This window comes from Anopheles merus, chromosome 3L (assembly GCF_017562075.2).
Source record: "Anopheles merus strain MAF chromosome 3L, AmerM5.1, whole genome shotgun sequence".
NCBI lineage: Eukaryota > Metazoa > Arthropoda > Insecta > Diptera > Culicidae > Anopheles > Anopheles merus.
In genome coordinates this window covers 22,608,060-22,680,148 of record NC_054085.1, presented here as the reverse complement: position 1 = coordinate 22,680,148, position 72,089 = coordinate 22,608,060, and the positions used below count along the sequence as shown (strand labels likewise).

Sequence of the window (72,089 nt, the reverse complement as noted above, 5' to 3'; positions counted from 1 at the left end):
GCGTTGATGTCTTAATTTTGAAGTGCGTTAAAGCTAAACACTTCTAACGATACGTTTTACCACGTACCTCGTGCGGTGAACGCGCCTCATCACGTTAGGAGGGCAAAGGTATTAAAACCAATATCCATTACTGGTTGAAATAGGTGCTAGTTGCCCTAAAAAATGACCCATATTTGTGGAATTTGCGTGGGGGAGATTCCTCTTGCTCGACTGAAGGAGCTCTCCCTTAAAATGGCCACTGAGTGGCGGTGTCTCTGCGGTGCTTAATCTCCGGCAAATAATCGCTCTGCAATCCTTCACGTGGGTTTTTGTCTGCCACTTCGCGCGAAGGGAAGCGTTCGCATGGTTTGCAGATAATCGAATTAACACCTCTGCCAGGACGGCACACGGCAGCAACAATCCGACGGCGAACGTAGGGACACGGAAAATTGTTTAACATTTTAATAAGATTGTTCGACAGCGAATAAATTTGAATAAGTTGGCAACATTTCTTTTTTTTCTGTGTGTGTGTGTTGCCTTACTCACTACCGGTATCTTGCAGTCTCCTTTTTAGAGTATTTTTTCTGTTAAACTTAGTGGAGCACGGGAAGCGCAGCGCAAACAAAAAGGCTACGAAAATGCATCGCTGCATGCAATGTTGCAATCTTTTACTCGCACACCGATTAGTAGTGATCGTTCGTTCGGTTTGACTTTTCGATTCGATTCGCTGGCCGATGTGGACAGCGCCGAAGCGTATGCCGATTCGCCCGTCCTGATGATGATGACGTTAGCGCTCCGGCACGTCTCGGTGCGAATGGGTTTTTAATTTGGCTGCAAGGTTGAACCGTTTGAGCTGCAGTGATCGTGTTTTAAAGTGAGTGTAAATTTTATTTTCAGCTGATTTTATCACGCTACGCGAACGGGAAGGTGAGGCGAGGTTATCTTGTTCACTGGCAAACCCGAACTAATAGGATCCGTAGCATGTGCGACACCAGCCGGGTGTCACCAGCCGGCCAGAAGCCTAATGGCCTTCACCTCCAAAACGGTGCATTAGCTTCTGGACAGGACCGCTTGTCCTGCGGTACTGTGTATGGGTTTTTTTCCCTACCTACCCTCCAAACAATCGATTGATCCAATGTCCAGCCGCAATCGAGAAGCCTCCGAAGCTGATCGAAATCGTTGGGTAATTGGTTTGATTTTTATGCTTCACCAGCGGCCGATGTGTGGTACCATCGTGTCGCGATTGGAATGTGACGGTGATTTAATCTTTTTTCATTATGTTGTTTTTTATGTATGAAAAATTAACCTCCAAAATCAAAGAAAAAACTTAAGCCAAGTTATTTCGATGCATTCACATAAACGATATTTTGGTAAAGATTTGATCGCGGTTCGTTTACCATATCCGTGATTTGCGAGAAGAAGTAACGATAAAAATAAATAAAATCAGAAATTAATACAACCGCGTGTTATGGATATTGGGGACAAGGAGTAAGTCTGATTTCTTGCTTATTTATATTTCTTTTTAGTACCGTAACGTATGTAAGGTCAATCCAAAAAGATGCAAAAGATCACATTGTCTGTCATAAGCTGGAAACTATTTGAAATTTTATCTCATTTATTGAAAGACCTCAAAAACCTCAACATTTGAGGTGATACTTCTTCTTCTATTTGGCGTAACGTCCTACGCGGACATGCAGGTCGATACTAGCTTTCGAGACTTAATTCATTATCATTAAGCCGGATAGTCAGTCCTTGCTACGGGGGTCCATTTGGTCCATTCTAGGCTTAAACCCATGACGGGCATGTTGTTGAGTCGTTCGAGTGGACGTCTGTACCACGGGACCGCCCCGCTGAGGTGACACATAATAGTTAAATTGAAACAAATAACAAAATATATAAAGCACCTTCTTGTGACTTTTGTAGAATCCTCGTCATCGGCTAAATTTATTATTGGATATTAAAACCATGTCTATATAATAATGTTAGGTAATTCAGGTTCAGATCTCGAAAGATTCATGAATCTCGAAGGATTCAATAATCTCGAAAGATTCAGAATCTTAAAAGTTTCTTATATCTAAAAAAAATAACGAATCTCTAGGGATTCCTGACACTCTAAGGACTCATAAATCTCTAAAATTCATAAAGCTAGAGCATTTTATTCTTCTTCTTTTTGGCGTAGCAACCGACGTGGTTGCTACCACGCTGTTAAACCGACAACAGTTGAACGACAAGTTGTAGGTGGGATTGGGCAAATTCAATATTTTGGAGATTATACATTTCTATAGATTCATGAATCCCAAGAGATATATGAATTTTAATGGATTTATGAATATTCTAGATTCATGAATCTCTTGAGAGAATCACGAATTTAGAGAATCACGAATCTTTGAAGATTCATAATTTTTTGAAGTTTCGTAAATCTATGTAGATTTTTGAATCTTTAGATTAAAATGTAGTTGAATAAACGCATATCACCTTGATTTGAAAAATTCATTTAGTATAAGACATTTCACACAAATCAATGCTGTCGTATTGACAATGCTGATTAGAATTCTAGTGTAGTTTATAAAAAAATCATAATCATTGTAACAGATCTGTTCTAAGATGTCAATTTTTTGAAATTAGCTCTCGATATAGGATCTTTTTCAGGTTTCCTCTAACTACACTCAATTTTACCTATTTGTTAAGCCATTTGCAAATATTGTGGAGCATTTTAGAATCAATTTATACATAGCAGAATTCATCTGTTCATTTTTTTCTCCATTTGTCAATCATTTCGATCATTTCCCAATATCATCCTTAGCTTCCAATTAAAAACTAAACCCGTGCTCTATTGCCATGTACGTAAATTTGAAAGGAATGTAAATTTGAAAGCTTTTATTGCACTACCCGCTTCCAACGTATACAGCCCGTAACATGTTGCTTCTTATCAACATTCGAAAAAAAAAAGAAAACAATCGCGTAAAAACGGTCTGCCACACCGGCCACATGTCGTCTGCTTTTGAAAAAGTTTTCCTGTGTGTTTTATGGGCGAACATAAACAAAAGCTTAATCAAATAATCAACAAGCACAGGTTTGGGACCAACAAGCCAACGCGCGACTAGACCATTCGTTAATATGTCACGAGACGGGGGAAAAGAATGTTTTCTGCCATAAATTACCGCACCACCCTCCAACCGCGGTTTGCCCGTTGCCAGATCGAATATGGTCAGATCAGAGAGCTTCGATGCTCTGTCCTAGCCGCTCTGCACTCTGGTCAGCACTGCGCTGGGCAGCCGGTGCGCGGTGATCTCTTAATAGATTCCAAACGAGCCGGGAGCTGGCAAACGCAACTGCCACGATTTGACGATTTTCGGAGCACAGCCTTCGTCCACGTCCTTTTGTTTGTCAAACGGTTCACTTTCTTCCCGGGCCGGTCCCGGTGTTGCTCGTTCCGCGCATAAGCATAAGCATAAAATCGTTGCACTGATTGAGAGATTTATCCGTCAAAATGGGTGCAAGAAAACAAACGCCAACGGGCAGCAAAGAAGAAAGCAAATGGAAACGTGCTCGAAGCGAGGAGGACAAACGGGAGGTACGATCGTTTATAACACCACTAAAAGGTACCGCTGAGGATAGTTCCGAACTGCTTTCGGTGCCATTCGGCACTTTCGGGATGCTATTTAATTCAAAATTTATTAACAAATTAGGTGCTCTGTCTCTGCGTCCCAAAGCATGTACACACACACACACACACGGGCCCGGACTGAGGGACACAGTTTGAGGTGTACGGGTCGTATTTATCGATCTTTTCAACAACATAATCGAGGCGGGTTTGTTTTTTTATCATCACGGGTTTCAGCGTCTTTTTCACTCGACTCTTCTCACTTGACATGGTGCGGGCAACAGGAAGGGCAGAACGAAAGAAGTCGCCCAGTGGCCGCGATGTGGATCAGGATTCAGCGGTATCGAATTCCAAAAAACGATCGGAACGATCGATAATGCACCTTCCCTCGGTCGGAGGGGCCCGGGAAGCGATCCAAGGGAGGCAGCAGGCGGAGAGACATTATTGAAGTAAAATTTAAATAAATTAGAATAATCGACCGGGCAGATAGTGAAGGAGGCTGCCTTCCAATTTTTACGACGCGTTCTGCACGCTAATAACCAGCACTCGCTGCAGCTTTGGTAGTTTTTTGTTTTGTTTGTGCTCTCACTCTCTCTGGTTCGGCCCGTTGTTTTTGCCCAGATTTTCCGGTCGTTCACGTCGTTGGTTTGGTGCTTTGGAATGGTACGCCGTCTCACCGGTTGTGTCTTCCCCGCTTGGTGCTTTCCCGCACTGTATTGTGTGGTGGTGTGTTTCTTTAAAGTTTTACATTCATGTATTTTACGATCCAACCCAACCAGCCCCGCCAGTAAGGCTGATAAGGCAGAAACTGCAGCCATAAGACTCACTCATTAACGGGCGGGGACACTATGGGCCGATGGCCGAGGTGACGGCGAAGGTGGAATTGATTTTAATTTTTACTACACCGCACATCGCACGCCAGCCAATTTTGGGGGCCAGCCCCGAACCCGCTCGGGAGCGTTTTATGGGTGGAAAATGGAGCTTACGGGTGCAGTAAAAATGTGATATGGCGGTACGATATGCGCTACACAGAAACCAGGACTGCTGAAGTGGTTTTTAAATAGGGCTGTGTGGTGGTTTGTTATGGTTGTAGGTACTGATTAGTTAAATCTTTAAACTATGTTATGTTCATCATACTTTTTTCCCAGATATTGAGATAGATAGAAGAACATCAAACAATTCTTCAACGTGAGTAGATGAGGCATTGAAACGGAGCCATTAAGCCTCGATTACTTTCCTCATCTTGTAAAATACAATGGCAAGCAGAGATATTGATCTCAAATTAAGTTGAGCTAATTTCAGAATGTTGCCAATTAAAGAACGAATGATTTAAAGGCATGATCGTCGATGAGATTTAAAATGAGCATTCCAATTCCAACCAAAATTCATCTATCATAGCAATTAGTATTAACAAAAACGTTCTGATGGTCTGTGGAATAGGATTTACAGTTTTTATTTTCCTTTGATACTTTTAACATCAAATAATGCTTCTCCATGTCCTTTTAAAAATCCAATAAGAATGAATCAACTAGACAATGTTATGAAAGAATGATCATCCATCCATGATCGTTCCATTGCTCGTTTCGCTCATCGTTCAGCTTATTTCTCTCATCACTTGGTACTTTATTCACTATGACACTGAAATGCTTTAACCAATCACTAAGACTTCCGGGAATAAATCAATCCTCTGGTTCCAAGAACATACTTGACCTGGCTCAAATTCCGGTACTTTGTTATGCGGCCACTTTACCCCCTATGATTATGTTATTTTATACCTACCATTATTTCCTTTGATATGACAGTGCTAATTATATTGGAATGTAATTCAAAACTTCTCCATGTGGTTGTCAAAAATAAAACAAAAAGGCCAAAAAAAGACGCTTCCATTCTCGCACTAAATCGATTTCCTTCACCAATTGCCGTCGCGCTGCTTAACGTTAATTCAATTTCAATTCAAGCTTCAATTACACCTCACCTCACCGTCAAATGCACTGTACTTTGATTTCACCTTTCATCGATTCGATTCACCCTTTTGCCTCACATACACATTAAATTGAATTCACCTTGACCAACTAAATGGGAATTGGAAAAATAAAAAAAAAACCCTCATTCGTGAGAACCACAACCCGCTGTACGAAAGCGGGCGAAAAGAAGCTTTTCGGGCAGAATCATCCCTGTTTTGTTCCGAGAGCAAGAATAAAAAAGGGTTGCCCGAAACGAGGCGTACTAATTAAAATTGAAAGAACAGAACGAAATTGATTTGCACGAGCTGTTGTTGCTAGTGCGCGCGAGCGAGCGAGAGCAATCGGCTGACCGTTTTTACACCCCGACACCCCGAAACCATCATCGGTCACAGTCAATTGTCAAGCGCTGTCACCGGTGCCTACGTGCGACCATTTTCACTCGCCGGACCGCGGGCGCGGCATGACTTTCGATCGATCGTGTCCGGTTGAGGCTGACATTCTGTGGCAGGGGCGTTAAACACGACCCATTTTACCCGGCCCGAGTGAAGTTCATTCCATGGGAACAGAACCCAGGCCGGGCCGTGGTTCACTATGGGGGCACGACCGCTTTTGGACGGTGATCAATATTAATTAGCCACTAGTTCAGGCTCGCTCCTTCTAGTGGCGCTGCCCCGCTGCTAGACTGCGGACTAAACGGTGCGACGAATGGTGCAATTTTTCAGCCCTAATCAAGCGTGATTCTGTTAACGATAAGCTGGACCGGTTCGATCGGCGAGAGAGAGAGAGAGAGAGAGAGAGAGAAAGAGAGAGAGAGAGAGAGAGAGAGAGAGAGAGAGAGAGAAATAAAGCCAATGGTCAAGAAAATTGCATCTGATCGTGGAGCGTTTGTGAGACATTATGGAAGCGAGAGGTTTTTTTCCTCCCATGTAGGTTTCGTGCTTTTTGGAGTGGCGAAGATTGAGCTGTAACTGTAATTGAATGGAATAGAGCTGTTTGGGGGATGGTGTGATAAATGAGAATAGCGTTAGTGACTGTTTTTTTGTGGAATGGGAGCACATTACGCATAATGCTGTCACATTGTGTGTTTAGGTTTGAAAAATGCGACTGGCGCTGTGAACAAACGAACTTCAAACCGCCAAACGGAACCTAGAATGATAGAATGAGGGAATGAGGCTTAAGTATTGCAGGGCGAAGAGTAGATGAATCAATAGCTGTTTGATTTGAGCTTAGAGACAAATCTTGATCTCATGCCGATACAATTGTTGGCATTATCTAGGCTAATAAGTATGCAAGCAGATACAGGAATACTTGGAGCTACATCCTATCAAGATGGACCTTGAATATAAAGTCATATTGCTGCAGGCCATCCATAAATTGTAGCATACAACAAAGAAAACCAAAACTTTCTGGACTAGGTTTGGCAAAGCAAACCGCCTGAATGGACTCACAAAGTAGATATCCCAATCTTGATTGAGTCTTGATCTTAAATGGTGATCTCATTGAGAATTTGTGGCTGAATCCCGAGTACCAAGTGGACAAAACGAGGTTTTCAATTGAGGCCCTAGAGAACGCCGGGAAGATGCACTAGATGCACTTAACTACACTCAATCAAAATTGCTCAAACTTTAGAGATATTGAGAATAAGTAACGTGATATTTGACTAATGTGGATATTCGATTTGCGTAGACGTCTTCGAAAGGCATTAATCGAGTAACTAAGTTACAAAATGTAAAATAATAAAGAATTTGGTGTTTCTGATTGACGATTTTTTTTCACTTACCAGAGAACCTAACATAAATGGTCATGACTAACTATATTACTAACATACATGGCTAGTTGTGACTGATGTATCTAATAGATTTTTTTGTTATATTGCAAGCTGGTTATTCTGGTTTATTCAATTCAGTACAGTGGAATTCCGTCGTCATGTTTTGAATTGTTTGAGTGATTATTTTAATTCCTCAAAATTATATTTCAAATATTACAATACTGAAACGCACATGGCAAGTGTGTATGAAAATTATTATGTACATCACATCGTACACATCTTACTTTCTTGACATCTTGACACATGTTGAACCTCTTAGACAGCTGATAAAAAATTGTTAAATTACGTGCTAGGATTTGCTATTGGTTGCTTTAATGCTTTAATGCTTGAATGTCGTTGTAAAATATTTTTATTAAATACTTTCGTCTAGTTTATTCTCTCAATTTGGTTGATGATACAATTTGACCTGACTGTTTTAATTTTGCACCTTTAAAGAATTCTGCACCCTTAACCGACCAAATACCCGCAATCAAATTGATCACTCAAAAGCGCACAGGAAGAAACGATAATCATCTTTTACCATTCTCCGCAAGATTCGATTATTAAATTAGGCTCTCAAGAGTCTATTCAACTTCTGCTGCTTGTGGTTTCTATTTGACGGCTAAGTACATCCGAGACGCCACCATCACCAACGATTAGGAATTTTCAATAAAATAATAACCCCTTTATCGCTAACCGGTCGGGGCAGACCGGCCACAATGAGGCGCGAAAGCATAAATTACCGGGTCGAAAACAAACGGGTGTACATTTCGATCACCGTCCATGCGTGTCAAGATGATCGATTTTGGCTTACCGTGTGTGTTGCCCATTTCTCCCGGTGTCTAAGGCCATCGAACTGAGCTCAACCCCATACCGAAACCAATAATCGTCCACTTGGTCCAATCGAGGTGTCAGTTTTATTGGAAGCGGCCCGGTGTTCGCAACAGACGAAACAAATGAGTCGGGAGCTGCACCAAGCCCTCTCCGCACCATGATGTACGATGGGGCTAAGAATCACTTCATTTCGAAGGCAGTGCGAGAGGTTCACGTAGCGAGGGGAGGAAATGTTCCGAAAATTGTTTGCACAACCAACGGCACCGCAGGTTGCTCAGCCTCAGTCTGGTAGCCTTTTTCGGTAGGCTTAACAGAAGCTTCAAAGCCGTTGCGTTGTGAGTGTTTCGGTGTCGTCCAAATTAGGACCGACGACTACCCGGTGAGTGTGGGCCCATTGAGCAGCAACCTGAGCACCTTCGCGCCTGCCCTGATTAAAACGGCCTCTTCGCCAAAGGGGGTTTTGCGGTGCTCTACGCCCAAACTGCACCGCGCACTTCGGGCGTAATCCTAATTTAATTACGCGAAGGTAGAAAAATACATCGTAAATTATCCGCCGTTTTCTGCGCACAAAGACCGCTTCTCCTTGAGAAAACCCATCCATTTCTGTGGCTGTGTGTGCCCCAGACGCGAGACTGTTATCCTTCGGTCTGGGTTTGCGACCTCCAGCTCCAGCAACGCTTTAGAGGCGGGCGCAAATGTGCACACATTAATTTTTCATTCTTTACCAGCGCTTACAAAGGCATTATGGGTTTTGTTCGCGCCTTTGGCGCGTCCCAATCTCGCACGTTGCAGCAAGGCAAAACGTTCTGCACCGCAAGGAAGCAACAATCGAAAGTGAAATAAAAATATAAAACATCACACCAGACAACTTCCGCACGATTCCAGTGGGCCCAGCGGTCCAAAAGTCTGAGGATCTCGAGAGCGAAAGTGGTCGTGTTGATTTTTTTTTGGTTTGTGTTTAGCCCTCCTCCTTTGGGGCCCAGAACCAGTGTAGCGGGATTCGGACATGGTCGCTTGGTGTTTTCCTCCGGTGCGCCGGCTGTCAGATTTTGGGCCAAATTTATGGTTATTTTATTCTTTTCTGGGGCGCTTTTTTGTTGGACGCATTGAGCTAGCCTGGCCAGGGTGAGGTATTTATGGCATATTTTTGTTATCATGCGCAAGGTTGTTGGCCGGAATGGGAGGGTTTTGCGGAGTGGGCCTCAAATGTGTGCGCATCGTGAGCAAGCATCACGAGCACAATGGTCACTATGGTGACATCTAATCGTCCGCCCGGTGGTGATACAGGTTGAAGAGTTGTGAGCTCTCTTCCCTTCTCCGTTTCTTCTGTGACTGCTGTTGCCTCAAACGTCAAACACGGTGTTCCTCTTCATGAGTCTAATGGCTGAATGATTGGAACGAATGAAAAGAAAAAGATGATCAAGGATGAGCATAAAGAAGCGGCCGATGACATTATGATCACGAGCCGAATGATTATGACAACGTTTATGTGTGACCGTAGAGCGATCGTGTCACCTGTCGGTTTGTTGGAGGTTTTTTTTGGCGAAACTTTCTGCTTGATGGTCGAGTTTTTGAAGGTCTTGAATGGGCTTTGTTCGATGAGTTACAAAAAAAGAGAGAGAAAAAAAAACTGAAACTGGTCAATCACATTATGCTTTTCAACCGATTGAATGAATATTCGATCAACGATTCCTCAAACTAAGGGGTTAAGCTTCTGCAACCATTTCTAAAACGGCTGATAAACAAAAACGTCGCTGGAATGCCTGGCAGGTGAGGTTGGTTAGGATGGTAAATTAATATTTTATTTTATTAGCAGCCCATACCCATACCGAACCAGCTGCTCCCATGCTCAAGACTTCATGCTTCAAGAAGCAAACTTGAAGAGGCAAACGCGTGCCACTGGCCATCAAAGGCTGTATGGTGTGGTGGCTGTGTTTTTTTATCGATTTAGATCACAAACTCTTCCACCAGCCAAAGCAGTCTGATTGGGACGAGCAGATTCTAAGCGGTGTGTTGCGTTCGCGTTGCGGTATTAGCATAATCTTCAGCCCGGCTACGCTCGAGGGCATGCCGTATGTGAAGCACGCATGTCCACGGCACAAGGTTGTCCGGTCGGTGGTTTGATCGATCAAATCGGCTCTACCGGTTCGGTTGTGTGTTTGGGTTTGATAAAAAAGGGCAGCCGTGCTTTGGGCGGCGATGTAATCTTCGCGTGGTAAGCTGTACTGTTGTAATCTACCCGAGGTATACTGCACGTAACGTACAAAACCATGATTATCATTAGGATGGTGTTGTGTTTAGTAAAATTTGACCAGAAAGGAAGTGATCATTACATTGCCGCGGGGCACAATGTCGTTGATAGAGAGGAGAACAGCGGCATTTGTTTCATCCTAAACAGGTGCAATGTTTGTTCATAAACAGGAGTAATAATGGTGTATTAAAGTACTTCATAATGATGGTATCCGTCCGTATTTCGTTAGAAGGAATAGAGCATTTAGTTCTTGTCATTTAAGCGTACTGAGTGCTCAAATTAATGACAAATAAACAACCGATAATAACATTGATAATTCTTTATTCTTGTAAAAAAAACCAAACCAATTTAAAATGATGTAAATACAAGGTCGTTAAGTATGCTTCTGACCTATCTTATATTCTACACCTAAACCTACACCCAAGAGCAAAGCAACGTTAATCTCAAAAGCTCGCTTCTAGTGCAAATAATTTATCTGCGTCTTAGTAGAAGCGATAAGCTTCTCAATAGGATGCCACCTAAGAAATAGAATGAACTTTTAATTGTTTTTTTTTTTCATGAATTCTACACTAAAATCGTAACACAGTTTTCGATGCGGCGATTCCAATGTATGAGCATGAGCAGAGTTCACTAATCCAATTAATAAAATTAAAATCTTTATTACAATCCCTTACTTCCCGGCACAGGGCAAACGGAGAGAAGGGAAGAGTAATTATCGGCCCAAGATTCGGACTCATCTGCACACGCAGCTCACGGTCCTGTGGCAGGCGCCAAATCCATTAATTAATGGTGCTCATTTTTAAGGCTTTGTTGGCCTCAAACGACTCATTGAGGTTTTGTTTCGGGGTAGGTATAATTTCTGCTCTTGAGCGTTTCAATTTGCCAACGGGCTGGTGCGAAGCAAAGCCCAAACTCTCCCGCGAGCGATTGTAATCGTTTAGGAACTGATCATGGTTAATTAAGAGGATCATGGCAAAAAAAAAAACAAAGACAGAAAAAAACCTTCCCAAGCAACACCACACATTAAAAAGGGATTGTGTTTTGATAGGCTTTTTCACACATTTTTAGCACGGTTACTTAGCGCTTCCTGCCGACCCTGCGCCTGTGCCTACACACTCCCGCTGGTCGGGGTGAGATATACCGCTGCACAGAGTGTTAAAAAATATTCCACACCAAAAGAATCAAACACTTTTTTGCGTTCCGTTTCTTTTTTTCGGGAGCAATTTTCTGGGACTTAACTCGGCGCGGTTTGTCACCTCGTTTCGGACACGGTCTAATTGATGTCATAAATTGGCAAAAATTACGAGCACTTAACCACCGGCCTAAGCGGCCTCTCGAGAGTGGTCAAAAAATGGGTTGACGCAGGAAGAAACGAAACAGACGTCTTTACTAACCATCATTTAGTCGGCTTTCGGTGGGTGAGGAAAAATTAAGTCCGATCCTACCACCTTGGCGATCGGATTTGTGCCCGCATTTGTTTGTGCCGCTCTGATAATGCGTTAGCGCAAGAGCGCAGCTCTGAGTGGTTTGCTTCATGTGACGATATTAAACCGAGTGGATAAAAACTGTTGGGCAGAAACGGCAGAAAAAAAGGAACAACCTACCGTACGGATATGGCACCTAAAATTTTTATTTATTCCCCCATTTCCAGTAAGCAACCGCGACGAACCGCTGGAAAGGTGTTGATAGGTGGACATGATCGTTAGCCACGGCACCCGCACCGGTACTGTGTTTTTTTTTACTGCAGATGGAAGAACATCGTGCGGCCAAATGAAATGGCTCAACAACAAAATGCACCGCTGCAATCGGCCACTGCCACCCCACCGGTGGCACGGTGGTAATGCAACGGATGGACATATTATGCAAATGTCAGCAGCATTCAAACGGCAGTCGGGGTTTTCGCTTGGTTGTCGTTGCGCCGTGGTTGGGGTTTACCTTTTGGGCTGCCGAATTTTGCAACACCGCATTGGAAAGGCGGACTGTTCCCGAATACCTTCCAAGTGGGTTGAAATTGTACTGCAAGGAGCTTGTTTTTGTTTGAAAGGGATTTGTTTGAGTTTGTTGCCACTGGTCAAACTAGTTGGCAGGCACGACTTTTACGGGATGGGGATGGGTGCCTGTGTGCCTTTTTTTCGGATGCCATTTGCTGGGGAGGTTTTATTGTGTTGGTAGCGATCGTGGCCACACAGACCACATATGTCTTTTACGTTTAAAATCGTAAAATCGCTTCTCGTATCGCCATGCAAAACTGAGCTTAAATATTTTATTTATACATATAATATCAATTAAGCATGAAATAATATTAGGATGGGGGTTTATAACAAAAACAGTAAAAATCATAAGCAGTTTGCTTAAAACAGTTGATTTATTAGTGATTGAACAGTGATTGATGGGAAAACTACATTAAGAGCGTTACCAAAAGAAGAAAGAACAACGTGAACAGAGAAGAAGGAAGGTAAACAAATGGTAATGATAATAATAAAAGTTAACAGTATAGGTTGGTGAGATCTTTGTTTTTTTAAGTCTAAGACAGATTAATTAGTGTGAAATAGACGATTTAAAACTATACGATCCCGATCGTAATTAGGTACAAATAAGAACGCTTGATGCTAACTATAAAAGCAAAAAAAATCAATTTTAATGTCATCATTTTCACCAAAAACCAAGCAAAACAAAAAACAAAAGCCGAACAAAACACAACCAATGTTCAGTAGTTATTTTCAAGTTGTATTTTAAAGTTCAAAATAAATTGCCTTTCTTGGGAACATTTTCTAGCATTCACATTGTTTAAACTAGTCATAAATTAGCACGTGCCTTAATATCGATACATTGCTCTCGGGTTGCTTATCTCACTAAAGGAACGCTTCTGTCGTGTCGCTCTGTCGCGTCAGAGAAGCTTCCACTAATCTAGGGTGTAGGTGTATTTAAAACCGATCGAAGGGGAAGGAACCAATTATACATCCGTGGGGAAAGTGGAAGCGTGCAGATGGGTTTTGATTTAAATTATTTTAACATCTAAGCAGTAGACGACTAACAGTTCTAGTAGTTATAGTAGTAGATGTAGTTGTAGTAGTAATAGTAGTAGTAGTAATAGAAGTAATTAAATCGCACTCATACAATCTCACACTCACACGCACTACAAATCTAGCAAAAGTCGCGTTCACATGCACCACAACGCCTAATCACATAACAGGTATTTCGTTTCTTGGGCTCCTTTTTTTTTTTTCGCCGCATCCTAATCTCGCCGCACTTGCTGCACTGCGCTTAACCTTCCATTCGAGTTTAATTCCATAACAGAGCGAGTGCGAGATTCGATTAGCTACTATACACAGCTGCTGCAGGGGTTTGCTTTTGTCGCATTTTCATTATTTAATTTTACTTTACTATTAACAAAATTAAGAAAATATCGAATCGGGCATTGAGTTCTAAAACGGTATCAAACAAAACAGATCGTACTTACACACGAACACACGAAATTGCGCTAGCTACTGTTAGCTCTATACATCTATGCACAGAGTGAAAATAGGAAAAAAAGGAAAACTTTTCTTCTTTGTTGATATGTTACACACAGTAAAGGACGAATGATTGGATTCAATTTCATTTAGCCGTAAGTTTAATTAGACCGTTCCCTCAGACCGCGCAGAAACCTTTCGCTTATATAAGAAGCCTCAGCATATAATTGAATAATGCAACAGCAGCCTTGGCTGCTCTGATTTACACCTTGACGGGGCAGCAGTGCAAGGGTAGGGAATGGAAATTGATTATCGTATTACGCTTCTGTCGCACGGTCATTCGTCTTTCGTCCGAGCCGGTCCGCATATCGACAGGGGACAGTGATTAATTTGCATTGCTCACACACAGGCACACACACACAACATACACAACACAGACCATGTCACGTTATCGTGCGCGCCATTATGGGTGTTCGGTCCCGATCGGGCCCAATCGAGAGCCGCTGTTGTCGGTTGACACGTGTTGCACTCCCCAGGGCCCAGTCCGAAAAAGGGGGAGGCAACTGGCAGTAATGCGCTCCGCGCAGGGCTTCTTTTCCCGCGATGCAGCCGAAGCGATTACGCCATTTTTCTTTTGCGCCCCCTTTTGAGTGCAGTACCGCAAAGCGACGCGTAATCGACACCCCACTTTGCTGTTTGCTGCTGCTGCTGTCGTTTGCCCTTCGTTGTACGTGAAATGGCGGCGGCGACAGCCCGTTGAGGGTAATCATGGCTGCCTTTGTGTTTTCTTTTGCTGTTTAGCCTTCTCCCCCTCCTGCTCAGTGCGAGCGAGTAAGGCTTCACTGTTGCGGTGTGCGTTCGTGCTTGGTGAGCTGCAGCGGCAGCCCCGCACCGGACGAGGAGTCGGTCAGGGCGGCCAAGGAGCTGGAGCGCCGCCGGCGGCGCTGCCGTGAGCTGCCGCCGTTCGTGGTGCGGGTCGCGTCACTCTGCCCTTCTGTCTGCTGCTGCTGCTCGTCGTTCGAATCGTCCTCGTGCACGTTGATCTCCTCGTCCGAATCGTCGCTCGGCGGTGGGCTGGCCGAGTCCAGGTTGGACGAGCCGGTCGTGGCCGCGTACGACCGGGACAGGCCGGCAAAGAGGGCGGCCGCCGACGTCGGCACGAGCGACCGGAACGCGCTGTGCTCACCGCCCATTAATAATGGAGTTGATGCTGTGACTAATGATTGTGCTGCCTGGGCCGCTGCCACCGCTGCCGCCGCCTGGGCTCCCAGGGCTTGGGCCGCGGCCTGGGCCGCCGCCTGGGCCTGGGCCGCCGGCGAGGTGGCCGGCGGGTTGGCATGCAGCTGGTGCGCCCCGTGGTGCCCCGGATGGTGCGGGTGGTGATGGGGGTGAGGGGCTCCCGCCAGCTGGCCGCCGGTCGATGGGCTGCCGCCCGGATGCGCGCTGGCTCCCTGGTGAAAGTGGTGCGAATGTAGCGCATGGTGGTGCGGATGGGTGAGCGGATGGTGCGGATGGTGGTGGTGGTGCGCATGGTGCGGCAGGTGCACACCCGCCAGATGGGGGGGAAGATGGTGGTGATGGGGAGGGGCGGCCGCACCGCCCGGGGAACCGGAGGAAGGCGCTAGCTGGGCCGACGGGCTCGTACCGGGCGGCTGGGATCCGGCCGCTGGCGGCGGCTGCTGCTGCGGCTGCGGCGGCGGCGGGGAGCCAGGGGTGAAAGCGGAACTTGCCGTTCCCGCCGCCGCAGCTGCCCGGGTGGTCGGCGAGGTGGACCTTTTTAAAAGATTCATTCTTTGATGACGTCGCCATTTCGCCCGTCTGTTGGAAAACCAAACCTAGTAGTTCAAGTTATAAGTATATTAGCTCAAACACTTATAGCTAAGCGCGAAAAATTTCCTCGGCCCGGTGGTCGATTCGGTTGGGCCGCCCGGGCAAATGCCCGATGTTTGATTTGCTGGTTAGGCGAACGTGGAAGGGTTAAGGCCGGAGTGGTGAACTTGCGCGGGACCGAATGCGACCGTGCGGCCGCTGTTTGCGGGCCGGAAGTGTGAAGGAAATTTTTCCATTCCCCAGTGGCGTGATAGTTACCTGTACGCGGGCTTCACTGAGGGAGGTGCGGGACGCTAGCCGCTCGCGGGTGCTAACGCAAGGGTAGTGCGATTTGTCGAACTCCTTCTCGAGCTCCTCGAGCTGTTCCGGGCTGAAGGTGGTGCGGTTACGTCTAAACTTTGGTTGATCGCCGTCCAGGCTGTTGGAGTCTTCGCCCTCAATGTCTGTTGTGAGGGAAGAGATCCGGGTTTCGAATACATCATGAGTACATCAATACGGAGAGATATATTGGGAAATCACATCAGACGATGTTTTGCGCGAAGTACCTACCGATTAATCGATTCCCATCCGGTGATCCAAGGGTTTCGTGCGACCCAGAACCGGGAGATCCGATCGTGCCGGGTGTTGTGCTGCCACCGGGCTGTGACATGTTGGGCATTCCCTGCCCGGGAGACCACAGATGGGTTGGAGTAGGCCATGGGAACCCCCCGTACGGTGGTGGTGGATAGAGACCATAGCCTGCGGCTCGGGCAAACTCGGCCGCCGCCCGCTCAGCCGCCCGGTTGCGCAGGATGCGATTGATGGAGGACACGGACGGGGCGGTCGCATTCGTGCAGACACCTAAACCAAGAAAGCAATAGACAAAATGAGGCAGGTTGAGGATTAGTTAAGCATGTTTCCAACAAGTTTGATGGCTTCATTTGATGGGCAATTTCGGGTTGGTTCTAATCCCGCCTGCCCCACACCGTTCGAAAGTCCTTTTCTTGACGGAAGTCCAAAAACCACTTGTCAAACTCGGTGCTGTCTCGGATCGGATGGCGGCCAGCGGGACCAACGAGTTTTCGCTACGGTTCTTTAACATTCCGCGTGCCACGATCGCTGGAATTTCGGAACATCTTCCAGCCCGGCCACCGGTGGTAGCGAGCTGCCCGCTGTCAAGTGGTCGTTGAGATTTCAATTTCGTGAACCCGCCGGTGCGCGTTACCGAGAAATGGAGCTTAAGAATTTATTCATCCCTCCCGCCGTGGCATGCGCTTGGTGGCAGGCAGACAGGATCGATTTCACAGCCAAAAGCTCGAGAGCGTTTACTTTTTGGGAAGGAAGGTTATCTGAACTGAAGACTTTATCCAACAAGTCAGTGACAGTTGCCAGTATCATAATCGGGCAGAGCTGAAAGACCCTTAAGCGAAGCGAATGATACAACGGTGGTCCAAGCGCGTTCGTCGCTTTGACAGCGATTATCGGAACGGACAGGCGGGAAAATGAAATCTCCTCCGCGAGACGATTCCACTGACGCCCCATCCCATGTCCGGGGCTACTGCACCGCGGGAAGCCTTGTCGATGCTTTTGGGTGTGTTTTTCTGTGCGTTAGAGTGAAGGAGAGGAGATGCAGGGGATCAGCTTAAATATGCCCTTCAATCGGAAAGCCGTCAACAATTTACCAAACGAAGGTACCTACTTCTCGGAGGAGATACTTCAACACATACAAGGGTGTCCAAAAAGGTGGAAAGGGGAGCAAACAAACTCACGACGCGCTCGTCGATGAGGCGTAAGATGAGCTATATCCGAATGTAAACAAGAACTTTTACACACCAAATTAGGCATTCCGGAGGGAATCCGTTCGAGCCGTGGTGGGGTGCCGAGTTCGAAGAATCTTTCCACCGGCGATGCCCCTACGCCCCGAGACGGACCAGTTCAGCAAAGGTCAGGCATCTGGTAGGTCAAAGCTTCTTTTTTTTTGCACTCGTGTGGTCTTGAACACATTGGAGCCGGAGATTTGGCTGGATCCTTTCGCTTGGACGTTCGTACATGCATACGTACCCGAAAGCACAACAGCGGAAAGGAAGCCGTTTCTCCGGCGAGCCGGCGAAGCTCGGTGGCATTAAGATATTTTTCTAAGTATTATCCGAACCACTGGGCACGTGATTATAATATGACACTTTTAACACATTCTTTTGTTTCGCTTCGTGCAGACTTTGGCAGGCATCTTGTGCCTGGCCGCAAACTTCCGTGCTCTGTGGTTGTGGTTAGATTATGGACCGGGTCTGGTTTGAGGCTCGTTTCTTCGCTTTCGAGAAAGCTTTCGTAACGAGGTTACGAATATAAAGAGGGTGAGGTGTCCTTGAAGATACAAAAATAGGGCACAACAAATCCTGGCAGATGTATGTTTGATATAAATACAACTAGCACTATGGAAATACAAAACTTGAGATAGTGGGGCATCAATAGAATTGATCATTATTCATTTGATGGTCTTATTATATCTCCAACAATCTGTTCTTGAATGTTGATTCATTTTTGAGTGCATTTCCGATCTTATTCTACATCTGGTTATTATAAACCGCATCTGTTTGACCCAATTCCGTCTACATCTAGTCGTAACTGCGCGTTTCGAGCGAAGATCTTCTGGAATAAATCACAATTTGTCAGTCACATTTTCGGATCCCTATGATCGTCGCACGGAAAAGAACCAACCGAACACAAAACATTGTAGAAAAAGGGGTCTGTACGGATCACTTTTATCGGCCCATTTCATCGTCCAATTAATACCTGATCAGCGAACGGACCTGGCCTGCTGCGTGTGCGCCTGCCGCTAGCGTTTGCCCGGGAAGGGAAGTCAAGAGGATCGCTTACTGGGCTGGAGATGATTTGCGAGATTGTTGCTAAGCATATTTACTCCCTCGGTCTATCGGTTCGTGCAAGCTCCCATCCTTTTCCCTGCCTTCGTGCCGTGTCCATCGGCGCTCGATACCATCTCGAACCGTGTTTGTGCCGTTTAGCCGTTTATGTACCAACAACCATCACCCGGTGGTGCTGAGTCACGATGGTAAACTGGCGTGGCGTTGAGGAGTTGTTCCTAGTCACCGTAGGCAGATCGTAGAAAGGGTGCACAAGGGAGAAAAGGAGAGAGCGCGGACCAAACAAAACAGAATGGTAGCAAAACGCATTGCGGGGCAGCCGCGCGCAGGAGCCGGAATGTGTGTGTGTGTGTGTGTGTGTGTGTGTGTGTGTGTGTGTGTGTGTGTGTGTGTGTGTGTGTGTATGTGTGTGCCTGTGTTGTGTTGGGTGAGCAATTGACGCCTTCGAACCTGAGGCGGTCCCGCTAACATACCTCACGCAGTGGCCGAACGAGCGCTGGGTAGGTTGAACCGATGTTCGGTGAATTTTTCGGAACACCGAAACCGAAACCCGGGGCCAAACATTTAACCATCAATCATTCCGGAGTTTCGCACCCGCCGCAAGGCACATACACATACGCACACGGGGTGCACGGGGAGGTTTCGAGAGCCAACCCGTCTGGACGCAACCGAAACCGCGACCGCGTAATAATAGTTTATCTGCACTGAAGTGGAAGTATTATCATCAAAATATTGTTATTGTTGTGTTATTGATTAAGTTTTCTCTTTCTTTTCCTCTCTCTGTCTGTCCCTCAGACTTCCTTTCTGTCTCGATGCTCGATACAAATGAGCCAGCGCGGTAAAAGAGAATCCAGTGAGCACGAAACCGAACCCATCCCCAGGTACGGCTGTTCCCATCTCGTCGTTGCGTTGCCGGTCGAAGCCGCCGTCACTTTTGTTACCGTCCCGGCGCGTCTTGAAGCACTCTGGAGGGCTTTCTTCTGTACCATTGTGCCACTATTGAATAAGGCAACGGGGTGAAGGAAGCGGGGTTTGAAACGCTCTTCTTGCCTCCGCACTGTGGGCTTCACTAGCCGGGGTTGACGGTTGACGGAAGATCGCCGCCGCAGCAGCAGCAGCAGCAGTAGCGGCACCCGGCATTTAGACGAAACCGTTTACCTCGAAACTGTGTAATTAATCCATTTCCAAATAATCGTAACCGGGTACGGTGCCCACTGGGACCCTGGGGGCGATGAAATCTTTTGGCGGGCTTGCCTCCCGTGTTTGCGTGTTTGTTGCGTGCGGGAGTAATGGTGCGCATTCGAAATGATTCGAGACGCACCGATCGATCGTGGTAGGTACTATTGGTGGGTTCTATCGCACGACAGTTAACTGACAGTTGAGTTTCACCGACTTTTGTAGATTTCTTCTTTTTTTCGGAGGTACTGGGGGGAATTGTGAGGTTTTTTACTGTTTATTCAGCCCATAGATTGTGCACGAAACTATTTCTCCAGCTGCGTAAGGCTTCTGTGCCGGTAGAAGTGGCGCTGTCATAATTTTAACCTTTGTAGGTAAGATTTCATTTCGATGGGGAAGACGAAATGTCAATTAACATGAAGAGACTTCCTGGAGGAAATGGTCAATTTAGGAGATTATCAAAAATTAAGGAGCATTACGTTTGCATTATCTTTTACTAATTGAAATCAAAATCATAACATAAGACATTCTCATTTCAAACTATACTTTCTGGATACAAGAAATTACAAAATACAAGAGTTGATGTAGTAACCTGCCTTAAGCTCTCCAGATAAGTATTCCAAAGATAAGGGATTGATAGGTTTTGGAGTCAGATGATCGGAATCACAATTAACTCATCATAACTCAGAACACTGGGTTCATACAAACACTGAACTACAGCATCCATTACCTTCCTATCAGTGCTCCAAGGTTTTGTAATGGATTTAGTGTTAATCGATTTTTCAGTTGCAAGACAGTAATAGCAAAAATATCATCGCTAAACTAACACCACCGCATTTCCTTTCCTGTTTTTATTCCTCTTACAAAAGACAAACACCAAAAACGGGTGGACCCCTCAGCCTCGCCACTCCACTCCTGTACTAAGTGGATCAAACATTCCCCAAGGTCCCGTAATTAATTCAGTGCTTTATTAGAGATTTTATGGATCGAGCGGTCATAAAAGTTGAAACTTTTACGATCGGGTTTGCGATCGGTTTTCGTGTGCTGGCGGGAACACCAGCATTCCTGAACGGTTCACTTTTTTTCGGTCCGGATGGCCTTGAGTGGGGCAAGACCACGCCGTTCAAAGTTTTGGTTTTTATCTGACGCTGGAGCTTAGCTTTCGGGTGCCTTACATTCGATTGACACCGGACAGCTTAGAATGCAATGGGTTTGGGATTCTGTGCCGATGCGAAGTTTGGCGTAACGATCAAAGTGAAGTTGCCTATAAACAGGATGTCAAAAAAAAAAAATCGGCAAATTTTACAGCGAATTTCCGAAGTATCGCTGGAATAGATGCAAGACATAAAGCACAGTTCAAGGACCTGCCGACAATTTTACAGACCTTAGAACTTGTTCCTTTGTTTTTACGACGGTAGCACAAACAGCTCAAGTTTGCCTTTGAAAAATGAAAACGGCTCATAATCTGTGGGCATTCTGGTGCCCAATATACATGTTCCTTTATTTAATCGATCCCCAATGTCTAGTCTTCATAGCGTCACTGTGCTTAGCATAGGTCTTCCAAATTCTAAAGACTATAGACGCCAGCATTTTTATTACCCCAGAATCAAATTGGCTTTGGGAACAGTACCGGTTTCCGAGAGACCGGAGCCTGACCGACACTGGCTATTTTTACGATCACCAAAGTCCATTATCGAAACGATGATTCCGTGGAAGGTTTTGGAGCAAGCGACGACGTTTACGACCACGAAATAGTATACCGAAATGGGCTGCATTGTCCTTACCGTCGTAAAATTACGGCTGGCGTAGCGTGGACTTTGTCCCCACGCTAATCCTTTTTACACACACACACAGGCCGTCGCTTGTTCGGGCTAAAGGGGTTTCGATAGCTTCGATTGCTCACGATGCTTACGATGCTAGTCGTGCGGGAACGAACGTATCGTCCCTGATCGTACAATTGCAATCTCGTGCTGACGCTAAGAAGCGAACTAGTGGAACCCATTTCTCAGGCGCATACACACAGAACCTCATTCCATGCGCGGTGACGGTGCAGCAATAAATCTTTCTCCAGGTTCTTGCACAAAAACAGTATCAACCGTGTGGCCGCAGTGGCCGTACTGGATCGCGATAGTGATCTCAATAGCGGATACGTCTGGATTGGCGCCGGAGAAGCAGGGGTGGGGTACAGCTTTCAGCAAACCACATCGTGTATCGGCTAGACTCCGGCGTTGTTGCTGCTGTTGGTATTTGCATACATTTTCCACCCAATGAGCACGAAGGCAGGCACACCATCGATCGATCGATCGAAACCCGCACAAACGATCTGACGCTTTCGGAACGGTCGGATAATGAGTTTCCCTACTCTCACCAGCGGGCCCATTCCGCCAAGCCAGTTGGCCAATGGCAAATGGACACATTTTGCCGCCGTTCGTAGATAAAGCCATAACGGCCGGTACCGGTCGGTCGCCTGGTGGCTTGGGCAGCAGCACCGCTAATTAGAGAACTATTCGGCTCACCGCCTTTTCTTATGAATATTGTCACCTCACCTCACGTGGGAGCACGACTTTCGCGGGCTGGATTGATAGGGATAGTTTGTGTTTTAATGATCGGACTCGATCAGTGGCGAAAATTGGCCCCGCGAAGCCCTGTCGAACGACACATTCGCCCGGCGCTCATTGGGCTTCCTCAGCAGCAGAGCTGTAAAACGGGCAGCAGCAGAGGGTTAATTTGATGATCAATTTGGGATTGATCGATGTCGTCAAATTTCCCGTTTTAGTGGGCGCTGCTTTCCCAGTTTTTTGCGGATTGTGTTTTTATGGAGGGTAAGATAGGAACCAGACACAAACAAACAAAAAACCCCGAATCAATTTGGACACGCATGGAGACTTTGGATGTTAATGATTATGATGCCGTTGTGTCATTTGGCTATGCTGAAAACATGCGGATCTCATTGGAAAGGAACTAATATGATGTGAAAGGTTTTAATATCCAGTATGTTGTGTAATATCCTACATTAATGTTAGAGACAGAGTCCAGAGAGCACACAATATCTTTAATAAAAAAACTCCTAACATTGTAAATTAGTGTGCATAATACCTTAATCTACGTTTCGGTCTCCAAGCATTTGATCCCCAGCCGTCCTGTGACGTTCAGCAGACAACCGTCAAATTATGACATTATTCTTGAAAAGAAACAGAACATGCCCACGGCTAAGCTTCAACAGGAAACCCCCATTCCTTGCTTTCTTGCCTTACACTTTAGACGGTGCCTGCAATTTCGCACAAAGCCACCAGCCAGCCCACCTTGCCCACATAAGGAGCACTTGCGCTGCGCCGTTTGATTTACGCGCCCTCCAAACTGCGCCATAGCTTAATTCCTACCACCCGAGCGTTGAGTGCACCCGAACCCGCCTGCCCTCTAGGTGCGGTGTGCACGCGCGCACTCCGGGGGCACCATTTGTGATTCGCTTTAATTGATATTGCCTGTCCGGCCGGCGCTCATTAATGTCCCGCGTGTGTCACGAGCTAGGTGAAATTAGAAATGTAAATTCAATCTCGCCCACCGAAACGGGCGGTCCAATTGCTAATTCACCGTACCGCGACAAGGGCTGTGCGAAATGTGTGCGGTGGGTTGAGCAATCTCGCAGAAGCAAAAAAAAAAAAAAAAACAGCCAACAGACACCATATATGTGAGTGAAGTGAGAAGGAGCTTGATGGAACCACTTTAACAGAGTGCACCGGTTTCGGTAGCGACATGCTGGTTCGCCATAACCGTTTGCTTTGACACAGAGCGAACAGCAAGTGCAAGCAAGTTATCTACGGGGGAGCACGGGGTTAGGTTCAATTCGGAAGACTAGGATTTGTTTGGACCTATTCCGTCACAGCAAGCTATCGATTAAATCGTGTGCAATTACGTCCAAGCGAGAGGGGTAACACAATTTATTTCGAAGCAATTTTCAAAAAAAAAAGGATAGATTTAAAGGTAACCATAATTGACATCCACGTCACTAGTTCTTATTTTTTTTTTTCGTTGTTGCTGTTGTCTGTCCAGTTACGTGTAGGAACCGATTGCGTGATGTTAATGCTGAAACGGATCTTGATTGGTATCAAAACAACAGGAAATTATCTCTCCAGCCCAGCGGAGGGAGATGGAAAATCGATCAAAGTTTAAGTAAATTCACCGCACACATCCAGCAGTGCCTTTTTCAAGAGCGCCTGTGGTAATAATTGGACCCAGAGCACAAATGATGGTACCCTCACGTGCCCACTAGATGTCTCCTGCTGCGACAGCACCGGTCGTAGCTGCGCTAGATCGTACCAGATCTCGTGCCACGATCAGAGGTGGTCAGAGCACTTAGTGGTGAAGATTTTGGTTAATAAAATTAAACCCCTCAAAGAGAAGCGAGGTCACGCCTGGCCACCAGCGGGTGCCTTTTGTCGGAAGGCACACTTACGAGTGTGTGTCTGTGTGTGCTCGGATTTCAATTACATTGGACTTTTTCGGCGGGGCTTGTGCGCGAACTCGGCAAAACACAACAGCGACGGTCTCTGTGCGTCATACAGCGGAAGGTACTTTCGAACGGCAAGGCATTTCAATTACCACATTTTCCACACCTCACAAAAAGCTCGCTAGGAGTCGCCACCGCCGCCAATGCCCACCGGGCGGGGGGTCGTACGAGATCCAAATCGATACGAAATGAACGCAACTCGCATGCAGTGAGTAATGATCCTGGCGAGTCGGTCAAACATCAGTCAGAAGGCTTGGACAGCTACCCCTTTTAAGGTGGAGCTTTTTTTTTTTTTGTTGCTTTCGTGTGGCACGGTTTGCAGTCGACTGCAGAGGCAGTCGTGGTCAGTATCATTATGACACTGATTGATACAGATTGTAAACCTTTACCCCACTCTGCTGGTGCCGGTTTAGGTCAATCGGATAAAAACGAACAATTTTTTAACACATTACCCGACACACCTTCACGCTTACGGGGCGGTATAATGGAAGGGTTTGAGTAATTGCTACCAAAACTGCATCTATCGGTGCTCCTTTGGTCGACAAATCGTTTGAAGCAGAATACATCAATATTTTAAGATTCCGTTTTGTACCTTTTGATGTATACCCTGAGGCGTACTGGTAAAAAATGGATTCCGGGATTAAAATATGAGCTCATCCGTCACGGTGTAAGTTATCGCAATGTAATTCCACTCAAAGAGTCTCCCCCAATCGTGCCCGTAGCTGCAGTGCAGCGGAAGCACAAATTAAGTCTGCCATCTGCCACCGGTGGTTCATCTCATCGTCAATAAATCACACCCGGATTTGCGATGCCAGCGATAAACCACGTGACCCAGCTACCTGTGCATCAACAAAAGCCAAAACTCCGACAAAACCGCTCGATTGATCCACGTACAGAAATATGGAGCATCTCCTCGGGGTTTTTTTTATCCGTTTTGCGTCATACATCTGTCAAAACCACATCAACCGTGGTAGAAGATGAGATTCTGCAGGGGGAAAACAAAAGGAAACTTGAAAAAAAAAATCCCTCGCACACCGTATGTGGGGAGCAATTTTCCACCGGATAAGAAATATTGCACGTTCCCTTCGATCCAACTCGGTAATCGATGTTCGATAAAGTGCCTCCTCCCCTGCCAGTCGCATAAATCGGCCTGCCAACCAGCAAGCCTCCCGCCACGCACCGCCACACGCCTGGGAATGTTACGCGAGCGTTGCTTTATCTCCCGGTCCACGGTGTCGCCTCCGGTGCCGACGACTTGGCGATGGCGAGCCGAGATTAGCGCTGAACTGAGTCCGTGGGAGAGTGATGAAGATTTTTCCCACACCGACCACCGAGTCCCATACATGGTGTGTGCGTGTGTGCGTGTGTATCTGTACTGCGCTAATGCATGTAAAATTGTGACAAATGTGAGAATTAAAGTTCATTATAATAAACGGGCATGCATAGATGGATAGGTTGGGATAGCAGCAGCAGTAGCATTTGAAAGGAGCACTTCCATATCCGATATCGCATGTACGGTGTGCATTCGTGTGTGTGTGTGTGTGTGATTGTGAGCGTGTATGTCGTCTCTATTCCAACACGGCAAAACGTGACGTGTCATGTGGGCAAGCTACGGTGGGTCGTTGGAGATTTCCGGCCCCAGATTAATGGATGCCCGTGTATCAAGAGGCGCTCGAAGGGATTTAGGATAATCTTGGGAAGGATGGCGTGCGCTTCAGTATCTCGCCATACCATAGATTGATGGCGTGAACTACTTCGCACGGGCGTCGTTGGTGTCGGCAACCAAACGAGTTTTGTGCGGGTAGAAGTTCATGGACAATTGTAGCCATTTCACAGTGTACACTTCTTCACGTGTGCTTTAATTAAAAGAGAATCAAGTCGTCCCCTTGCGGAGAACCGTCTTGGGGTTTAGTCACGATATCATGGGCTTGCTTTGCGCAGGAAATAAAGAGAAGAAATGTTAACCTTCTTTGGACCAGATTTGTCGCATGTTGCGAGTCGCGAATGCAGCTAAGATAAGCAGTACGACACGGTTTGGTGTGCCTGCAAAGCAGATACGCAGCAAGACTACATCGTACTGTACCTATACTTCTTGCGGATGTTGAGGTTTATCTGTGGCTTGCAATCGACACTCCAGCGTGATGGAAGATAACACACTACTAGCTTAATGTACCATTAGTGACATTGCTTGAGGGTATTGAGTTGAGGTGTATCGTGATTTAAAGAGTTTCCAAAAAGGGTAGACATATTACTCAAAATCCTTTAGCTACAATCGAAGAAACTCCTACCGTTTGACTACTATCTACGTACTAAAATACATAGCGAGTTTGATCGAGTAGCCACGACCGTTGCTTGACAACGGCCGGATCAAGTAACCTCTCATCATCTCCAAAACAATAATCGATCAGCAAAAGCACTAGCAAACAGAGATCCAGTTTAGGACTGTCGATTGATGGACCAATCCAATGGTAACTCCTTTCCGATCTACACGATTGATTGAGTGAAACTATTCGTAATTATTTTGCACCCTTCCGTTCAACAGCTTTTTGTAGAGCTTCCCTTCCCTAGGTGTGGGTTTGTTTTGAGACCCATCAGGCTTTTGAAGCAGAACTTCCAACGGTAAACACTTACCCGAAAGCAATCGTAACATATCGATCGCGTAATAACGCTGTAATCCCAGCATTGAGCCACTTGGAACAAGTCAGCAGAACCGCAGCGAGCGGGATAGATAGCCTCTCAATCATCGGACCTTGGTTCGTACGGGAGAGAGGATTTTGGAACCATATTTTCGTTGGCTGTTTGTACAAGCCGTAAAGGAAGTCAGCTTTTCGCTGAGCTCACCGAGCACTCGTGGACGAGGGTACCCCAATCCGCTACTCCCGGTGCGTTCGGTGGCGAGATCTTGCTATCGGGGTGCGTGTGTGTGTGTGTGCACCGGATTCAAGCTCGAGTAGGTCCAGGCTCGTCGAGTGGCGTATCGGGTCAATTGCGCACCTCTTAAGCAGGGCAATGTTTACCTTTACCGCTGAACCGGGGCGAGCTAAACTGGCTCCTTGAAGATTAAAAATAGATCATTCACTCTTGGCCGTACTGCGGTGTTCAGGTGAGTTGGGCATTTGGATCGTGCACGAGCAAGCAAAAATAAAATAGGGGGGTATGTGACGGTGTCCAACATTTGCCTGCACAAAGCACACACGCGCGTGTGTGTGTGTTTGTTGGAGTCTGAGAAGCGAATAAATTAATGTCCAAACAACAACGGCGCCATTCCTCTTACCGGGCGCACTGAACCCATGGACATGGTTTCGTTTGGATAAGATTACCCTTTTTCGTACCATTCCAGTGGTCCAGTGCGATCCATTCGGGTGTGCGCGCATGGGAACCTGCCCATCTCCAGTGGGTACGATGGTGCTAATCAACCCATCCACCTTCCACCGGTGAACCCGTTTTGGAGCTCGTGCTCTCGTTCGCGGCACGTACAACGTACAACGGGCGGGAAAGAAATTTATGATTCCAGGCACCGTAATCAGCTCCACCGCAATAATCCATGCATCATCATCATCGTCATCTTGCCGGATAACGCACGGTATTTCATGCAAATGGAAGGTTGTGTCTACCCAGTGCACTATGGATCTACAGAAAGAGGCAGGCACGATCGCAATCATCACACGCCCATGGACATAATTCACCCTGCGCGGGGGACGTTTGGGGTAACGATTGTGTTTTAATTAGCGCTGCTACACGACAGGTGAGTACGAAGCTGTAGATGGTACTGTTTATCGCACAAAGGTATGCAGACTGATATCTAAGATTAATTCCCCTTGGCGTACATGTGCGTTCTGCATGTTGTTATTTTCGACCGATTTTATCAATACTCGTAACATTGCGGCTCCTTCGCGCACGCAATAAATCATCCAATTCGGACACATCATCATCTCCACTTTTCTGCGCCGGCCGGGCAGGTTGTTTTGTGAGCAACAACCTATTGATCGCTTTTCAAAATCGTTCAAAAGCGCAAGACAAATTACTTGCGCGCTCGGTTTGCTAAATCGCGCTCGCTACAATCACCTTTGCGCCTCGCCCGCCGGTACGATCCGCCAACAATTCGTACGAGGTGTTCCGTTCTTCCCGTTGCTCCCTCCAGGTACCGGTCTTTCTGAGCTTTTCTTCGGTGTCATAATTACCTCCAGAGCGCTTTCGCTTGCTGTTGCCGGCTTATCAGGCCGGCCATCTAGTGGCGGCGAGAAGAAACACCGGCACCTGGTGCAGGGAGAATGTGTTAAATCAAACCCGTACTCATTCAATAAATCAATCGTTTATCATTACGTCTCGATCGTGGGGGCTGCGGCGACCAGCTGGGAGGGAAACGCTCCAAGGCACCGTGTGTGGTTAGCGTCCCGACGAAACGATGCTGATCGTAATCGTTTCGCTTCCTTTTGGCTTTACAAGAGGGCGGCACACATCCCATAACCTCCACCGCGTGAGATGAGCTAAAGTGCGAGAAGTGCTGCAGTTTGCAGCAGCAGCCCAAAAGCAGTCCCTCTCGCAGTGCATCATTAACCATCATCAACTGTGGTCGCGGTCGGTGTGCGGATTTGCTCCACTGTCGGCGGCAGCCAGGATGAGCCCCGTGCAAGAAATTTGCATATCATTGCGAAAAGGAGGAGTTTGTGTCCTTCCCTGCAAATCAAAAGAAAGAGATGCCTGCGTAGCCCAGCTACCGCTAGACACCGGCCAGACAATCGGCAGTCGCCTGTCGCCGAGCGCTTTCCGTCTGGCGGTTTTGCGCTGTCGATTGATTGAAGGATGATTAAACCTCCTGCCTGCCCAGGCAGTCTTCATAGTTAGCCAGCAGTATATCTGGTTGAATATTTATTGTCGCATTTCAGAGCGAACGAGATTGATTGAGGCAGATTAGGCCGGGGGCCGGTTGGTAGAAAGATAGCGACCGAATCCGGAAGTGGCCACAGTGTACAATGTATTGCCGTTGCCTTTTTGAGGCGGTGAGACCCGGGACCCCCCACACGCGCACGCAGTGACCGTCCCGACACTTACCTTCCGAGATGAGGCGCTCCCGGATTTCCCACGCGAAGATGGTCGGATTCTCCCGCTTGTACTGCTCGATCTTGGACACGACGGCCGGCGTTGCCACCTTCGGCTTGGACCCGCCGATCAGTCCCGGTGGCCTTAGAGTGCCTGGTGAAGAAAGAAGAACAGAATAAGAGCACGCAATCGAAGCATTGTTATGATTGGCCAGAAGGGATTACGCTGCATGGTTATTTAATAAACATAATTAGCATTTCTGTTGGAGGAAATAGAGGAGACCCTGAAGAGAGGAGCTACTTCGAAACGGATTTTTGTTGGGAATAGGTTCAACCTCCAGAGATGAACCAAATCTTCAGAAGTCAACTATGCTCGACTTTTGAAGTAGACGTCAAGTGATCTAAATCAAACCGTGGCTTGCCGTGGTACGAGCTCTTTCAAGCATCGTTTTCCAAAACCCCAATCCTGTGCTTTAGAGACACTTTTCTTCGTACCAAAGTACGCCTTGAAACAAGGGAGCTCATGGGTTTTACATTCCCGATCGTTTTCACCACATCCACACCGGAAACCCTCGGGAGGTACGCATTGACTCTAAATCAGCACCATTTGTGGCGATGAAATATGACACAGGGTGCATAATTTTGCCCTTATCCGCTGACGCTAAAGAAGGAGGCGGCCACCGAACGATCGAGCCTGCACTACTACTCCCTACTCGCAAGTTCGTAATTAATTATGATCGGCGATTTTTCAACTGTTCAACGATGTAACTGCTGCAACTTAACCACCCCCAGGGCTAGGTTTCGATCTCTCCAGAACTTCCTCGCGAATTGTAATTTGCGCCATATTTCAGCACGCAGCAGCAGGACGTACGCGCAAATAAACCAAAAAGAGGGCGGCTACGGATCGCTTCCGATGACATATAATTTCACCACCGAAAGCCGTAACTGGGGATGATCCCTTGCGCAAGGCCTCGCGGGTGGCCAGATGTGATGATGTGGAGCCATAAATAGATCCCCCTCTCGCAACTTTTCGGTTGGGCCAGCCCACCGGAGTGTTCCTGCACGCGGGTGGTCAACAGCAGCACGGTAAGCAGACGGCGTTATCAACGCCATGCGATCATCGTGGCAGGGGCCGGCTTTTGCCGCCAAGGGCTCATCGAAACGATCCGACGCGCAGGAGTCGGGAAGCTCGAAACGGACCTGCCTGGGAAGTTACGTCCGATAGGAAGGAGGACTATTGAATGCGCAGGAAACGTTCGATTGCAGCTGAAGAGACGTCTAGGGGGTTGCGAACCAAGGGGGTAGTTTAAAATATATGCCTTCCGGCGTTGCTGTGTTTATTCTGAGCATCACGTTGCTGCAATGCCTAATCGTTTGTCCCAGCAGATCGTCAGAGGACCAATAGCCCGAATCGAAGACGCCGATAGACGCGGCCGATCTTGAGCGTTAGATAACGCATGCGTTCCTGTGTGTACACTGTACTACGCGCACGCTCAATCGCTTCAAGATCGCGATCGTCACAAAGCCGATCGATCGTCGCCGGTCTAGGGATGGACGATGACGACCAAGACGACGACGACGACTCGCATCAAACGCACCCATTGGGGTTGTTTCTTCCTTTTTCGCCAAGCTGCAATGCGTCGCCCCGGTTGGCCATTTTTTCCCATCGGCTCAACTCGAGCACACACACACACATATGTTTTCTGCTTACATATTTATAAGCCCTTGCGAAACGGAGTTTGCAGTGACTTCGATTTCCTGCTCCGGACCTGCTTCCCCAGGCGGCTTCCCTTACCGGTGTGCGCGGTTAGGTCGTGTCTGCATTTTGTTTCTTGTTTTTGCAAGCTGGCGGGAACTGTGATGTTTAATCTAATTAATTGACTGCGTGGCTGCTTCTCGCTTGAGGGTCTACGTCAGCTGAAGCCACTGGAGTGGACGGAGCGAGGACATGCGCCGGACCTGCACATAATGTGGCATAAAATGATGATTTATAGCATTTTAATGTCCTGCAGGGAGGTTGTGTCTTTTGCACTCCGCCTGCACCCGTCTGATGTAATTCTGCGAAATGGGTTTCTTGGGGTGTCGCGTAAGTGCAGTCCGGTACGAAGAAGCTTACTCTGTACAATCTCCTAGACATCTTGGGTAATCGAAATCGTTACCCTTTGAAAAGTCGCCAGCAAACTAGGCATCAGCAGGTGGGCGGCACCACAAAACGGTGCTAGTTGTTTCCTTTTTAAATCATTTACACTCAAACAGGCCGCCCGACACCCCTCGGCACCCGAGGTCGTTGAGAAAGGTGAACAAGCTCGCGCTAAAGAATCAGGCTCACCAGACCACCGGCATTGCGCTCCGGACATCCTGCGGGCGCGAAACGAAACGGACAAATTGCGTCCCGCACACCGGGAGGTATCACAGATCAACGAGCACGAGTAATCGAGAGAGAAAGAGAGAGAGCCAGCGGGGTGTGTGCACGGGAAGTTCCGGCCAGTCGGCACTTTGCCATCGGGGCCGACCAGGTGCAGACCTAGCCAATGAACCGATGTGAGCACGCGCGGCCGTTGTTAACTCAACAGGAGGTGCGCTACCGTAACTTAGGTTTAGCCGTTTGGACAAAAGATGCCGCCAACATGGGGGGAGGGACATTAGATCCAGCACATCCGGGTGGCTTCAAGCGGAGCCATATTCTAGCAATCACCGGAAGTCTAAGAGTGATTGCAAAAAAAAAAGAAAGAGCTCAATCAGCCGTGCAAGACTGGCGGCTTCACTGTACGGAAACTGACCGTTTGAAGGCGGAAAGCTCTTTGATGGATCCTCCCCGTGGATCATTCTTCAGCAAAACAATTTGTTTGGGAAGAAAATAACTTTAATTTTGGTTTGGAATCGATGGAACGATAGAATTAGTTTGATTCGTTTTTGAAGAATTTGATCGGATTGGGATCGGGATTAAAGCTACCGCCGTCCTGTGGGGGCATGCTCGAACCGTTGCAGAGCTCAGAGCTCCAATTTCTGGGAGCTCCAAATTCTTCGACCGGGGTCCACGGATAAACTCGTTGGATTGTAACAAATTATAAGCTCGGCTGTTTAACTGTCCCTCCCAGAAGCGGTTAATAAAGCCTTCCCTATTTCTATTAATTACATACACACACAACCCTCTTGCTGAGAATCATTTTTTTTTTTTTTTGGGAAAAGGTATTCGTCATCAACGTCAAAAACGACAACAACAACTACATCCAGACACGCAAATTGTGAGCGCACGGGTTTGTGAGCAACGATGGCGTGTCGCGTGAGGATCGCAACGGTAGTCAACCGTGGGCATTAATTTCACAGAGCGATCGTCCGCGCATACCTGCGGCTCGCTTTAATCATCGGGTGTTGGGAAGTTATTTTGGGTTTTTTAATAGAAGATTTTTTTTCGTTCGATGGTTTTGTGTGGACTCGCTTCCGATCAATTCGCTGGTGATGGTTTTTTTTTAAATTTGGAGATGCTTTCACGCAAGACTGCGAACCGGATGTGTGCTTGTCCTCGGGGCGAACGGTTTTAATTTTTCCCTGATGGATGGTTGTTGTTGTTTGTATGACGGATACACCCAAATGTCAAACTCTTTGTCCGCAACGTCCACACGTTTCGAGAGAGTATCATTACAGATCTCAGTGTGCGGTTTTTGTCCAGCACTGTGTAACCACACATTAGCATCTCTCCAGCACCGATTTTCGGTTTCGGTTCAAGAGAACGTTGTAAATACATGATGAATTAAGTTACACGCCCCGAGTTGGGGGTGGTCGTTTCCATCACGCTCGTGCCGCTTGTCCGAATTGCATATCAGTTATCACACAACGAGGTAGGTGTACAAGTGGTCTATGAATATTTATTAGAGCCGATCGCCTTTTCCCGGTGGTGCTGCACAGGTTCGATGTCACCCGTCGTTCCATCGGTTTGATTTACGGTTTCGAATCAATCAAACCGTTGTTGTGGTGCTTGCTGCTACTGCACTGTGGCCAACTGGCAACGGTGAGGCTGATGAGGTTGCCGGTAGCCTCAGGCAGCTCCCGCGCCGCGGCATACCATTTGCATACAATGTGCAACAGTCCGAAACCGAAAACGGTCGGTTTAGCATGTTTGCATTTGTGTGTGTGTGTTTTTTTGTCATGCACCTTTGTCTATCCGCAATCTGACGGACGGATGGAAGTGGCGGTTGTCATCATGGGAACGAACACACACACACACATTCGAACGCTACCGTTCAGCGAGGAGATCGCTAATGAAGATGTTAACGGATTGCTGGATCCGGTGGGATTGGAAACGTTTTAGCAAGGGAATAATAATCACAAGCTTGAGCTCGGCCTTATCTGGTGAAGCATTTCCTACTGGTCAGGTTATCAGTTAGTCAGCGTTTTGGTCAAGTGGACAGATCAGCAAACGGAGAAGTTCCGGCATTGGTAGGAAATTACACACAAAAGTGACACACAAAATGCCATCTGTCGTAGAAACCCGCTCGCTGCAGGTGAAATCGACATCTGACATGACATCTCAACCCCAAAATCATTACCCCGCAATAACTTAACCTCGTTAATGTACCAGCCAGCAGGGTGGACCAGCAGCAGCAGTACCATTGAATGCGCTGCAGATCCAACTGGAGCGATATGAGCGCAATAATGCGTAATTCAATTAAAATTCTCGTTACAGTTTGTACAAATTACTGTCTCGTTGCTCGTTGTGTATCGATTTCGTTGTTCACAAGTATCGAAAACGAGACCGAAAAAAGCGGATAAAGCATGCTGATACTCAAGGAAACAAAGCGAAAGGAGATAAAAAAAAACACCAAAACCAAACCACAAACCGCATCGTACAAAAGAAACATGTTGAGAAAATAATAATAAAACAAAACCAACCCAGAAAGCCAGATAGAAGTAAGGTGTGAATAAATTACCATTAACAATCGGTACGTGAAGGCATTATTTTCACACATATACGCACTGGTTCTCGCTGTGGCCTCGTCTCGTTCTGCATCAGGTGCATATTTTCGGTTTCAGTATTTTTACATTTTTTTGTTGAAGAATTTCTCTTTTACATCAGATATTAGGATGGGCGTACACGAAACATTTTGTTGCACCGAAAGCATGCTGCAGACAGGGGGCGATCGATTCGCTATCTAATTAATTGTATTATAATTTTTCAATTGAAGTGTGCAATTATTCGCCACCGACTGAGATGTTCGATTCCCTCCACGAGGGTGGTATTTGCCTTACGGGGAATTTTTTGAAATTATTTTTCATGCTTCAAAACCATGTGTTGGAAGAGAATAAGCATGGGAATCTCAAGATAAAAAATATATACGATTATTTTTAATATTTGGAAGAAGCTCCTGACATCCTAACTCAAGGTAGAGATTCAACTTCAAACCATTTCCTAATGAGTAAAGTAAAAGTGACAGCTTCTTCCTTCGCTTGGACTTTCCGGCCCCGCGCAAGAGTCGCAACAGCATAAACAGGTTTATTTATTGTGCCGCATCGCTCGGCTGACCATCTGGCGAAAGGAAGGGTCCCCAAAACAGACCCAAAGTTCGCCGATTGATGGAGCGAAATGGAAGTAAATTATGATGAAAAGTTTGTGTGCTTGTTGTAGGAAAGCAGCTGGCTTAAAACATGTGCCCGCGAAATGTGCAGCTCAGTGGCTAGTTTGGTCTTAAATGATAGACCGTAGCCCTTTCAGTTTGTTTTCTGGCTTTTCAACTTTGCTTGCAAACCAATATGCTAATTAGCTTCCCAATTTTCCGCTGCTTTCGTTTTTTTTTGTTTTCTGGGTGTTCGCTCCGGCTGCACGTGTGTATCAACGTTGCGATCTGTGTTGCAGATCATTGCCACACGTAGATAGCGATTATCCGCCGATTGTGGTGGTGGACAAAAACAAACAACACCTTTCGCACCGTTGCCTCGCCCCAGCCGCAGCAGCAGACACTGAAACGACGAGAGGAAATTAGTTTAACCAAACCCACATTTCGGCGAGCTGCGCCAGCCGAACGGTCAGGGTCCCAAAAGCAAACAAAGCCAAACACCGATGCCAGCCGATGAAATCTTTCGCCAGTTTTTATCGCTCCCTTTCGCGGGCGCAGACACTTTAATTATCTACCGCAGCAGCAAATGGTCCCGGGGTCCCGAGGGGTAAAACAAAAGCGACGGCAAAATAAATTCACCATTTAGGAGGTGGCACGAGTATCGATTGCCAATCGGGGCGCGATCGCGCGAGATGCAAATTAGGCTTACAGCAGCCGCCTCAGGGGGAGGAGCCGAATCCAAGAAATGAGCCGCAAACATAGTTATGTTTTTTTTCTTCACTGGTTTTCATTCAGCCACCTAGGTGATATGAAAAGGAAAGACAAAAAAAGTTGCACTCTTTTTCGGCACACAAATTGGGCACGAGGTCAAACGAGGCCCTGCTTTTACGGAGGGTTTTTCCTTCTAGGAAAAGAGGAGGCTGCTCTCGACTGGTTGCGAACTGTTTAGCAAGGGTGCTATTAAGCTAGCTGCACAGCGTGGCCGTTGTTAATGATAGAGCGAAGCGGGCTCAAAAACAAGCAACTTTACAGAGCGTTTCTACGGTTGTTAAGGACGGCGTTAAGGAAAAATAAACATACCAACAACATTGGAATGATAAATCATACGTGCAGCCATCAAGTATCGCTGCGTTTGTGCCGCTAAAAAAGCGACGCTAAAAATGCTTTAAAGTGTAATAAAGCGAAGAAACAGGTTGTCGGTCGGCCGGACAATAAAAACAACCATTCCTACATGTGTTTTTCATAATCAGATAAAAGGTAGCGCACATTTCGATGCACAAATAAAAGGTTTTCTCATGTCCCAGACCCATAAATGCTGTCACGGTATCGCGGTGGTGCGATCGGTCCGCCACAACAAAAGTTGCAAGCTGCGACTACAACAATTGACGTACTTTAAAAATCGATTACGATCAGCACGGGCACCAGGGCGAGGTGACGATTAATGCAGGCGGGAAAACAATTACACAAAACGCCGCGGTGACGGTTTCGGCGGACGTATGCCGGAGGAAATTGGATTTGCATCGCGGTGGGTTAGCATTGGGGCTGGTGTTTGTGCATACATTTTGCAACGATAATCTGGGCGCTCTGGGCGAACGACTGACTGACTGCTGCATCCAGCTCGACCTTACCAGTCGGCGCTGTAATGACAAACACCACGTGACCCTGGGCGCTAGGGGTTTTAAACATTTTATATGCAAAACATACACACCTTTCCAGCGATGCTATTAGCCTCGGCTTGAGTGCACTTGAAGCCTCCGCAAAACGTTGTAAGCTGGAAGCAACAGTGCAGCGGGGAACTTTGAGGACAAATTAGGCTAAATTTTGTAATAAAAATTATTACACCGCACTCGCCGTTTCAGAGACACCCATTAGCACCGCGCAAATGGGAAGTGTCCTTTCCTGTTACTCCTTCTATTAGCCGTGGCGATTGGGTCAGTGATTTAGTGCCGCTTGCACACGCGGGCCAACACGCAGCAAAAGGTCGCACGAGTGTAACCGTAACAAAACGGTTGTGCAAAGTGGAATAATTTCCCCTTGTTGCGTTCATGCATAAAACATTACAGCCCATTCCGCACGGCATGAAGGTGAAAATCGAAGTCACCAACACACACGAGCGCAAACACCACCATTGCACGTAGTGGTTCAATTGCAGACAGTGTGCAGCAAACATTTTTCCCATTCATCGGACCAGCCCTGCCCTGGTGCTTCTGGCCATCTACACCTTTATGCTCAGTGAGAGAAGGCCAGCACAGGAAGCAGTATGAAGAAGTGCATGTTTACCGGTTGTCTACAAATCGACAGAAGCAGAACTGTTTGTCTGGGAATGATTCTGACAGCGGAAGTGGCAAACAACGGTGCAGCATACGGGAAAGAAGAATGGCGAATGGTTCGTTGCTTCTCCGCCCGTTGCAGTCGTTCGTTTGCCCCGAGCAGGGGGCCTTCGATCGTACGAGTCTCGTGGCAGGAGTCGTATGTTTGCCGCCTGCGCTGTGGTGTGTTAATTTAGAAAAATTAATGTTGTACGTAAATATTTACCTTTGCATAAATTCAACCCCGCACCGATGGGAAGGAAAGGTAAAGCAAACACGCGGGGCAGACACACACACTCACGCCAAAGGGTGGTTAATTGTGGTGAAAAGTAGTATGATGGTAACACCACTCCCCTCTTATATTCCGATCGAAGCAAGCAAGTTCTGTAACAAACGTGGCGCACGTTGAAGATCGTGTAAAGGTAGATAAGATCCGTTCCGATAGCGGCCCGGTGTATCGGTGTAAAGCGCCAAGTATTCGGGGATGCACCTCCGGTACGAAAAAAAGGTGTGAGTTTCGGATAATTAATGGTGGCGTTTGAAGGACGGAAATGCATCCAGCGAATGATGGGATCATTCTATCAAAAAATAATAACTTTTGTAGCACATTTTACCTTTTCTGCTCTTGGGATGAACCTCGGAAGCTATTGTAGAACAAAGAAATTGAAATGTGTTTTCCTGATTGATGTCTGAAGCGCTCCAGCTGAGCGCTTCTAATAACAGATAATTAACTGTTTTAATTACAAACATCATGGATTAAACTCACACCGCACACACACGCTGCATTAGCATAAACATTGGGTTGGCATAATTTATGAGTGTTTACACGAAAGTTACTTCTTGGGGTTTGAAATTTGTTATTCAAATACGGCACTCACCACGAGGAAATTCGGGTATAGCAATAAATTCAAGCACCTAATAAAATTAGTGAACCCTCGAAGCTCGAAGGAAACCCTCAGTGAGCTTCCGGAAGGAGCTCAAAAACCTTCCCAAATTGCCGAAAATATGTAAATTGAGAAAGGGGAAAGTTTCTGTTTTATTGTATTCTCGCCGGAAACTAACCGGGTAGAAGGTAGCTTCTGGGATGCAATAACTTTCAGCGAGCATTTCCAAAATTTCCCGCTTGAAGTGAACGAAATATTAAGAACCAATCGGTGGACCCAAGCTGTCTGGCAAATTGCATTGTTACAGTCATAAATTAATAACCATTGCATGCCGCCATCAACAGTGCGCTGGATTGAGCTTGGTAAAAAAAGGGAGCAACCCATTCATACAACAGTTTCAAAATAGTGAACTCAATAAAAAAACATCATTCAAAGATAGAGAGAAAAAAACCAGACCAGAGACATAAAGGCTACCGAGCGCTCCCGAATATTCCAACCTATTCGGTTTCGTTTCCGTTCCGAGGGGTGCTTTCGCTGTAGCTTGTGTGGTGCCGTGACCAGGATACAATCGTGTGCTCTCGCTCCGCACCATTGCCAGCGAGTGTAATGAGGGGTTTGGCTGTTTGGTCGCGCTGGTTTCGGTGGTTTGGGGGTGTCTCTACGGCAATAGGATAATGTTTATTATTTGGTTTCGAGTGTATCGAGAAAAAAAAGCTCTAGGAAAAAAAAAAATAATGCGCCGTTTGATGTTGTTTTCGGCACACGGCAGCAATGCGAAGAAAGCTCGGGAGCAATACAAAATAAAAGTAGGAAAAACTGGAGGAGGGCATCATTTGAAATGGAGCGTTCAGTTTAAACATTATAATTTCGGTGTTTGCTGCATTGCTATCCACTGCATCCTCCGTTTCCCTGACCTCCGTTTTGGGGGGGGGGGGAGGCCTTCCTCCGAGTAAATTGGAGTCGATATGACGATAATGAAGTGTTATTATCGGCACTGCCTGTAAAAGTGGCAGCCGGCGGACCCTTCTCTTTGAACCCATACAAACACGATGCTCCGTGACATTCACAGCCCGGTAACCGCCCCGGCCAGATGCTGGCGGTCGGCTTGAATGTGTCAATTGTGTGGCTTTATCTTGGGGGATTTCTGTTTTTTTTTTTTTGCTTTTATCTCTCTCGCTTTCCTTTCGTTTCCATTTTGTCCGCGGCTGTCCGGACCAGAATCGTGCTCGATCGTGGGTAGGGCGAGCGATTTGAATGAAGACACTACTGCTACTACTACTTACCCAACAGCTTCGAGACGGCCCCCTGCTGGGTGAGCATATGCTGCGCCAGATCATAGCCGCGCAGACCGAAGCGGGACAGCTCGAGCAGCCGGTGTTGCGACACCAGCCCGGCCAGGGCGTGTGCGTTGGCGGTACCGGCCGCGCCGGCAGCGGCAGCAGCCGCCGCGGCACCGAACAGATTCGTCGTCGGCTGTACCGAGCCGGGCGAGGGCAGGTTAGGTGAGAGGCCGACTGTAAATATACGAGTGTGGGAGAAAACTATTAGTGAAAACAGTAATAAATCAAAATGTGCGTTCCAGGGTATTTTAGGGCGGTTGTGATTTCGGGGGTTTATGTTGCGATTTACAATTTCCATGATGCTCTTCAGATGATAATCGTATAACTGAAGCTATAGCTCATCATTCTCCATGGAACATCATTCGATCATTTGAAAGCAGAATCTTTCATAGAAAGATCGAAATTCGAAATTACATTGAAACTACTTAGGACTGACACAATTCTTAAAATTAGCTTAGGTTTATTAACACTCATGTTTATCAATTGGAGACTTAATTTGCTTATCATTTGATGTGCAAACATTATATTTTTACACTACTCTAGTACTAAATACAGCAAACATATTCAATTTAAAGCTGGAAAGCAAAACAAAAATTGTAAAATTCTCATTATGACAAAACAGCCATCAAGTAGTTACACATTGCCTTGTGATATTTATGACGTTTATTGTTCTGCCGTTGAATAATACATAAATCGGCCTTGTGAATCTCGTTTTTGTATACAAATAAAATGATAATTTTTCCTTAATTTAAGTCAACCCGATGCCATTTGTTCTACAAAACAGATCAATACATCCTGTTGTCCACTGTGATGAAGTCGAATTTGATGAGCGCGATCAATCAACGTCTCCGCGTGCAAAGGGCTAGAAACACACGCGAATCGAATAAAGTTCCCATTTGTATGTTTTTTTTTTTCTCTGTATGTTTGTTCACTTTGTTCAAACAACCAATAACTTAACCTACCTACCTCCTCCACGTCAACTGTTTCGCACTGCCACGGGGCCAAACAGCATAAACCATGCAAGGGAGCAAAGAAATCACCGGCCCTGCGCGTTTGCACCTTCGCACCGAACAGAAACACAGGTAGCGCAAGAAAATGCATTTTTCTTCATCAAATTACAAACGCCCGGGCCCTGCTTCGCCCCATCCACAGTGCCAGCCCGTCCCGTGCGGCAAACGGCAGCACGGTTCGGCACGGAAACATGAATGTCGGCACGAAATCGAACACCTTTCAAAGTGTTACCGTATGGCGCCGCTTGTAAACGGGGTTTACGCTGAGGCGCAAACAACAAAAAAACCCCAACCATAGACGCATTGGCACTGAAGGGCTGTGCGCAGGGGAAGAATTCAAACAGAAGTCACTGCTGAAAACAATAGAATCGTATATCCTTGTGGCAGTTGGGGCAGTTTTGCTTTTTTGTTTGCTTGTGCCGTGTGCTAACGTCATGTTCTGGCAACGCGTCGGAATTTGTACCCCCGAGTGGAACAACTTGGTATTGGATTGTGATAGCGCAGTCGGCGGACATCGTTTGAATTTTATAAACTCCGTCCAGAGTCCTTGCCGTCGGCGTGGCACTGCGCCGCTTTTGGCAGCCGCAAGAAGTGGACAAGGCAACTGGCAACGCAATATGCAATGTCAAAAATTTATTATAACCAACTTCGGTGCGGACAGACCTGGCTGTTTTTAGGTCTTCCTGGTTTTCTTGCGTTCGCGGGCACAGTTCTCGCAAGTAACAGAGACATTTCGACGCAAGCTTGAATGAACCTTTGCGCTGGGGCTGGGAACACACCAGCCAGTGGGGCATTCTCGTTTCTTCCCTTAAAAAGCGGAACCGGTGCAGAATTTATGCTTCCTTTTTATTCCTTGGCTGGGTGGGGGCGCGAAGGGCGGCCGGGATGTTTGTCTACTGCTGCAGCGCGAGTTCCCGCGAGGAATGGTTGCCGGGGATGGCGGCATCGCAAGCGGCGCTGAGCAATAAAATACACTATATCCTATCAATGAGCAATACATAATCGGAGCGGGAATCGATCTCCCAGGCGAAACGAACACAGACGGCAAATAAGCGCAAAATGCTACCGGATGCAGCAGCAAAGCAGCAAGGTTCCCCGGCCGGGAAACCGTTCCCATCCCATTGAGCCGGTCGCCCTCTCCCATGCCTCCATGGACGCCGGTTGATCGAGTACAATTGTTTTAATATTTATATTTGTGTAATATTTTTATTAAATTTATTGACAACTGAATGAACAATCATGGTCTCACCGGCCAAGCTGTCCGCGGGCCCATCGGTGAAGACTACGAGCTCGTGTGGGATGAAGGGACACAGGATTACGCGTCGTCTCTCTCTCTCTCTCTCCCTCTGCTTCCAACCCGTGAATCCCGAGGCCGTTTTGATGACGATTATTTATTAGAACGTACACCGTGTCCCCGTCCCCGGCGCATTGGAACAGTGGCGACGCGCTGTCAACGATACCGAGCTCGGCAATCGGCAAGCAACCTTCCGGCCGCTGGCTCGATTCACCGCTCAGTTTTGCGTGTAGAAAAACGCACTCACCGCGTCACGTCGACCGACCGACATCTTCATTACGAAATTGCGGAAACCGTTTTGGGCAATTGGGCGAACAGGAAGCACCTTTGGTAGCAGCAGCGCGGGAACGCTGCGCCGTGCACCTAACGAGGCCGCACCGCGCCGTCGTTTTGAATTGTAAATCATATTCAATCGCGACTGATCGGGTCCGGTGGCGGGCAAAGATCAAACGAGATAATGCACTTTTTGCACGAGCGCTGCAAGACAGTTCACTTCGAACGATCGCCCTTTAGGGAGGGCGAGAGAGGCGAGTGAAGTGAAGGTTGGCTTTAGCTGGCACTGCGCTGTAAACGCTTCGCAGCATAATTGATCATCGGTACGTACGGCGAGGGGGGGGGATAAAATATTTGCACATGCACATTGCACTTGCTGCTGGATGCCCGTTATTTGCATCCGGCTGGTACGGTGTGCGAAACAGACAGGAAGTTCTAATGCTTTCGTATCATTAAGCATTGACAGGGGGTTTGTGAAATAATGAGACGAAACGGCCGGAAGGCTTGTTAGTAGGGTATCGGCCGTTCCGTTCCGTATCAATCATTGTGCGGAATGATGGGCTGTGCGCTTCTATAATTAGAGGAGAGATGGTGAGGAACTTGAAGCCTTAAAGCCTGTGTATAATAAATATATGATAATACAATAATCATGCTATGGTTGGACATTAAATATTGAATAATTGTTTGTGTATTTTCCCAGTGCTATGCTCACTGCAAATAATGAAATTGAAAATGCAAAAAAGACTTGATGACTAAACATTTAATCTAATTGGAACAAAACGTATCTCATAATAAGAAGCATTTGATTTTTAGGTTTTATGTTATTTCAATCGCTTAATTTAAAATGAATTTAATAAAGGATAATTTAGCTTATAAATATCATGGGTGTGCGGGAGTTTTTGGTGATTTCTCGCAATGTGTTTGAATCGTCCCACGATTTCTTGACCGTCTCCCACTTATTATTAAATCATTTGTCGACGTCGCGCCAGCATTTCTTAACGAAATGTTTCAAAATTTTCAACGAATTGTTAAATAAATTGTAGGACGAACAAAGAAATCGAAAAATATCCAAAAAATCCTCGAGAAACTACCAAACATGAATGAAAACTCTGTATGGTTCTAATAATAAACCTGACAATCAAATGTCGAAGTGCAGATAGAAATACTTTACACAAACTAAAGTTTTATAATAATAAATAGACTATTCGATTAAATAATCGAGCCTGAAAATTAACACGATTTGTTTGTTTGTTTTTTTTTTATTCCGGGAGAAGAACGTTAAAAAAAACAAAAAATTAATTTACAATCGATTATAACCTCAGGAGACTATCATTACAGGGTTTCCCATATTGTTTGGTGTGTTCCCAATATTTTTAGGACGTTTTCTTGATTTTTTTATTCAATTGTATTGATATCCAATCGGACGATACCAATAAATTATGAGAACGATCCAAACATCGACGATGAATAAATGGTATTGGCCTTGGCCATGACTCATGACTAATGGCAACCGTTTGTCTTATTATATTTAGTTACTCTTCAACATTCCGCCATTACCGAGTTTTTTTTTATTTTGTGCAGACTACTTCTGCTCCCTGTTACAATGTTGAAAGTGTCATTCATTCATTTCGTTTCTAGGTCAAACGCTACTTTTGCATAGCGTTAAAACTGCGATATACACATATACACACAAGCCCAAAGGTGAGTATCGAACGGTCAGCCGGTCAGGTGTCGAGCCACAGTTTTCCGAGAAACATCCTTACAACTGTTCACCCCTTTTTTCTGTTGCAGGCTTGTAGTGTCCATAACGCATGCAAAATCCCAGCCCTTTCCGTGGTTGGTATGTTTCAAGACAGGAGAGAACGAGAGAGAGATAAATAAAAAAGAACTGCAAACACACTGTCGCACACCCACATTAGCCACCGCACTCCCCATCCTGGGGACGCAGATTTCGGTGCAACCCAATACGGCTGTCCAAGGTGTTCCCTGAAGTGTGAAGTGATGGTTAGCCACGCAAAAGGCCACACGGGAACGCAAAAGCGTATGTATGTACGGTGAAACAGTCAGTGCAGAGTGGCAGAGCAAGTGAGTGTGTGATAGGAGTTTAAATTAAGCATTCACTTTGGGCCGTTTTTGGGCAATTTTATTCCAGATCAACGTAAAAGGGGGAAAAAAACCTCGACCCTTCCCTCCGTGATTGATAACTTATTTACATGAGGCCGAACATGGGAGGGAGAAAAAGTGCGCGAGGAGGAAGGGAAGTAGCGGGGTTCAAGCAAAGTTTCCGATTACCGATGATCGATATGTTTATTACGTGCTGTATTACTTTGCCTGCTTGGCTGCTTCGGTGAAAACCAGACCGTTGTCTTCCAGTGTTCCCTTGCCCTGGCCCGGTAAACGTAAAAGCACACTCCCCGTAAGCTTTATCGATTAAATGATTTTCACACCTCGCGTTCGACGGCAGTACCGATGGCTGGTACCGTCAAACGAAGAAGCTCGAAGACAGAGAGAGAGAGAGAAAGAGTGTTTATGTGTGGTAGAGAGAAGACGAACGGAAAAACCAATCCTTTCTATCTGCGTTTTCCTACCGGTCGGTGGGGGAACGGCTTTACGCATTGCACTGTTGGGTTTTCCCGGCCAACGAAGAATACAGCGCGTTTGGTAACGCTTTCCAACCCCCGGGTGTGTGCGTGTCTACCGTTGATAATGCAGCTGGATTGGATCGGTTTTTGGCAGGCATCATCGTTTGCACATAAACACCAGCGTTGCCCCATGCCCAGCACCATGATTGATGATGCACGTGATGGGTTAATCTTTAATCCCATAATTGGCTTTAATCGACCTTTTCGGTACGGTTAAAAGGCAGAGCCGTCCTTGTGGGAGCGAAATTACCGTGCGATATGCAAGCGTTGGCTAGCTGGGAACACGTGTAGCTGCTTGTTGTATTGTTGCCCTTTCTTTTAATGCACGAACAAAAAACGGCGCTGCTAGATAGTCGATCAAAACCTCTTAGTCGCTCTTATTGCTTTTTTGGGAGCTCGTGTTTGGGATTTTCCAATGAGTTTTGTTTTTTATTTATTAATTTAAGCTCAATGCTACACACACACCTTTGCGCACATCGTATCGTGTTTTTTTTTTTGCTTTTCATCCATTCTCCGTACTCCGTACACGCGCTAGCCGATTCGTCGAACGACAGAGCTAACCAATAACTAACTAGATTTTCTGCTAAAGGCTGCTTTACCTAATGGGCTGCTCCGTTGTGCTCCGCGTTCGCTTGTACCGCATTCTCGGAACTTACCCCTTAAAAGACTTACCGTTGCGGGCCTGAAGGTTTCCCTTTCGGTCGCCTCTAAACTCTAAGAAGCAGCCCGGTCGCACGTCCGTCTTGCAACACCTGCACCTGCACAAGGGGAAGCCGCTTTTCCTTGAACATCAAATAGGATTACAACGAACACCGAATGCACATAGCTAGTTTAATTTAAAGCTTAAACTCATTTAGCGAACGCTTTCGGCAGTGCGGGTGCACCCGTGTGTGCTAAATGATTGTGACGGGACTTTGTACAATGGGACGGAAATGGGTATTTAATTTGGGACAGGTTTGGCCAACACAGTGTGCAGCAAATATTATGCGATAATACTGATTTAAGATCGAGCACAGTTCGTGTTTTAGTCTCTAGTAAGGTAATGAATGTTTGTTTTGGTTCAAATATAAAATGTTTAAATCGACAGACTTGCCCTGATCGTAAGCCATTAGACCCATTAGCCTCTAAATCAAGTAAACCTTGTTAGATAATCTCCCTTTACAGCATGCAATAGTCACTATACAGGGTTTTCAAGAGTTCTCATATCTGTGGGACATTTTATAGACTCTTTCGTGAAATGAACTTATTGTAATGGGAATTGGACTCCATAGCACACTTGTTGGATAAATCCAAGAGGAATTTCCAAAGAGTCTGTCCAAAAAAGGCCATAGAGTCCAATTCCCATAAGAAAGAGTCAAGTAAGTGTCCTACTACTATAAGAACCCCTAGAATTCCCTGTAAAGGAAGAATTATGATTATTTGATGGTCCAATGAAAATTAAAAATAGCATTTTGTTTCTATTTTGTGCTAATAATTATTTATATTGTTTGATTTTATTAAAATTGAATATTTGACTAATTTTTAACCAGAATATAGCTTTAATATTTTTTTTCAAAAATCTTGCTTTAAAACTGTATTTCTGGTGTATAAAATCAACTGTATAACGCTTGCACAACTACACAACTAAAGCCTGTTTTGACGTCTTTCCGAACCATCCGATGCAAACATGATCGAGCTGCATGACGCTTCGTTCAGTTGTTGCGTTGTGATTGATCCCATTTCCCAGCCACCCCCCCAGCCCTGCAAGGCGCACCAGCTCGACCAGCTCGATCGGTCCAGTGGGAGGAGGGGAGTATGTGCATGGGTGCATTCGAATGCACCGGCGATCGTTTGCGAATTACCGTGCGCAAACGTTAGGTTAATCGCATTTTAATTTATTTATAATAATTATGATGACTGCGCTCGAGCGCTACGATCACGATCCCGTACTGCGAGGGAGTACGAGGAGAAGGTGGTAGGGATGGTTTCGAAGGGCATTTTGGTGGGTGCATGGGCTCACTCTCTTTTTCTCTCTCTGTCTCGGGTGAGGTGCATAATTTGTGCCCACATATTCCATAAATGTGTGTGCTTTTTTATATTTCTTACTGAAAGCACGCAAAGAAAGAGGACAACAGATGGAGAAGCTCGATGAGGGTGGCCAGAGGAGTGCTGTGTGAAAGAGAAAGGACGAATAAAATAACAACTGCGCGCACACACACACGCTGGAAAGAAGCAGGCGACGAAGAAAATGCACAAATGTGCATCCGGCAAAGCATTTGGTTTGCGTCGGAGCGAAGCAGGGGTAATAAAAAGGGTTTGAGTTGTCGCAAAACTACATTTTTAATGCATTTACGATACAGCTGGAAAAGGGGGAGAGGGGAGGTACAGGGCCCTGCATTGCATCACGGTTAATGATGTGATGCTGGATTGTTGCTGATGAATTGCAAGCGTTTTGGAGCGATTGAATGAGTGTACGGGCCATGGTGCAGGTTTGAGTTGGCCAAGGAGAGGAGTCTAATACAGCCCTTACGGTGTGCGGTGGGTGCAACCTTCGCGTGCGTCAGATAAGCGGACGGGGGGGTGCCGGTGGGGGAGCAGTTGAAAGCGCGCCTACAGTTTGCCGTGGACAATGATTAACTTCATATTAAGCGCGGCCGGTGCGCAACTCGAGCTGCTCCTTGAGGTAAGAATTAGCTCAGCCCCGCTCGGCTGGCGCTCTCGTTCTCGGCTGTCTGCCGTCAGCAATAATAATATGCATCCCCAGGGACGTTCGACGAGAGCGAGGAAAGCAATACCGAGCAGAGACCGGACTGGCCCGGACCCATGCGGACAGCGCTGTAGCGCACTTCCCCATCGGCCGGGGCGCAGTCTGGAGCCCCAGTATGGAGAGTTCCAGGAATTTTGTTGCTGCGAACCGAAACCGGAGAACCGGTGGCCTCGAAAAACCGGACCCCAAAGCATCGCCTTCCACGCCTTCCGTTCTGCGCGCTGTTTTCCCCCCCAAACGTGCCGGGGCCGTGCAGCTACGGCCACAGACCAAACACTCCCACCTTCGCTGATCGGAATGGCATCCGGCGAGCATCGGACGGGAGGTTGAGTGAGGCTGGTCCATTTACACTATTTGGCGAAATATTCTTCCCGCTGCCGACGGGTATGGGTGGGCAACGAGCGAGCGAGAATAATTTATGTTGCGCACGCAACAAAAATCGTTGCTCATGAGCAGGGATGAGAAGCCTTCAGCTAAAGTGCGAAGTACGGGCTGGGACGCACGGGTCGAACAGTGGTGATCGGTTCGAATGTGACCGAGAGGCATCTTGCAAGGGAATGAGCCTCTGGGGAGTTGTACACGCACATTCGCACTGGTCGCCCGGGCATAGTTGCGGTTGCTGTGTGGGGAGTGAGTGAGATTGTTATTTTATTTTATTTTTTCGAGGGCTAAATGTTGCAGTTTTGTTGCAGCAGAACAGGGCAGGGACGATGGAGGAGCGATACAATGCTCCAGAAAACGGGGAAATAATTGCTCACTTATGTGAGAAGAGCGTTCGTTTGTTAGAAACAATTAAGTATCAATTGAAAGGATACAAAGAGGGACAATAGAAACATTGTTATACATTTACGTATACATGAAAAGGTTGATGGTAATTACTAAATGCTTCATATACTTTACAATGTTATCTATTTTAACCGTTTTGGGTAATTTATTTGAATTTCGAACCTTTTTTTAATGTCTAGTAGGTAGTTTCATATTTCAATAATTTGTTCTTGCCAATAGATTGTTCATTAAATCAAGACATTAAGAGCGATATCTATATTTAACAATTCTCTTATACTTTTTCCATTTTGTTAACGGATTGAAAAAAGAAAAAAGTTTGCCACTCAATTTTCAAAAGGCTTTATCATTCTCTGGCTTTGTGAGATCCGGTTTTCGTTGCTCTTTGTTATCGCACAAAGTAAAAACATTGAAAACATCACGAATAATATGCAAAACCAGTACCTTTTCACACATAACTGCCATAAATTCAACTCCCCATTCTGTCCCATCCACGGAGAAACCAATGAAATGACATAAATACTGTCAACAAGCTTGTACAAAGCGATCGCCGAATAGCAGCACAGCACAAAAAAAACATAAACGAAATTCTATCAACATGCAAACATAAATACGAGTCCTCCCAGCTAGACTCCGTTGCCCTGCACATTAGCGCTGATTAGCAAAACATTGCCACGGCATGCGGGAAATCGAATATTGGAATGGTAAAACATGCACACATGTGAATCGAAATACCGCCGCCGCCGACGGGTTTTACAATCCCAACGCGAATGCTCACCCGCAAGTTGGCTCATAATTTTCACTGTTTACAACCGGTGCTAGGCAAATTCTGTCACCCACTTTGTGGCGATGGTGGCGGTGGTTGTCACCGCAGGTGATGATTGGTTAATTTTGAAACGGTGTGGGAGAGAAACGAGCGAATGGCCATGGATCTATCCACCGTCCAGCGTCAATGCGCGCGACACTGCGCGCGGTTGATGAAAAGTAGCCAAAGTTGAACAGGAAGATTGTGGCCACGGCAATAACAATCATTCCATTTGTTTCCTTCGCTGTTCATCAGAGATAAAAAACACCCCTCCCGATCCTGCTGGTGACACTTATCATCACTTCATTCTTGGGCGCATTTTATCACACACGGAACGAAAGAAATTAAATTATTTTGTGTTCTCCTCTCCCCACTGCAGACTCCGGTTTGGGACCGGGCGCACCGTTTCGGGGGTATCGTGCCGCGCTGCCGTCATTTAGACGCCCGCGGTGTCACTGATTGGGTGCCCTGCCGTGTCGGTAATTAGTCATAATTTTCATCGGGCGGCAATCTTTCGCCTCTGCCACAGCGACACGATTGGTCACACGTTGGGGCCGGTTGGTTTGTCGACGTGGTAGCATCGCTGATAAGGCGCTAATCGATACGATCGATGTTTTTCGGGGCCAGCAAATGTAAATTATGTCCGTCCTTTCGAAAGGGGTAGGCTTTGCTGTCCCCTTACTCCCCCAGCCCAGCAAAGGTGCCAAAGGGAAAAGAAATACGAACGCAAGCGCGATCGTGCAGCGTTGAAACGAAAGACTTCGATCGCCGGACAGGCGACGAACCCCGGCTGCGAAATCTTTCAAAATCGTCCGATTATCATCTCATTTTTCTCTCTCTCTTTCTCTTGCTTTCTCGCTTCTTCTTCTTCTTCTTCTCTCTGCTGCTGGTGCCCCCAAACCAGGCGCTAACACGTCCACACGTCATTCCGTTCGATTTTGCTCATGTTTATTTAAGGCAGAGGCGACCAAAAATCTACACAACGCAATGCCACCACCCCTTCCCGATCCGAAGCGCTCCGGGTTTTGGGTTAGGTTTCCTTTTACCGTACTCCTGCGCGCGGATGGATGCGTGACAACGCGGCAAGCGTTCAGCCTCCCCTACAGCACGGGGTCTACCAGCTACACTTGCACACCCAACCCCGGGTAATGTGACTAATTTGTGCCGTAAATTACATCATAAAGATCGTTATCGTGCGATAAAGGTGAACAAATAATTTATGATAATAAATGCCGCTGTGCGCGCACTGGCACTGGTGGTAGAGTGAGAGTGCGCCATTTGCATCGCCGTAAGGAGCGATCGGGTGAGCGTGTGACTTGCTTGCCGGGTTGCTGCTGCTATCGCCTCGGAAGAAGATTGTTCATACCGATTGTTGACAGCGAATGAATCGTTGTTTTATGTTTCTCGATTCATTTCGTTGCACCTTGTTTTGAGCCAAACCTGCTGTCTAAATATGTAGCAAAATGACAAGAAAAAGGGCACAATTTTATGGAGCTGTTTAATTACCAACCAAATAGTGCAGTCCCCAAACGCATCACACACGGTGGCAGAAGGAAACCACCGTCTCGTTCCGTCTCTTGCCCAGTACTTTCAGCCCAGTGCGCAGATGCCTTTTACGGGACGCATACGTACACAGTGCGTTTGACATTGATTGTTCGAGCAGTCCGGGCGAAGCGATTGCCCATCAAACAGATGTCTCTTTCCGCTGGAGATCTGTCGCAGGTAGAAACGACATAACCCTCCGGTCCCCGTCTGACCAGTGCTACCAAGCAGCTAGAAGAGCAGAGAGCAAAAAGCTTAGATGTCGATTGCACGCGGGAAAGTGGTTCGATTTGCGAACGGAGACATCGGTACGAGGCATCATTAATTTGTTAGATTTCATCCGAAAATTGCAGCAAACAAACAAACACACACAAAAACTCGTTCCAAGAGTTTGACGAGCTTCCCGCAAGGGCTCCAAAACGCGGGGTGGGCTATCGCGCATCAGAAATCAACGTCAGTCGATCGTAGTACGCCGGACGGACGGACGGAATGTTTCGCTCGGCCCAAAAACGCACCACAATTCCATCATTCCACGAGTGATGCTGCTGCTGCTGCCAGGCGGAATCCGATCCGAATGTTCAGCGAATCGATCGCGGTGCGCTTGAATGTTCGGGCCAAGACGCGAAAAGAAAAGAAAGCAAAAAAAAGGCCAGCACTGGCCGGGTGGTCGTCGGTAGTTTTCGGTGGCGTCACCGTTGTTAAATGTGATCCGAGCCTTGAACGCTTCTGCACAATGTGTGCAGACGGTCGCTGTGTGTATGACGCGTTATCAACTTCCTCGCATCAACAACAATCATGTCGCGTCATTATATCAATCGGAGCGCAAACAAAAAAACACCGGGAAAACATTTGTTCTCCACTTATGTGCGTGTTGTCTTGCGAGGAATGAAATGCAAACTGTTTCGTAAGTGTTTCTGTGTGTATCTTTTTATTCTTCTTCTGTCGCGTTCTACGCTTTTCATCCCTCAACGATGTCTGCCAGTCTGTTGTGTAGAAGCTCCCACGCGGGGTTCGTCGCTTACGGTGCACGATTGCAGTCTTTTGTATCGCGTATCGCATCGCCCGTACCGAATATGCGCTGGAATGGTTGTCGGCTATGCGCTGTAAATTGCCCACTCTTCCGCAGCAACTTGTCTTTGCTTCCACCCGGTGCCATCACTGCGCGCTGGACGCTCGGAAGCGTAATCGCTACCGTGAAGTACCACATTTTCCAGGGCTATCTCTCGGCAGCGATCGAGCAAACAGTCAATCATCAATCGCCAGTGGCCGGCGCTTTGGCGGGATGTACATTTTTTGCCATTGCCGATTGCGTTTCATTTTTTTTTTTTGCTACCCAAAATAGAGACACGTCCCACCCGGAACCGAAACCGCCGCCCCGACTGATTGCTGTGTCGGGTTATGATGGCTTACTCTTCAATTATGGAATTCCATATTTCAATTCCCAGACGCTTTGGATGCGTTTGCGCTGCTGTGGTACACATTGTGTGGTGTGGTACGTTGTGCATTCCGAGCCGGCTGATCGTCAGCTCTAATAACGCCACTGGAACGTGTGAACATGCGCATGAAATGTAACACGATGCGCGACAAAGTGAGCTACGAACGTGAATGCTTCCAGAAAGTGTTGTTTCTGTTGAAGAGAGGCAGATGGAGCGAGAGCGGAAGGGAGGTAGGTGACAATGCGGTTGCTATGGTTTTAACGTAATGCGCGGTCGATACGTACTACCTTACTGGGCGCTTTAGGGTCGGCTGCTGGGGATGACAGAATCTTCCGGAGTCGATCGCGAGTCAGTATGGAACATAGGGGCGTAGATTGAGGTTTTGTGTAAAATATTGTGCTGATGTTATGTCTAACAATGAAATGTGTATTTTCGAGAATGAGGCATACTTTGATGATCCTATATGTATCAAATCGTTGCATTGTGCCCTTGTCCGACCAACATTAGAATATGGCAGTGTTGTGGCATCTTCTTGTAGAAATTTGGAAAAATAGGATAGAGCCAGTACAAAGCAAATTCACTCGTTGCGCAATTCTTCGGCTCCCATGGAGCGATCCCAATATGTTACCGCCCTATCGTTCACGCTGCCTGTTTCTGGGGTTAGAAACGATAACTAGAACACAAAGAACTGCTCAAGCGCTGTTTGTAGCTGGAGTGCTTTGCGGCAATATTGATGCACCAGTTATTATTGTAACAATTCAATGTCTGTATTCCGAGACCGACAACACGACATAGGCGTTATTTCTCTTCTACAGTTTAGACACACACAATATGGAGCAAATGAACCGATCACAGCTATGTTACGCACATTCAATGAGCTTTACCAGTACTTTGACTTCCATGAGCCCATCAACGTGTACAGAGATAGGTTACGCTTAGTAGATTAAAATGTAAATATAAAGCAGTGCGTTTATTGATATCCTTGTTACTCTGCCATGTGTCGCCGAGTAAAATTAAATTACAGTTTTTTTCAAACGGCCAAAAAAGGGGACCCATTATTAGTTAATAAATAATAAATAAAAATAATAATAAATAATATTTATTTAATTTAGGATTTTCCTAAATCACTTGAAACGAATACATCTCTTGAGCCCAAATGTATTTGTCCTAATCTCATTGCATCATAGACCATTTTTGCAAATGCGAAATAGAAAGTAAATCATATTTATGGGTCACAAAAATGGTAGGTACATTTGGTAAAGTTTATGTTTTCTTGTTCGAAGCATTAATGTGCTCAAATACCACAAAAAAACCCCTTATTACTAATTTAGGTCACTGATCAATAGTCGCTCGAAAATCGCTAAAGCTTTCTAGCCTCACATAATGAAAGCTAGTTTGCGTGCCCCTTCGATAGTTCTGCTTATATTGGATTAAGCGCTCATTAATTAGCGCTGCTGCCGTTTGCGTACCGAGCCGCGATGCTTCCCTAACCCGACAGGCGACCAGGGGGAAACGCACAACTGAATTGTGAAGGTAGCGAGTAATTCAATATCCTTGGACACTGGTGATGGTGTACGACGAGTACGTTAATCGTGGGCTGTGAAAATCCCAAAACCAATCCACACCGCTCAATCTGCAACACCTTTCCTACCTGCGAGGGAATCCGGGCTCGCGATAATCTGATTAAGGTGGCTCAATCGAAGTCGAAAAAGGAAAAAACGAGCTGCACTACTGGCTCGCGCATGTACGGGGCAATGAAATTGATCACCCCCGGGTGTTTGCGCGTCGGCAAATGGTTCTCCCGGAGGGCGTTCTCGGGCGTTACCGTTAACGATTCCTTCCCCTCGGAGCGGCTTGGAGAGTGGGAAAGCCTTCCAGCCCCGGATATCGCGTTACCACCCGCACCGACACCGGCAGTACACCACAATTACCATTTTGGTTCGGCCTGTGCGCCCTTCCAGTTAGCTTTGAGGGTGTGATTTTAATACGCGGGCGAACGGGCGATGCGTGTCCCTGGTTGTGGAGGGAGGGGGTGTGTGTGCAGATATGTATAATTTTTTGGAATGTAATCACCACCAAGGTGTCAATTCGCAAGCGCTTCCATTCCACCTTGCAACTTTGTTGATAAGTTAAGGTCGCATCGAGTGGAGCAGAGGAGAGCTTTGTGGTGCTGTAAAATAAGGCCACATGCCCGAATCATCCCCCAGGACTCACGATTCTCGCGTCAGGCACGTAATCGGTCATGCTCCAGTTTTACGAAATCGATACCACGCGATGAATAAAGAGAAAATGGCCCCCGGAGAAGCGGCGGCGGCGGCGAAGAAACTATCCCGTGTCCCGTGTGTGTGTGTGCGGGACGTCCCCCGCAGCGTTTCATGACTAGTTTCGACTCGCGTCGCGCTAGGCACGGTTTTAATTTGAGCCAAAGGAAATATGGAAAAAGAAATAATAACACAACGACCATTCCTGTGACTAGGGAACAACCGGCACGGGGTGGTCGCTTGGGTCGATTCATAATTGCGCGCGCGGAAGCATGGCGATGAACGCCATTTTGTTTGCCGATTCGATGATACCGGCACGCAACGCCGCACGGGGACGCCGTTTTGTGGAACAGTATTGTCGGATCGATGGTAATTATCCCCGGACCCTCCATTTCGCACGCTCCCTTGTGGGAGAAGGGGGAAAATTACATCCACGCCGTGAGTCGTGAGCCGCTTTTCCTATCCCCCCCTGGAGGGAACAGTGTGTTTGCGTGGAAAATGTGTGTGTGTGCGTCCCTTTTTCCGGGGCCAAACGGGAAGCGCTGTAATTAATTTGTCGGTGTCGGTGTAATGGCCACCGGTAAGGTACGGTTTTCGTTGTGGCACAGTTCCCGCCAACGCCCTGGGAGGGGACGGAGAGGTGTCTAGAATCAATCATCAGCGCTGGCGGCGATCGGGCCGAGGGGCACCCGCTCGGGGTAAGTTTGTGCGACTTTCCGGAGCGTTGAAAATGCTTAACATTTCCTGTCGGAATTCGAAGCGGTTGTAGTGTACTTGTGAGCCAGCGGGCGGCGAGGAAGGTGAATTGGATCCACGGTTTCAAAGGCACGGGTTGAAACTGCGGTGTGCAAAGTGCTCGCATGCAGTCTGACGAGTGGTTTTAACGAACGGTCTCGGGGTGGGAATGCACCGTGTTTGCCTTTAATTACCCAGCACCGCTAATCAACGGAATTTCATGACGCCAATAAACGCATGTATTGACGTATCGGTGTAGCAGCGTGTACGAAGGGGCATTAATAACTCCATGGTGGTGTCATGGGAACGTCAACAGACAGTGAAACGCAGCGCAGTGATGCTTCTGATGGTTCATTTCTAATTTAGTTCCAATTACTTGTTTTGAATCCCACCAGGGCAGTGGTTTAAGGAGGAGCTTATTTGTACACTGTTTTGATTGCTCGTATGGTGAATTATGATTTTGTTTCGAGCAGAATATGATGAAGAATTGATTCGATCCTTACAAATAATGAGGCATTTATTTGGACTATTATGTTCGAAATTCTTCACATATTTTTTTACGTGTATGAAAAAGTACAGCAAAAAGTTATCGTTTAGTTTAAATCATCTATTCTATGCTCGTTGCTCTTTTGTTTATACAATGTGGTGGGTTACAGTTTGGGTTATTCTGGCAAACGTTCTTTCTTCAATCATTTTCAGTGATATTTAAACTGTTATCTGATGCAGATGTACCTTATTTTAGCGTGTATATCCCTCCTGATTACTGCTGATGCTACGCGGACGTTACGCCACATAGAAGAAGAACCCTCCTGATCAATCTCTCATTTTTTTAGAAAAGTAGTTTTTGCTTGTACTTTAACAAAATTGAAAAACTCATTTTGAAAATTACATAAACAACTTTGCCCACGTCAACGAGAATTCTTTCGGTAATTTCTGAACAAAAATTATTTTTCGACCTACGCTAAAGTGGTTGCTTTTTATGAAATTTAATGGCCATAAAGAACCAGTCAGATCATTTGTTTTCTCAGTTTTCAAACCTCTTTCTGGCTCCTTTCTTATTTCCTTGGCTTCACTTTTTCCAACATTTTCGTAGTGGATTTCAATGCTTCAGGTTTTGTTTAACAATTAATAGGATGTAATGTCTCAGGCGACTATCCTGCTATGGTAACAATAAGTCACTGAAAGCCAAGCCCACTTCACCAGTGGGTACAGGCAGGCCTTGACCGCCAGCGGTTGTTGTGCCAAAAAGAAGAAGAAGAAGAAGAAGAATGTCTCAGGCGTTACAGAAAAACTGTTACCGTGTATAACATGACCCCCTTAAACTGATTTTGATCATTAGCGACCTAAAAGGAAGTCGTTATACATATAAAAATAGTTAACATATACAATAGTTTTCTAACATAATCAACTGACCATAGTCTAGCAAATTGATTTAAATTATTAATTTTAGATTCTATGCAAAATCGATTTAACAGCTTAATAGAGCATGGTACTAACACAAGGAAAAAATAAGGAAGCTCCAAAAAAGGGGACGAAAGAGAGACTAAAGAGGGTGACAGTTAATTAAACAATTAGTAATAAGCACCGTGTGTGTGTTCTAAGTAAAATATTGTCTTGTGAGGAAATAAAGAGGACGATAAAATTGAGTTTTTGCTATATATGTTGGAAGTTCCACATTTGATAAATTTGAAATGCATAAACAGATCATTAGACACTGTCCAGTGAGTTGAATACTGTTATTTCATAGAATTCATCTTCAATAAGGATATTTTTCACGATAATAACTTGAAACACATATTCCTTTCACTGAGCAAGGTAAACAAACACTTAGGATGCATCATAAGACAACAAATAACGAACAATTTAAAATCGAATTTAAGTTAGTAAACCTATTTTGGTGCTCTTTTCTTACATTCATAATCATTCAAAATGTATTCAATGTGCCAAGTTTGTTGCACAGCGCTCAGAAGCATCCCACAAAAAAAAACCCGTAAAAATATACCATATCGGGAGGGAGTACAACGCTTCCGAGCACCCTTTTGGGCTGGTTTTGGGCCAAACGTCCAAATACGTCAAAGCTGTCATAAATCATGCCCATGTCCGTGTCTGCAGGAGTCAGGGCAAGGAGTCCGGCAGTTATTTAACGGCACACATAATGCTCACCAAAACGACCCAGCAACATTCCGACAGTGGTTTAGGAACTCGGCACGGCGCAACTTCTAGCCCCGTTGCGACCGTTGGAATGTGGTGTCGTCTTCGCCTCTTTTTTTTGTTGTTGCTTACACTCATTTCGTGCCATCTTCACTTCGCTCCCTTCAATCAAAACTCGCTCGCACAGTCGCACAAAATTTCGCGACCAAATGTGTCCAGTTGGTGTCCCATTCAATCGCCACTCAGCGCCGGCAGTGCTCGGCAGCTTCCCGATGGGTCATACCGGGGACTCGGGGTGACACGTTTCAAAATTCATTAACCCGGTTTTTCGGGGTCTCGCCCTTTGGTCGACAATTTTCTCACTCCGCGCTTGCTTAAGCAGGGGGTTTTTGCAATTTTTGTTGACAATTTCTTATTTTGTGAGCCCCAGGACTGCCTCGCCACTGCCGCGGGGACGAACGGAAAACGGAATGCAGGAAAAATTAAAATTAATTTGAAATTAAAATTTTTCACAACTTGTCAGCGCAAGGGAGCGAGCGAGCGGAACTGTTCCACTGTTCCAAAGTTTGATTGGTGATCCCTTGGGGGGAAGGAAAAAACCGGGGCTGGCGAGGGAGGGAGGGGAGAGAAATTGGATGAAATGCATTCAGCGGGCGCATAAGTGACGTGAAATTCAATTAAACTGGATGCTGGTGGTGATGGTGTTGGTGGTGCTGCTGCTGGCACGATGCTGCCGCGCTGCAGTGACAACTGTCGTTAGGACATTAACACTTCCCTTTGAGTCCATTGTGGCTGCTGGGTGGCGGAAAGTGCAAACACGGTTGGGTAGTTATGAGCGATGCTGTGAATTTTAAAATTGCCAACGACGAAATGCAATCGAGTGGGGATGGGCATAGCGGTGAGTTGCAATAACATTTGCTGTAAATTGTCATTTTTCCTCCACCCGATCCCGTTTGGTGTTTTTGAATGGATTCAAACATTCTTTCCAGTGCCTCACATAGCTGCCACAAAGGATTTGAAACCTCATTTTTGGATGTTTTTAAGTCGTAAAATTTTATCCTTGCAACAGATGTGAACCTGAAGCGAAAGATTTAAAGCTCGCAACACAGGACCAATAACGTCAAATCAACGAGTGCAATCATTACACTTTCGCGCAGTGACACTTAACCATCAGACGGACGGATCCATAAAACTTCTTAGGCAGTTCTTTTCTTTTTCCTCTTGGAAGATCTGCGAGAGTCTTCCCTCAGTGCAACTGGCGATCCTCACTCTCCTCCAGCCAGCAACTGGTAGCACTTTGTGCGAATAAATAAATATTAATTAATTAAAAGAAATTTCACGATGCTCTCGGGGAAGCAGCCAATGTGCAAAACGCAACGGTTCGACGACGCCGAAGGAATTCGTTCGCAGCGGCGAAGATGTCATGTCCGGGCTCACCGAGGGGGGGTGCTGACCCATTATGATGCGCTACCGGGATGGGCTGCCTGTTTTCACATCGAATTAAAACATACATCTCGCAAGCAGTACCGAGCCCGGTTGGAACAACGGACACGCCACGGCTGTGCAAGCACATACAAACACAAAAAGGCTGTTCTTGTAATGCTTTCCCGAAAAAAATATATTCCAACCGTCCTGTGGAACGCAGAGCAAGAAGTGGCAGTGCAACAACAAAAAAACAGACTCACACGCGCAACCGGAAAACTGCCACCACGGGACGCGCTCATAATGTGCGAAAAGAAAGTGGAAAACTGTGCGTGAAAAGCGTACGCGGTCGGTTCAATATTTATGATCAATTTGTCGTTCACACATGCACACCGACCTGATGAAGCTGGCAAAAGCGACCCGAGCTGCGAACGCTCTCGAGAGCGGATCCACTGGCGAACTGGACGAAAGACTGCACTGGCTGGAATGCGATGGAGATGGATTTGCATTTTAGTTTATTATTTATTTTTAAAAGACGGCAACACCTTCCTCAGCGTTCGCTGCCCGCACAAAAAGCGGGCAATCTATCTCCAAGCATTTGTGCAGTTAACAAGCTGTTTTGCTGGTTGCCACCTTGAAACGCACCTGAAAGCTTGACACAATATCAATTGTCCGTTACTGGTTGTAGTGTTTTTTTTTTTTTGCTCGGCTTGTAGCCGTAATGTCAGCAGTATTGTCTTTTTCGTGAAGATGCGAAACCTCCCGCTGCGGGGTTGAGATGCTGCTGCGACTCCTGCTGCTGTTGCTGCTGCTGTCAACAGCTCCGGTGGTCGAAGGCATCTCACGAAACCGCGCGATTTGCTCCCCCACTTCTTTCCCTGTTTGTGCGCCTATGCGCCCGGAAATCAATTTCGTGCTGAATTTTAATCGATCTTTTTGTGGTGGTAGTTTGAGCTTCTTCATTTTTTTTTGTTTGGCTCTCGTTTTCTCACTGCACTTTAGCCGGTTGTGCTTATGCTGCGTGCTGTGTGGAGTGTAGTATTTCAAGTGGTAAATGATTGATTCGCTGGTGGTAGCTGTGAAAATTGACTTTTCGACTGTTGTTTGTTTTGGTTTTAGCTTTTTTTTGTTGAATGCTGTTTGAATCATGTTTTCTGCGTAAAATTTCAGTTGATTGGTGTCATACATACAGATTTTTGTATAAGAAGTTTGATTTAAGTTAACAATCTAATGACGGCAAATGTTTTAAGGACTTAATCAAATAATCATGTTTTTTAAGTTTTAAAACAAAAAAGTTCGCTTTAATCCCTTTCATATTTTGTTTATTTTTAAATAGGACTGGATTAGTTATATTTCATATAAATAATTAGAAGTTGATTTTAAAACGTAAAAATAGAACTATATCGCTTTACACAAAATATATTACAATTATAAACTAAAGAAAATGGTACGTTGGTTATCAAGTGTTAAAATCACGCAATAAAATTCGATTCTAACAATGCGATGGCACAAAACTGTATAATAACATGCTATTCGCTTTTGAACGAAGATGAAAACATTGAAATGTTAATGAAGTAATTGATAAACTCTTAAACAATTAATAAACACTTAAAATTATGTTACAGCTCGCTTCAATGATGAAGCAGTTAACGAACCATTGAAAATTTCGAACTAACACTACACCACTTTCAACATTACAAATTCCCCTTCCTTGTTTCCATTATGAGGTACTAATTTTGATACCATATCATACAACTGATCCACACGATAAGAACAGCAAACGGCCAAGTGCAAATGAGTGCTAATTTCATGCTCATTCAGCTTTCTCTCCTATCGCCACAGAACATCGCTCGTTTTTGCTGTGTTTCTTTATCTGTTTTTACCACTTTTTTTACCACTCGCTTTACTTCCCTCTTTCCCCACATGGTTCGTTTGAGCCCCTTTCCCGAAACACGAAAGATGACAAGTACCTTGAACACAATTGAACACAATTGATCATCATTTTGAGGCAACAAGGAAAAACAACACACAACGCACTGCATTCATCATTTCCTTTTTGTGTGCATTTTTTTTTGTAGTTGAATGCACATCATCCTCCCCACAGGCTGGCTCCCCATCAAAAGGGACGGTTCCAACCGGGACGCGGCAGTGGGCGCAGTGGGAATACAACACGCATCCATTCCTATGCCATGTTTCCGCTGAAACGAGCGGCTAATTTTTCTGCGCTTTCGAAACATTCCCTTTCTGCCCGGGACGTTTTAGTCAGTCCGGCCACGAACGAGCCAAGTATTTGTGGTGCATGTATACGCGGGATGTGTGTGTGTGTGTGTGTGTGTGGTTGTCTGCTGCATATGTTGCATTGTACATGAGCATACCGCGTGGTTCCAGCGTACGTCGTCCTCCAAGGCAAGTTTTGTGCTTTTTAAATAATCTTTCCGCTTTACAATGCGCTTTCCTCTCGAGGATATGGTAACAACCGCCAGAAACGGTGGTCCGTTTGTTTGCTGTTTTCCCCCATTTATTCCCTTCTTCTTTTTCCTTCCTCCCCCCCACATTCCCGCTCAAACCCCACGAGTTGGCGTTAGAAAACGGTAGCGCCCTTTTTCGGGCGATTCCGAAAAAGCCGTCGGCAAAACTCCACTTACCGGTCGGCGAGAGCTGCAGCGTCGGGGGCGGAGGTGGAAGCGATCCTTGACCGGGCAGTGGAGCCCTCGGAGGTTCCATGCTCCACGGGGCACTCGGTAATTGGGCGAACTCACTACCGATCGCAGATCCAATCAACATTATACTACGGGCGAATTGCACTAGATTGGCACCGCCGACGAGTGCAACGAATTGCAAATTGTTTTTTTCTTCTTCTTTTTTTTCTTTTACAACCGCACGTCTAGTTTGGGGCAGTTTTGTATGCGTCACTCACTGATTCGTTCACTTTTCAATTCATGGTTAGCTTTTTATTATTTTTTGTTGTTTTGCACTCAATCTGATGGGAAAGGGAAATAGGAATTAGAAGCAAAAATACAATTGGATTTTCGATAGTAAATCACTTTTTTGCAGCTGGATTGAACTCTTCATTAAAACACAGTCACACACATTGGCCAGATTGATATTGTGACAGTAACATGCCACGCTTTTCTTGGAACCAAGCTGATAGGAGCTGACAGAAATAGTAAAATAGAAACACTCCCCCCCCCCCCCCCACACACACACACACACACACATACATACAACAACGGCCAAGTGTCATTTGCACCAATTCTGGATCGCTTGCGTTATGGGACGTTGTACATAATTGGTCAAAAGGGCATTGCAACCTTCAGCGGGTCCCTTGGGACTCCCGACTCCACGATCGCATAAGGTGTCGGCCACTAGGAAAACATGCCCCTCCGGCTTGTGAGGCTGCAGCCGGCCGACTCGTCGCGTTTTGTAGCGAATCAGAAATAATTAATTAATTAATTAAACTTTCGCACCGCACTCGAGCGATGCACCAAACGAAACGGGACCACCGTCATCAACATACAAGGGTTGCCGAGATGCTGAACACTTCACTGCTAATGGACCAGGCTGTATGTGATTGTATGTGTGTGTGTATGCGTGTGTGTGTGTGTGGATAGCACCCCTGTCTTAGAGGTGCTCTGGAATGCTCGTTGGCAACTGGGTTAATGAAGGTTGCTAACAGGGTCTCCCAGTTTTTGTGTTTTAGCTTCCGTAACGCTAGGGCTCGAACCGACGGTAAGCAGATTCACTTAGTGACGACACCTTCCAAGCGACAGTTACAACGATCATCAATGTTTTTTTTTTCTTCAAAAGTGGTTTTATGCACAGTTAGAGAGAACTGGTTTCGGGATGGAGTGCCTGCACGAAGTGTCACTGTCACTAGGAGACAAAATGGGTGTTTCTATCGTCGCTCTTTTGACACTGACACTCTGACCAAAGGTGTTTTTTGCTGTTGTATGGGGTTTGTTTTCAGAACACTGTTTGCTTTGATGGTTCCACTTGGTTGTCAAGCAGACATTTGAAATGAGGCTTTGGTTTTGCGATCACACTGCTGTTCCACACGCCCGCGCCACAGTCCAAGAAGTTCACCATGCATGCAAATAGTACAACACTGAAATATTTTCCCATGTAAACAGCGGCAGCAATTTTTCTGCAAATTAATGAAAAACTCACGGCACATAACAACGCACCTCGATCGGTTTAATCGATCATCGTACGATCTTTCCACTGCATCACTGCACACAACACTAGCGGGAGCAAGCGCACGAACGTACCGCGCGCGATAGCACCAGCAGGCAGCAGCAACGAACAACAAAACAAACAAAGCAACACACCAACGCGCGTGCAGCGGGATGCGGACGGCACAGGTATCGAGCAGTGACTGAAAGCGAACGCTGAAGCTAAGCAGGAAACGAGCAGCACCAAAGGTTTGAGCAAACTCAGGCACGCGGTGAGCACGGCCAGCCAAACCTGCTTCGGCATCGTTCGGCGTTGGTTGGTCGAACTCTCTCCCCCTTGCGTCGTGTGTGCGTAGGAGCAGAAAATGGAGGAAACAGCAAACCGCCACAGTACCACCAGCAGCGGCAGCAGCAGCAGCAGCAGCAGCACCAAAGCTCGTAGCGAGTAGGACGGAGTCATCGAGCAGCAGACATGGGCGTAAAAGAGCGCACCGGTAGGTGACCGCGTGTGGCCATAAAGCGTGCACGGGAGCGCTTGTGATTGGAGCATTCGAGCTCGAATGCAAACCCCGCTCGCTGGAATGGTCTTTGCGAGCCCTCCGCCCCTGCGTGTCCACCCCGTCGATGGATGGATTACGGTGTGGCGGGGTCGGGTTTTGTTTCTTTTTTGTGCTCCCGGCCGCGAAGGTGCGCGTAAAAGTGTACGCCTTGGTTGTGTGTGCGCGCACGCTCGCGCGTAAAAGAGATGCAGCGGTTAGCGGGTGCGCGAACGAGAGCAGTGAAGCGATGATAAAGTAGCGCTCTTGTGCATTTCGTTTGCCGGGGCTGGGAGTTTGCCGACGGGATGTTAGAAGATACATTTTTGTTGCATTTTAAAAAGGTTTTTTCGTGGAAATAATTGATTATTAATAATTATTATTTGCTTGTTGTGCTTAGGAATGTTTTATTTTATTTTAATATTAGATTTTATAATTCTTGATTCATAAAAAGATGAGAGGCTTATTCCACTTTAAAACAAAACTTTAAATATGAAAGATAATATAATAAAAGGGATGGCAAAATGTCACTCCTTAAGCACTATTAGCTAAATACATTAATTATACTTTTTTAAACATTGCTTCTTTAGTTGCTGAATTAATGCCTGTTGATCTCAATCAAAAGCCAAATGTAGATCTAAAAAGTGGACAAACTACCTTACTACACAAATCACACATCGTCGCAAGGTTCGATCTCGTACAGACACAGTCCAGGTCATTGTCTGTGCCCCGTTTCGCTCATTACTCGTTGGAACGATTCCTCTTCACATGCAGATGAGGTGAAGCGTACATTACCAACCCAATCCATGCACACGCGGAGATGGAAAGAATCTCCACCATCTGCCCAACCCTTGTCGCTACCCCACCCCCCCCCCCACCAATCCATAGCCATAGCCACAAAACCTGCCATCGATTAATATATAACGCTCGCTCATTTATTGCTACTTACACTTATATTATGAATTATTATGCTTCATTCTTCTCTCTTTCCGTTTCCGTGCGACGCGACCCGCCTTCGGTTTGGTTTCTTCTCCTTCTCCCCTGCACTCTTTCTGTGTGCCTCTGTGTTCCGTCCGCCACGATTTCCACTAGCCCTTAGGTGCGGGGAGTGCCCCACGGACACTGGCGGCTCGTCTTACGCCTACGCACAGCGCCGCGCTCCTTTGCCCACGTCCACACAGTCTGGGCAAACAGAAGCACACAGTCGCCGTTGTGGTCGATGCCGCTCGCATCCTCGACCTCGACCGTGACTGAGGCGCGGGACCGGTCGTGTTGTCTCCGTCGCCTTTCACATCTTCACAGCCAGCACACCGCTGCAGCACACCGACGTGTGGAACAAGGGAGATGTGTTTTCTGGTTCTGCTGGAGAATCGTGGGGAGCGGTTGTTTGGGAGAGTTGGAGCTGGAGCGGAAGCGAGCGGTGAGTGCCCTATCAACACTATCATCTTTGAGCAGAAAATCACACCGCCATGAAAATGGGGCCTGAGCACTGGGCTGCGGCTCATCTTCAGCTTTACCGCTGGGGTACCGTTGTGCAGTGTGGAGCAACCGCGCAGGTTGCACTAAAAGTGACCGGGATGTTCAGCTGGGTGTCAGTAAAAAATATTTACTTTTAACTGTTGATTGACCAAAAAAAAAGATAAAATGAAAACCTACGTCATTAACATTGTTTCCCATTTTTTTCATTATTAATTCTAATATTTGAATAGTTCAATTCAACAACTTGTCTAAGAGATATGAAGACGAAGACGAAGAGATATGATTCGTGGTTGAAAATAGTCACCATAAGTTAATTATAATGTTTCGCAATTAAAGCAATCACTCAAACACTGGAGAATTCTTTCTTAGAAAGCATTGATAATTGATAAGCGACAAAAAATGAAAATATCAAAGCGTAACGAATAACAGTTTATAACCTTAATGAGTTAAAACAAATAATGAAAATTCACATTACATATGATCGCTTAGGATAATGTTTGGACCAGAATTTGGACGCGTCTTCGGATTTGTTGCAGTTTTGATTATAAATCTAATAATTTCTATAGATTGCTCTTCAATTAACGAAAATTTGGAGAAACAGTCTGCGGTTAAATGTCATAGCTGGTATCTCCAATTTTGTTTGGAATTGCTTCACAGATAGCCTTGTAGCTTATAATTTATATACATTTTACCTCATATATTTATTCATTTGAGTAACTAGTGTTAAGGTTAAAAAGGACTTTAGGTTTCTGAAAGGTATATTTGACCAAACTTCAAACTAGATCATAAGAATACGACGACTCTATGCAACATAAATATGATTTTTTATTGCACTCATTACTGTTTATTTCGTTATTATAACGAACACATTAGAAAATTATTGAAAGGTCTATTAAATATATATAAACGAACAAAAATTCCCTAAGTCATTTCTCAAGTGCACCATCTCAGCGCCACACTTAATGGATCACTTTAAACAAAAAACCACAAGTACGCCTTGCTCGCTGCAGCTCTACTCGATCGAGGCGCATCGATATACATGTCTTGTGTAGCATCTGCTTGTCCTTCCTGGCTAATGCCCTTCCTTCGGCCATCCCTGCACCTGAATGCGTTGATCGTCGCGTAATGAAAACTTAAACCCACCTACACAAACACAGCCCCGTCTGTGAGCGTGTATGGGTACGGGCGAGTGGCAACCGAGCCTGTTCCAGACTGGCTCGCTCCCCAAAAAACATGGAGGTTTTGGTTTTGGTTCAACGTGTTCAGAACGGGGGAGATTCTATCTAAATGGTAGCTGACTTTGTTCGTTCCATTTCGGTGGTTTGCGTTCGAAGCGTTCGAAAGGCAGTTGGAAGCGGATAAGCAATGTATTCGAGCAACAGAACGAACGTTCCTCGTTCGTTCGCTCGCTCGGGCAGAAGCTAAATGGTTTTGGGAATGATGATACAAGCCGGCAATAGGCGATAGCCGACAGTGCTTAGGATAAATGCTGACAAAAATGACGCTTTTATGTCTGGAGAATGCTGGTCTTGCTAGAGTACATTGAAAAAGAATGAAATATTCTTTCTATACTCCGGTTCGGTATTCTACGCTACTTCGTTGGCCTATCACGCACTAAACAAACAAAAATCTTTCGTAAAGTGATCCCTTTCGGTGGATGTTTTCTCGCAATCACCCCGCGCACTGTTTGCAGGTGAAGGAATGATTGATTTATTCTTTCTAACTTTTTGTCACCTACCCCACTTCCAAGCTTCTGAAAAGCTGTACGAAGCGTTAACGCACCAATTTGTAAGAATCTAGTTCGCTCGTTCTGTTTGTTCTAGGCATGTTGAATTTCTAGGAAGGCTTCATGTTTTTTAGGCCAATTTGATACAGCTCCGGTGATGGTTTGAGGTTGACGGTAGGCGAAGGTAAGCATGACGAACGTAGACAAATGGTATGACACATACTTAAGTTAGATGGTTGGAATGGTTCATTTTTGGTGTGTCGGAACAGATCTATAGAAGATGTTAAGATAGTCACGGGTGATATGGTTATTTGTTATTGAATTTAATATACATACATTATATGAGGGTTTACGTTCCACTTATAGGTGTGGTTTGTGGTAAAGTCGTCAAGTTGCACGAACTACACGCACAAAAAGCTTGTCTTGGGTTCAAGTACTCTTCGGCTCAAGCCTCCTCATACACAGGACTGACGATTTTGTTTTTTTAAAGGTAAAGGAATGAAGTTGCTAATTTGTTTTAGAATGTTTATCAACAAAATCTGATCAATAAAAATCATTTGAGAATACTAGAATAAAAATTACATAACATTATTGTATTTAGAAATAAATGCAATTTACTAATTTCAATAAGCACAAGAGAACAAATACAAATAATGGATGAGCAAAAATCGAATGTCTGTAATGTTGCTCAATTGATTGTTATTTATTCGTAATAGCCGACATTAACCATTAAAACATAAAATGGAAAAATTGTTCAAATATTTTTTAATCGATTACAGACTATAGAACGATAGGTAGATAAGAAGAAAGTCATGAAACAAACACGTACAAGCATGAAACAACATTCAGGAAATAATAATTTAGACAGGAATAAACTTTTTTTTCTTGTAAATAGTACCTTCAAGTCTTCAAGAAGTGTAAAGTGCTGTAAATGTACTGTAAAAACAACTCTAAACCACAGTAAAACACTACAAACCATGTCCGTACACCATCGCTAATAGAGTCATTCACACCATACAGACACTCGCGCGAGAAGAACTATTAATTCTTCCCCAGCCCAGCTGAAAGCCCCATTTAATCTTCACCCATTCGGTGCTAGTAGCGCAATATCCGTTCACGACTGTGATTCCATTTTATATTGCCCCGTAAAACTGACACCCCGCTCACACGATTGCAACTTGCGCAAAACCGAATCGCTCCATCAGCAGCAGGCGACACTTTTAGGTGCACACCGCCTCACTGACCGTTTCCGAGCATCGGTGAGATGTGCAAACAACGGCTTACTTACGGTGCGTAATGATTACTAGCGCTTTTTATTTTATTTTATTTTATTTTTTGCATTCTCCCGTCCGTACATAGGCAGATTGTATTTTTCCTGCCACGATATCATCCGGCCGCGTTGGTCCTAAAATGCAACGGCAATTAAATTCATTAACCGAATAATTATTGCTCATTATACGGGCTCATTGCGGCAGGATTGCGCACGAAGTGTGTTGCACACCCGGGGATCTATTCGCCGGCCAGTCGCATCCGGATCGGGCCGGGTTTTCTCGCTCACTTTAGATGTCCGTGTCGTTAATCATGATCATAGGTTTCAACGGTTCTCATTATCGGTTACAGGGTGGCTGGTAAGATAATCCTTCACTTCGAAGAGTGGCGCAGTGGCGTCATCGCCGCTGGGTACGGATCCTTGGGGGGGTTGGTTTATTTTAATTGCATTTTAGCGTTCGTGGTCGGTTGAAGGTAATTCATTCGGTGCAGCAATGCAATCTCTTCCTGCAAGACATCGATGCTGCTCGGCACTAAGGAGACTTTGTATGCAAAAAGGATGTCGGTTATGAGCGTGGTTTCTTAAGCTCAAATTATTGTAGAATTATAGTATGTAATGTAATACACTGAAAGAATTGGAGTTCTCAACGGTAGAGTAGTAGAGTCAAATCAATAAAATAAAATTAAAATTCATCATGGTTTTTATCATACACGGATACAACAATAATTAATTGAAAAGCGTTTAGATTCAAATAGATATCTCCAATATTGGGAATACAACATTAAGGATCTAAGAAACATGTTTGTTTAATGTGAGTTAAAATTGAAAAATATTCTCATTAGCTTAAACGCATCAAAAGATGTGAAGTTTATTAACTTCTGTTTGAAATAAAAATAAAATAAATATATTGAAAATAATGAACAATGATGTAACCCACCCTAAAAATATTCATTTGGCTTTTCAAGGGTAATTTCTAGAAATATAAACAAATGATCTTGATGGTTTAGTGTGGCATACAATATCTTGATCTTTTCCGCTCTTTGAATAATCCTGCGTGCGTTGCGGCAGAAAAAATGAACCTAAGGATTATTCCTCAACAAACACTCAAATGTAACACACTTATGGATTAACAACAAAAGAGCAACGGCTAATAGAGCTAAAACATCATGCTTACCAGGTAGTTATTATTTGATCAATTATTTGGTTTGTTACATGGCACTCCAATATAGTTTTTGGACAACGATTTGATCTTAACAGACATTGAAAAACATGAAGGGCAGCACTTGGACAAAAACTTGGGCACTACAAAAAATCAAGTTGTTGTGTTATTACTCAATTACTACTGGATATCAGCTGGATTTTAGTAGTGGTTAGACTTTATTAGTCCTGGAGGTTTTTGAAATATTTCCTGTATTCTCCTATTCCTGTGTTTTGGATGTTCAGTACATCCTGTTAAGTATTTTATATGGATGTAAGCGATGATCAACCGATCTGCAGCCGTGGTACAGTCGTCAACTCGTACAACTTAACAACATGCCCGTCATATGGGATCAAGCCCCGAATGGAACGTGCCCTCATACGTAGGACTGACTATCCTGCTATGGTAATAAATAAGTCACTGAAAGCCGAGCCCAATAGTGGTACAGGCAGGCTTTGATCGACTACGGTTGTTATGCCAACGAATAAGTAGAAGAAGAGATGATCAATTGTCATGTTTTATCTTTATTAAATTTATGCGGCATCTGTTGAGTGAACTTCAAACTAGGACCTACTTTACAAGATATATTTTGCACATATTTTAAGCTTCTTACTTACAATTTCCAAGATGAACAACGATGACGGTAATCGAACGTACCAGCTTGGAGCTGTTTTACAAACACTGACAATCATTTGATGAGCTACATTATTATTTAAAAATTTCGAATTGTCCTACGGGTTGAACATAGCTTAAACAATCATTTAACTCAATTCTGCTACACTCAAACTGCTTGCAAAAGTATTGTGTTTGCAAAGTCGTGTGAAAATGCCACCCGTTGTGCGGAGGTGTAATTAAACCATACAATTTTAATACTGTCACCACTAAAAGTTTCTTCAAACAAAAACCGGCAACTACAACCACTCAACCGACTTCCATTTCCGCTCTCCGCACGTCCGACAATGTGTGGTACGTGCGCATTTTCTTCCTGATGAACTCATCCCCAATAATCGAGCCTGACACCCTGTCCGTTAGGCTAAGCGTTTCGCACTCTTTCATTAGCTGACTTTCCGTGCGAACAATTATTAGGTGTGTTAACATGCAACTTACCAGAACGCAACAGAAGAAAAGGAATAAAAATGGAGAATATAACCACGGGCATGTTCCTTCAAAGAGAGTGTGTTGCAGCCAACCGCAAGTACCGCGCCGCAGGCGTCGGAAAGGAAGTGTTATCTACGCGACGGGGATACAAACGTTTCCGTTCATAGTGCGCTGGTTGCGCTGCGCAGGAAGCAGGGAAATGCATCGGTGCGGAAAACCGTCTGCATGTCCGCCCGGCAGGAAGTGGCTAAACAGATGTTGAACTTTGCAATTATGCTCGAAAAGAGGGAAGGACTTATGTTTTTCCTATTTTTTTTGTCATTGTTCTTTGTTGACACACATGCGAAATAATAATTCTTTCCGCATAAAAAACAGCAGCAGACAAATGCACAAAATGTGCGGCTTTATTGACTCACCCATTAGGCAGAGGTGCGGGAAAAGGCGTCAAGCGTAATGGCCGCCTCGAAGTCATTCCATATTTGATAAGCCCCCCCTAGGCAAAGCACAATGTTCTGTCCCGTTCGGTCTTCGCTTAGTATTGCAGGCCGAAACATGGCCAATTACTGATAATTAATTGCACCATCCGCCACCACCTTCACCGTTCGGTGCTGTTGGGTGACAATTTTTCTAACCGCATCGCATCCGTACCGCGAACGCGACCGAAACAATGGTGATTATTTTATGAGCCGCTGCTCCGAGCTCCTGCACGGAGCAGCCCCAGAACGGATACTTCCCCCCCATCCACCTCGCGCTCGTCCTTGTACCATCGAGATGGCTTGGACCGTCGAGGTCGTCTCATTTGCATAATTCATCGATTGAAATCATCATCAGCCACACCTTCGCACACAGCCACAATCGGTAAAGGTACGGCTTAATCGTGGTGCTAACGGCTAGGACGCTTGCCATGTACACGCACACTGAGAGAGGGAGAGAGAGAGAGAGGTCTTGCAAAATGCATTTTCCACTGGCGGCTTTTATCTGGCACGAATGGATATTGTTATTACGCTAATTAATTTTGTGCCGTGTGGTGACACCGGCTGTCTTCCGTCTGAGTGAAGTTACTTTTCATAATGCAGCTTGAGGCCGGCTTCGCTGAGCCGTCTTGAAGAATCAGGACATTCCAGTGTCCGGGAAGCAAGTTGGAGCTAAAAAATCATCATAAATTAGGCACAAGTGCTCGTAGCAGTTGAAGTTTATGTGTTGAAGTTTGTTTTTAAAAGCAAAACATATGTGTGGTGTTTTATAATAAAGAATTTAAGCTTAATTTTCATATAAAATTGTACAATGTTTAGAACATAATTAAAGTAAAGAATAAACGTAGAATAATTACATTAAAGTAATTGTTTTGAAATGGTTGGTAATTGGAAAAGTTGTGTTCAATTTCTTCTTAAAGGAAATTTTTATTGAGGATATATGTTGCTCTTGGAGATTTCTGAATATGAGACCATTTTTTGCACATATAAGAGGTGTATTAAGCGTGTAAAACACAATTCAATGAATTTTTGTTTTCGACGTGTCATATCTATTTAAATATAATGCTCAAAGATGTAAAATTAGGAATTTTTTGCATTTTGAAGTTTAGAAGAAAGTTTAGCCATCAAGAGCAGTAATGCATTTTGTAAAATTTGATCTACAAAGTAACTGACAAACAGCTAAGACAGAGAGAGGAAGCAATTGAACTAGGTTTTAAGTAATGAAACAATGAAATTTAATAGGCTTTGGATATTTATTTATTTCAATATTTAAAAAAGACACTTTTAGTCATAAAACTATGTTTCGATGTATGATTATGAGATTATAATTAAATCTAGCTTCTATAAAACAAACTTTTCAATCTGCAATGCATTCTCTGCTTTCGTTAATTGTTAAAATACTTGCATAAAAACACGAGTTTGCTCCAAAGTTATTAAAAGATTGTACAACTGTTATTTGCAAAAGTACCTTTTTTTAATAAATATTTGCTAACCAAGTATTTGCGGCCATGGATATTCGTGTGAACAAACCAATAAACAAACCTGAGAACCACAAACGAAACATTGCGCGCACCATTACACACAACGCGCACTTGCACATCTTGCACCATCGCGCAATTTTCGACCCGTAAAGAAATAAAAGACAAATTTC

The 72,089-nt window shown here is 45.6% G+C and overlaps 1 protein-coding gene across 3 annotated transcripts; it reads right to left on the bottom strand.

The window, feature by feature from the left end:
• Positions 1-13,145: 13,145 nt before the first annotated feature.
• LOC121599879 (paired box protein Pax-7-like) lies at positions 13,146-63,088 on the bottom strand. Of its 3 annotated transcripts, none has more exons than XM_041927992.1 (7): positions 62,654-63,088; positions 61,132-61,466; positions 39,330-39,560; positions 29,315-29,455; positions 16,271-16,561; positions 15,980-16,164; positions 13,146-15,726 (listed from the first exon to the last, which is right to left on the bottom strand). In XM_041927992.1, exons 2-7 carry the CDS (start codon positions 61,268-61,270, stop codon positions 14,731-14,733), a joined length of 1,983 nt encoding a protein of 660 aa, XP_041783926.1. In that variant the 5' UTR covers positions 61,271-61,466; positions 62,654-63,088; the 3' UTR covers positions 13,146-14,730. The 3 variants fall into 3 exon arrangements, with proteins under 3 accessions (XP_041783926.1, XP_041783925.1, XP_041783927.1); XM_041927991.1 differs by having other exon boundaries at positions 62,671-63,088; XM_041927993.1 differs by having other exon boundaries at positions 14,976-15,709; positions 62,671-63,086.
• Between the last annotated feature and the right edge of the window lie 9,001 nt (positions 63,089-72,089).

Bases quoted from the DNA above. Each gene is read 5' to 3' on its own strand.
- LOC121599879 (XM_041927992.1), bottom strand. From the start codon at position 61,270: ATGTTGATTGGATCTGCGATCGGTAGTGAGTTCGCCCAATTACCGAGT. The intron at 29,456-39,329 runs GTAAGTAGTAGT...TTTCTTCACCAG, and splicing joins GGCCGTCTCGAAGCTGTTGG to GCACTCTAAGGCCACCGGGA. The intron at 16,165-16,270 runs GTAGGTACTTCG...CCCTCACAACAG, and splicing joins GGATGGGAATCGATTAATCG to ACATTGAGGGCGAAGACTCC.